A 72,089-nucleotide genomic window follows, 5' to 3' on the forward strand; every position below is an offset into this window, starting at 1 on the left:
GGACTGGGACTACAAATCAGCCCGGGACTCTCGACCGGCCCACTTCGGTACCGCCGGCCCACCGCGGTACCGCAAGTAAATTGTCGACCGGGGGGGGGGGGTGGGGTAGACAATTGACTAGTAGTGGTATGTTATTTAATTAGTGAAAAACACATGTATGTTTAACTTTAGTTGTTATACTGCTGTGTTTACCGGTGCTACAGCAACCACGGCTAGTCGCTAGCTTCTGTTATGTTGCCAAGATGGCGGTTGTTGTGTGTTAAAAGTTCCAGAATTTACACACTCGACTCCTTGACCGTTGTGAGTGCACCACCAGGATACTCATGGCATTTTGCCATACTTCCCATTTGGAAACAATTAATTATCAGAAGTTACTGTAAACTTTTGAATAATGTAGTTCATCTACTTTTAGTAGTTTGTTTAAATGTTTTAATTATGTTGTTTTTGTTTGTAGAAGTGCATCATTCCTTGATTTATTGTAAAATAATCTGAATTTGTTAATCTGTTATGATGATAAACTGTAGCAATTTCTAAATTAAACCAATTAAGTTAGTTTTAAATCGTCCTACTTAGTTTATAAGGAAATTATGAAGAGGAACAAATGAAATGATTTGAAAATGATATCTATGTAGGTGCTGACGCTGTTGGCGGTTCTAGTTTTAACATACATTTAAATTAAATATGTGTAATGGCAAATGCCATATGATTTTCTTACCTGGAATTCTGCCTTTTTGAACAGACTGTTTGAGTCCTAGCTATATTGTCTGCAGTTCTAGCGTTAATATCAATCTAATATGATTGTCATTGGTCTAAATTAGCTTTAAAATGATTAACTGTGTATGTAATTAAGATCATAGTGTGGGTTGAATCCATTTTCATAACCACTGTCTTTTAACTGATTTAAATGTGGAAACTGAGCTTATCCATCAGAATTGTGTATGACTTGACTTGACTTGCTTGACCTGAGCAATGACTTGACTTGACTTTCACCACAGTGACTTGGGACTTGCTTGATACTTGTAGGTCAAGACTTGAGACCTCTGCTGGCTGCAGCCTCAAACACAACCAAGCAGGACATGAATAAATGAATAAGGCTGGAGGCGTGAGGAAAAGGGAGTAACCTTTGGAGCTCAGCCAGTTCACCTATCCACACAATGCCAGCTCTGAATATAGAGGATAAAACAGATAGAAAGTGAGGATAATGCAGCGGCAAAATGGAGAGTAAACACAAACAAAATCTAAACAAAATCTAGAAAACAAACCCAATAAATGATATAAAATAAAGATACAATCTAGTTAACACAGCTCAGACACAGTAGCTAAAATACTAGGAATACTGCATTCACTTTCATTTGGCTCTCTGGACCCAGGAGTTCAAAACTTTTAATCTCAATCAGATCCGATCAGATTTTGAAATCCCATTTTTTGTGATCCAGGATCAGACAAGTCGGCCAAATGTTGTCCCTGAAGTTCAAAGCAATTAAGGATAGGATCACCCTGATCCAGATTACGACTTTTCAAGATGACTAGATCCTGAATATCAGTGCTTTAATCCTACCGATCGCCATCTAGTGGATATGAAAAATAATACAAGGAAGACAAGACCACATTGCAGACATCTATTTTCCGCAACTACTTTTGAAAGGTGATGACAGATGATGGACTTTTTTTTGTTGTTTTTTCTTTAATCTAAATTACATTTGTGATTGACAATCTTTGTTGTGATACTTTCATGAGCATAAACATTTATGTCATCAACATTTGTTTGAAAACAAAATAGGCCACCACAAATGTGAGCAAAAATGAAAAATAAAATTGATTTGCCATGAAGGCTAAAATGTGTGTATTATTTCAGTTAACAAACTTTGCCATCTTATTTATATTGAAACATATTTATAAATAAATGGTACAGTACATTTTGCTCTGGTAATCCACTGGAAATCCACCCCTCTGGTGGGATCAGGATAATCCAGTTGTTTCGGATCAAACTGATCCCAATCCTGTGTTGTCGGTTTGATCTGATCAGATCAGATTTGGATTTTGGGGAGTTCAAAATCAAAACACAGGATTAGGATCACTTTGATATCCGATCAGATCAGGAAATCCAATCCAAACTTTAAAGGGAAATGGAAACACTTTTCAAACTGCTTTCCATGCGACAATATTACCATTAGGAAATGTATTTATCTAGTCTATTTCCAATGTAAACGATCGAGATACGCGAATTTACTTTTTGAAATACGTGCCTAATGACCATGGGCGCTTCCATTGCTCCGGGACTTTTCCAGTGACGTCACTGATTGGGTGCGGCTTCCTGGGCCAAAGCTCAATAACAAACAATATGGCGTGCAATGCACCAGTAGTTTACATTACAAGAAAACGGTCGTCGTCAGGAGTTTATTGTATTGCCCCAGGCTGCACAAATGGATTTTATACAAAGAAGGAAGAAGTACATTTCCATAGGCTGCCACTAAAGGATGAGAAGCTGCTCAAAGTCCAGTCTGGATGCCTGGTTCAATACAAAACATTGGATTTGAAGCCGGGATCTGTTCCCACAATATTCGATTTCTCAACGTATGCAGTCGGGAACACCGACCGTCCCAGCACGTCGGCCGCGCAAGACAATGACAGTGTCAACAAACGTGAAGTTCGAGCCACCAAACGAGTTGCTTCAGCTGCCGAGAGAGAGGTAAATATTGCAGCACTACCAGATTACTAGCTCACACATGTATTTACTGACACAGTGTGACCTTATTAATTAACGCAATCGCGTCCAAACTAAATGGTAGCTATTATTATGACGCACAATAGAGAATTGGGGGTGTTCTATAGCTCAACTAATTAAACTGGCATACACACGCTCATCTGTCGAAAACAGCCCTAAAAAGGCTAGTATTGCTATTGATGGATGGTATTGCAGGACCCAGAGCGCACGGAGCACAGAGCGGACAGCAGATAACCGAATTGCAGTTGTATTGCTTATCGATTATCAGAACATTTCAAAGGGGACACAGCCCCATTGTATATTAACCTATGGATTAACTACATCATCGTTTTTATCGTTGTAATGCCATTGAAGACCAGTTTAGACCAGACAATGAGGAAGGTAAGCCGTTAGCCTGGCGTATGTTAGTACCTAGCGCCACTTGTTTTGATGTACGTTTTTGTGGATAACCTCGCGAGTTTGTATCTTTCAGTGTTGAGGTGGGCACCGTTAGATTCTGTGTCTCCTTGCGATCATAAACGATGTGTTGGATGTGCGGCTAGGATAAGTAATAAGGGAGCTATCGGTGCAGTAATAGGTTAGCATTTTCGCTCGGGGCTAATTCAGAGGCTCACTGTTAGCATTGTGTTTTTTTAATTTTTTTATTCCGGATCGTATGCCACTCTATTCGACCGAATCGGTTCATAAGCATAGGCCATGGGATGCCTGGTAACTGTAGATGCTTCCACATCAATGTCATCTCCCGACGAATAGTCAAATTCATCATTCAAAACGTCGATCTCATTGCAAAATTCCTCCATCGCTGCCATATCTGCTACGTTGTGTTGACTTTCGGTGGAGCGAAAACACAGCCAGTGACGTCACCATTTGGGACTCCCCTAATGGCGGCGGCCTGGTCCCGGAATTCCCCACCCGGCCGGCGGATAATTAATTTTCTTTTGGCGAGTAATATCATATACAATAAATATTACGATCAATATCCATTGTAAAATGAATAAACTACCGGAATATTATAACTGTAATTGGTGTTTCCTTTCCCCTTTAATCTGGATCAAATCTTCAAAACGGGTAGTTCAAACAGACAACACAGGATTGGGATCAGTTTGATACCAAAAAACTGGATTATCCTGATCCCACCAGAGGGGTGGATTTCCAGTGGATTAACAGAGCAAAATGTACTGTACCATTTATTTAAAAATATGTTTCAATATAAATAAAATGGCAAAGTTTGTTAACTGAAATAATACACAATTTTTAGCCTTCATGGGAAATACATTTTATTTTTCATTTTTTGTTCACGTTTGTGGTGGCCTATTTTGTTTTCAACCAAATGTTGATGACATAAATGTGTATGCTCATGAAAGTATCACAACAAAGATTGTCAATCACAAATGTAATTTAGATTAAAGAAAAAACATCTTCAACAAAAAAAAAGTCCATCATCTGTCATCACCTTTCAAAAGTAATTGCGGACAATAGATGTCTCTGCAACGTGGTCTCTTGTCTTCCTAGTATTATTTTTCATATACACTAGATGGCGATCGGTAGGATTAAAGCACTGATATTCAGGATCTAGTCATCTTGAAAAATCGTAATCTGGATCAGGGTGATCCTATCCTGAATTTCTTTGAACTCCAGGGACAACATTTGGTAGACTTGTCTGATCCTGGATCACAACACATTGGGATTCCAAAATCTGATCGGATCTGATTGAGATTAAAAATTAATCCCTATCTGATCAGATCCGATTTGGATTTTGGGTATTCAAAACCAAAAAACAGGATTAGGATCACTTTGATATCCGATCAGATCAGGAAATCCAATCCAAGCTTTAATCTGGATCAAATCTTCAAAACGGGTAGTTCTAACCGACAACACAGGATTGGGATCAGTTTGATCCCAAAAAACTGGATTATCCTGACCCACCAGAGGGGTGGATTTCCAGTGGATTACCCGAGCAAAATGTACTGTACAATTTATTTTAAAATATGTTTCAATTTAAACATTCGATGGCAACCTTTGCTAACTGAAATAATACACAATTTGTAGCCTTAATGGGAAATACATTTTATTTTTCCATTTGTTGCTCATATTTGTGGTGGCCTATTTTGTTTTCAACCAAATGTTGATGACATAAATGTTTATGCTCATAAAAGTATCACAACAAAGATCGTCAATCACAAATGTCCATCCATCCATCTTCTCCCGCTTATCCGTGGTCGGGTCGCGGGGGTAGCAGTTCCAGCAGAGAGCCCCAAACTTTCTTTTCCCTGGCCACATCAACCAGCTCTGACTGGGGGATCCCAAGGCACTCCCAGGCCAGCGAAGAGATATAATCCCTCCACCTGGTCCTAGGTCTACCCCTTGGTCTCTTCCCAGCTGGATGTGCCTGGAACACCTCCCTAGGGAGGCGCCCAGGTGGCATCCTAACTAGGTGCCCGAACCACCTCAACTGGCTCCTTTCGACGCGAAGGAGGAGCGGTTCAACTCCGAGTCCCTCCCGGATGACCGAACTTCTCACCTTATCCCTAAGGGAGACACCAGCCACCCTGCGGAGAAAACCCATCTCGGCCGCTTGTATCCGCGATCTCGTTCTTTCGGTCATGACCCATCCTTCATGACCATAGGTGAGGGTAGGAACGAAAATGGCCCGGTAGACAGAGAGCTTTGCCTGATCGGCGAATACAAGTTGTGAACTCCTGGGCCCAGGAGTTCAACACTTTTAATCTCAATCAGATCCCATCAGATTTTGAAATCCCATTTTTTGTGATCCTGGATCAGACAAATCGGACAAATGTTGTCCCTGGAGTTCAAAGCAATTCAGGATAGGATCACCCTGATCCAGATTACGAATTTTCAAGATGACGAGATCCTGAATATCAGTGCTTTAATCCTACCAATCGCCATCTAGTGGATATGGAAAATAATACAAGGAAGACAAAAGACCACATTGCAGCGACATCTATTGTCCGCAATTACTTTTGAAAGGTGATGACAGATGATGGACTTTTCTTTTGTTGAAGATATTTTTAATTTAATCTGAATTTCATTTGTGATTGACAATCTTTGTTGTGATATTTTTATGAGCATAAACATTTATGTCATCAACATTTGGTTGAAAAAAAAATAGGCCACCACAAACATGAGCAAAAAATGGAAAAATAAAATGTATTTCCAATGTATTTCCAACTTCTAATTTAAATTGAAACATATTTTAAAATAAATTGTACAGTACATTTTGCTCTGGTAATCCATTGGAAATCCACCCCTCTGGTGGGATCAGGATAATCCAGTTTTTTGGGATCAAATTGATCCCAATCCTGTGTTGTCGGTTTGAACTACCCGTTTTGAAGATTTGATCCAGATTAAAGCTTGGATTGGATTTCCTGATCTGATCGGATATCAAAGTGATCCTAATCCTGTTTTTTGGTTTTGAACTCCCCAAAATCCAAATCTGATCGGATCAGATAGGGATTACAAGTTTTGAACTCCTGGGCCCTGGGCCAAGAGTTCAAAGCTTTTTAGAGTCTCGTAGGCATCATCCCTCTGCTCTGGTTTTCTGGTGCGCTTGCATTTTCTCTTTAGAGGTGGCTCTTTCAGTGGGTCATCAGGCTTGGCTGAAGGTCCAGCTTCTGCCAAATCCTCTGGGACTGGTGAACTGCAGTGTCAGAGGATTTTAAAAACCTTTGTATCTCTTTAAATGTTACTCAGATTGTGGACAGTCATACTCGCCCAAATATTAAGTCCCCTAATAAATCCTCCCTAATTGATCTCATTTTAACTAATGTTCCCCATACATATTCATCTGTGGGAGTATTTGCAAATGATCTGAGCGATCACTGTGTTGTAGCCACAATTAGGGACACTAAGGTCCAAAAGGTTAAACCTTGCATTATCATCAAGAGAGACATAAAACATTTTGTGGAGCAGGGTTTTGTGCATGATCTGTTTGATTTTGATTGGGGTCAAATCGATCTGTGTGCTGATGTTGAAACCGCATGGTCTTATTTTTATCTTGGTTTTATGGAGATCATTGATAGACATGCACCCCTGCGTACATTTAGAGTAAAGGGACGAGACAATCATTGGTTTTCTGCTGAGCTGTCTAGTCTCCTTCATGAGAGAAACAAGGCCTGGGCAAAGGCTAGGAAATCAGGCTCAGAGGTAGAATGGCTGCGTTTTAGGCAGCTAAGGAATAGCTTCACTTCAAATGTAAAAAGTGCAAAGTCGAAGTACTATTTGTCAGTTACCACAGAAAACCTAAATAATCCTAGGACATTTTGGAAAGCAATAAAATCGATATCAACCGGTGAGATCCGTAATGAGCTACCTCCGTGCCTTACCACAGCATCTGGCCCTATATCGGACAGGGCTACTATGCTAAATTGCTTTAATGAGCATTTTGTGTCATGCGGTTCTATGTTTGATTCTGTCACTAACTCTGCTTCTGTAAACACCACAGTCTGTGACTCTGAACAACGTGGTCTGGAAAACCCTTTCAGTTTTACCCCTTTTACTGTTGATGTTGTTCATGAAGCCTTATCTAAGCTAGATCCTAGGAAACCGGCCATCCCGGACAACTTAGAACCTTTCTTTTTAAAGATAGCTGCAGACTTTATTGCTCCACCTCTTACTTCTCTTTTTAACCTCTCCCTCAGCACAAATACAATTCCAAAAGTATGGAAGTCTGCTTATGTCTTGCCTTTACTGAAAGGAGGGGAGGCAACTATTTTAAATAACTATAGGCCAATCTCTAAATTGTCAGTTCTGGCTAAGGTTCTTGAACGCCTAGTGAGTGAACAGGTAAAGGAGTTTTTATGTACAAATGACATCCTGTCTAAACACCAGTCAGGCTTCAGAAAGCAACATAGCACCATCACTGCCACAATGAAAGTGGTGAATGACATTACTAGTATTTTAGATAATAAGCAGAGTTGTGCAGCTCTGTTTATTGACCTTTCCAAAGCGTTTGACACCGTTGATCATCGCATCTTAAAGCAGAGGCTACTCAGTATTGGCCTATCCAGCCTTGCAGTGGGGTGGTTTGTGAACTACCTCTCTGAAAGGTCCCAATGTGTTCATTTTGATGGACTGTCTTCTGAGTGGTTAAACATTTATAATGATGTACCACAAGGTTCTGTTTTAGGACCACTTTTATTCTCCATATATATTAACAGCGTAGGTGATAATGTGGATGAAGCTACTTTACATTTTTATGCGGATGATACTGTGATGTATTGTGCAGGTCCCACCATTAAGGAGGCTGTTGTTAAATTACAGGCTGTTTTTAACACTATTCAGACTCAGTTCTCTGAATTAAAGCTTCTTTTAAATGTGGATAAAACCAAGGTAATGCTCTTTTCAAAAGCAAAAAAGACACCAGAGCCTGTTTTAGATATTGTAACTACGCAAGGAACAAAACTTGAAGTTGTTGCCTGTTACAAATACCTTGGTATCTGGCTTGATGATTGTCTCTCTTTTAAACTTCATGTCAAGAACCTGCTAAAAAAAACTGAGGGTTAGGCTAGGTTTCTTTTTCAGAAACAAGTCCTGTTTCTCGCTTGAGGCCAGGAAAAGGCTAGTCACTGTGACCTTTTTACCTGTGCTGGACTATGGGGATCTGGTCTATATGAATGCACCTGCCAATTGCCTGGTCAAGTTAGATGCTGCGTATCACAGTGCACTGAGATTTGTGACAAACTGTAAAGCATTAACCCATCACTGTACCCTGTATGCAAGGGCTGGTTTGCTTTCACTAACTGTACGGAGGCTCAGTCACTGGTACATTTTTATATACAAAGCCATGCTAGGGAAACTTCCATCTTATATCTGCTCCCTGATCTCACGGAAAATTGTAAGTGGCTACTGCCTGAGATCGAATGCTGTGGTTTTATTAAATGTGCCAACTGCTAGGACTGTCTTAGGGAAGACAGCTTTTAGATGCGCAGCTCCTCTGTCTTGGAATAGTCTGCAAATTAAATGGAAACTGAACAATCTGGTGCCACTAAATGTTTTTAAAGCTCGGTTGGATGCTAGTCAATCAGAAGCTATTGGTACCTGTTTATGTGGATAATTATGTAAATGATGCTGGATGATGTCCTTTTGTTGTTCTGTTTATGCTTTTATGTTTCATGTGGAACTACTTGAACAGGTCTCCCTTGGAAAAGAGATCAATGATCTCAATGGGATTTTATCTGTATAAATAAAGGTTTGAAATGAAGTGAAATGAAATGGATCCACATGGGTCAGGAGGACCTCATCTTCAATGGTGTGTGTCACATCAGGTGCATTGATGACCTGAAATGAAAGTTTATCAATATACTTTATACCCCTTAATAAGATGATCACAAGCATGCAACCTGGAACATTGTAGTACTAGGATGCTATGTAAGACATATAGCCATTGTAGTACTATGAAAATAACAATTATACAAGATAATAATTGTAGTTCTATAGGAACAAGGATAAAATCACACATACCTGCGACTCACCATCCAGTACAACGTTTGGTATTCCATGTAAAGATTGTGACTGCTGACCACCAATGATATCAAGTACCACATCTGTGTATTGTCCCCTATTATGTGGTTTGTTACCCGTCTGTGGGTTTTTAGCCTGGCTGTGGTCTTTGGTAGCTTGCTACTTCAAATTCTTCCACCTCAACCTCACTTGGTCCACCGTCCTCTTGTGTCCAGATCCTGTGGCATTCACATTGTCTGTAACTTCCATCCATATTCCGCTCTTTACTTTAGTCGCTCCACCCTCTCTGTTAAAGCTACCAACTATGGAGTCATAATTGTTCCTTACACCCAGCAGCAGTGCATGGGTCTCAGCAGATGTAAAACTAGGCCCCTTTTTGTCCATCTTTCCAACTCAATGGTTTGGTCAGGTCAGCAATTAGTTGTATAGGTCTGGCCTTGCTATTAATTACATAATTAACCACAGGCCCTAACCAATCTGGACATTCATTCCAGGTGTGTATTTGCAATTAGTTGTTATTCAGAGACTGATGTAGGCCTACTGACTGAAACAACAGTCAGAACACAGTCATGGCAGGGATTGTTCACATCTTCCATGCTGGAAGGAGAGGTTACCGCCAAAGGGTCCACACCGAGCGCCCCAAACCTCTCCAACAGTACACAACAGAAGAACTGTACAATCGTTTTCGATTTGGACTTGATGACATCAACTACATTGCTGATGTGGTCAGGCCACAACTGCAGTGCAGAACCTTGCAGAGTCATGCTCTGACTGTAGAGGAACAGGTCCTCATTGCCCTGCGCTTTTACGCATGTGGAACATTCTATGAGGTCATAGCTGACGGCATGGGAGTCCACAGGACAACAGTGGGTGAAGTGGTGACAGCTGTGTCTGATGCACTGGCTCGCCTGCTGGATCACTTTGTGACTTTTCCCACTGATGGCCAGATTGCCAAAGTGAAGCAGAAGTTTTTTCTTCTGGGAGACATGCCCAACACCATTGGGGTGATCGACTGCACCCATGTACATATTCAAGCACCTCATCAGAGGGAGTGGGAATATGTCACCAGGAAAGGGAGGCACCGCATCAATGTGTAACTTGTGGGAGATGCTGACCTTGCCATCACCAACTGTGTTGTGAGATGGCCTGGGTCAGTCCACGATGCACGTATCTTCAGAGAGAGCCGGTTGTTCACTGAATTCCAAACCAACAGGCCGGATGGATTAGCCGACAGTGCTTACCCACTCCTACCATGGGTGATGACACCTTTTCCCACGGCCAACACTCAGATGCGCTACAACAATGCCCATGGAAGAACAAGGTGTGCCATTGAGCTCTTGAATGGAGTACTGAAGAGGCGTTTTGCATGCCTCAACTATCTGAGAGTGGAACCCCAAGGAGCATGCCAAATAACACTGGCTTGTATTGTGCTACACAATATCGCTGTCCATCGCAGAGTCCCCCTCTCTGACATCCTGGGGCGGACTGGCCATCGGGACGTTCGGGACGAATCCCGATGGGCCGGTACTGAAGTGGGCCGGTCGGACGATGTGGGCCGGCCGGTAACCGGCAGGGCTCGACATTAAATGGCCCGCTGGCCCGGAAGCACTATTTAGACACCCCGGGCCAGCATAACGTACTTTCCACTTGCCCGCTCGGGCCACTAAAAATATAAAAATGTTTCCTGTGGTATTGGTATTTTGACTAGCAATTTAGTTAAATTGTTTCGTTTATCAACGCTCCAACATAGCGTTCCGTGAGTCGGTTGTCGTTGTTGGGTGAAAAGCAAACAGCTGTTTGCTCCGGAGCGCAGCGGGAGCAGGCTCCCGTGAGCGGGAGCGCGCTGCTTCACTACAGACTATCGCGCCACCTAACCATTCGCCAAATGTTTTTAATACCAGCGGTAACCGGCCAAGCGCCGTGCAAAAAACAATCTTCAAATAAAAGAAAGTCACCGGAGGAGTTAAAGGAGAGTGACATGGAGTATGAGAAGAAGAGGGAGAGAAAGTTGCAGCCAGCTTGATCGATGGAGTTGGCTGCAGTGACGCGTCCTAAAACCCTTTTATAATCTATCGATTAGATTTATGATTCGAAAATTATAAAAGTAGGGTAGACATGTGGAGATTATCCGGCTGAACAAAACGTGCATTTATCAAACAGGTTTGTTTTCCACAGACCTTATTTCCAGCTATTTTCCAAAACCCTTGTCGAGGGAACCAGCAGCTTACTTCCTGGTTTTAGGACGCGTCACTGGCTGCACCTCTCAATATGATGCCAATATAAACAAGGTCTTCTGTCGGCTCTGTACATCAATGCCGACCTATGCTGACAAGTAAGTGAAGAGTAGACAATATAAAGGTATTGGCAACATTTCCCAGCAGTTTAGGATAATGAAGGTTCTAATCAAATCAATTACATAGCCATTACATGTCTAACTCCTAATGACAGGAAGGCAGAAAGTGCATTATACAAATAATAATAATAATAGCAAACATTTTTTAACAATGACCACCATATCATTATTTTAATAAACCAAATATGAACAATTGAGGAAAATGAGGAAGAACTGATGATTAAAATGTTGTAGTACAAGTAGTAATGTAGTTAGTGCATAAATTACTATTGCAACAAATGTGTTAATTTTCTTCATTATTAGTCGATTTGTTTTTTGGACGAATGCTCCGGGCCAGTGGTTACAATGGTGGGGCCAGTGATAATACAAGTCCACCAGCCCGGAGGTAGACATTATTTACCCTTAATGTCTACCGCTAGTAAATTTACTTGCGGTACCGCGGTGGGCCGGCAGTACCGAAGTGGGCCGGTCGAGAGTCCCGGGCTGATTTGTAGTCCCAGTCCGCCCCTGCTGACATCGATGATCCCCCAGAGACCCTTGCACCTGCTGATGATCTGGGCCCACCTATGGATTTCCCTCTAAATGAGAGACTGAGTGGTGGTGCAAGGCGAGATGCTATTGTCTGCAATTACTTTTGAAAGGTGATGACAGATGATGGACTTTTTTTTGTTCAAGATATCAACGTGTGCGCCGAGGGTTACGCCGAGCATTGAATAACACTTTGAAATGGGATGGAACCACGGCAGACTGTCCAAAACTGGATTCCACCCCGTCCCCGTATTTCCCATAATAAGAAGTTGCCAGTATTAAACTGTGTACATCCCTGGAGGTTTAGGGGATAGGAAACACTCACATTTAAAACATAATTAATAAATGGGTGAAAATTGCTTGTGCCCATAATAGGCAGCATTAATATATACCCACATGACAGCTAAGGTCAGAAGAGCTTTATTTAACAGCTGGTCTTATGTCTGTGACCCCTCATGTTGTTCATTGATAAGCCTGAAACATGCACTTGTCAAGGTTCAGAGGCACATTTTGCAAATATGGCACTAGCCCTCGATCATCTTAAGATAAGATATACTTTATTGATCCTAAGTTGGAAACATTTGCGTTACATCAGCATGTGTAACAGTTGTAAATATGCAGTGGTGTTTATTTGTAAATCATTTAGTATAATCACACAAATTCTGTGTTTTATATTTAATAATGCTGTGTTCTTTATTTTTTGAATGTTCAATACCTGACAAGGCCGGAGATGAAAAACTTTGGTCGCAGGTTCCTCAACAGTGCATTACAAGACCTATCAATATGTGTGTATACTCCACCATTAAACTGTCGTATTCTGCACATTTCGTATTTTTTATCTACATACATCTTATAAGAGTATAATACATATGTATAATATCAGTTAAAATAAGTGCTTAAACATACAATAGTTAACATTGCAGGAAAGCAATATATTAGTACTTTGTCAGGCTTAATATTTATACCCCCAAAGCTTTTTTCTTATTCAAAATAAGACCTTAACCTAAAGTATTCTTTAATGTTTAAATATAGCCTTATTAGTTATGCAGATATGTGTCTCCTATTAATATCTAATAATAAAAATAATACATTTCAATAGCGTGCTTTAACCACCAGGTGTCCCTTTCTATCAGCTGTGCACCGCTATGGTGTAAATACAGCCTATCTACCGATTGGATCAAATATAAAAGTCAGCCGAATTAGTATTGATACTGCAAGGAGACTTATATTGTGAAGATAAATTGAAGATTTTGTTTAATTGCTGATATATTTATGATTCACGTCACATATTCAGTTTCGGCGGCAGTTATTCCTGTTTGTCTAGAAGTCTTCTCATCAGGGCTCTATAAATAGCGAACTACGGCAGATATGTAATATTTAATGCGGCCGAACCGTTATTACAATGCCGTTATGTGATGACCTCCAAAGAGAAAAGCAAGCAAACTCGGAATAAAGTATTATTTTATTTTTAAAAAATGTTTTCGGATTTCACATCAACAGGAAGTCCAGTTCACTAAAATGTCCATGCGGAACAATACCCCAACCCATAGATCCGTGGGTGAATAATGTCAATCACCACATTACACACATCCCTTCACATTAACATTTTAATTTACATTAAAGTATTTTGTGAGGCCTTCTAAAATGTTTTTAAATATAATTAGGGTTGTAGTTGAAGAGTTTGTAAATTATTGCGTTGCCTGGCGATTTAATACATTAATGTAGCATTTGTTTCTGCTAAAAGAGGTGTCAACCAGCTGGGGCAACAAGAAAATCGGCGAAATCGAGTGTGACTGAATAATGAATAACTGACTGAAAAAATGAATAATTATTATATTAATATTGACAATAACAACCGACTGTCGGGGAGCGTTCTCATGGCGTCTATTATCAACGCTATGGGAGGTCTATGAAGGTCAATGAGATGCCCTGCCCGTTGAAAAATGACTCTCAAGGGGTACCCTGTCCGTAATTCCGTGACGGGGAGGGGCCCTGACCGACCGTCAACATGTGACGGGTTGGGAGTGAGAACGTGTTGGGAAAAGTCATGCAACTTTTATTCCACATGTTTCACAAGCAGGTCAAATCCACAATCAGTATCAGAATACCTTTATTAGTCCCACAGAGGGGACATTTGCATCGTAACAGCAGGAAAGAGCCACAGACAGCTTAATGATCTTGTCGCTAGCCTAGCTTTGGCTCAACTGAAGAATATGTGCCACAGAGGGCTTTCTTAATAAAGGAACAGTACACAAATACAAAAGAGATACAAGTCTATTCTAGGCAAATAACATTAACTCTAAATTAAAACCTTTCACAAAAAAACACCCTGCTTTTCCATTATGACTAGTGTACTTTTAATAAACCTATATTCAAAAGTTATAACTAAAACGTTTCATGATTTAGGAAAATAATACGAAAAGTTGAAGAGCAAGCAGATACTTGTCTCGTACACCACTTAAAGAATAAATATTACACCAAACATTTTTTTTAATCACCAGGGCCCAAGAGTTCAACACTTTTAATCCCTATCTGATCCGATCAGATTTATTTTTTGGGGAGTTCAAAACAAAAAAACAGGATTAGGATCACTTTGATATCCGATCAGATCAGGAAATCCAATCCAAGCTTTAATTTGGATCAAATTTTCAAAACGGGTAGTTCAAACCGACAACACAGGATTGGGATCAGTTTGATCCCAAAAAACTGGATCATCCTGATGGTGGGGTGGATTTCCAGTGGATTACCAGAGCAAAATGTACTGTACCATTTATTTAAAAATATGTTTCAATTTAAAAATTAGATGGCAACCTTTGTTAACTGAAATAATACACCATTTTTAGCCTTCATGGCAAATCAATTTTATTTTTCCATTTTTTGCTCACGTTTGTGGTGGCCTATTTTGTTTTCAACCAAATGTTGATGACATAAAAGTTTATGCTCATGAAAGTATCACAGCAAAGATTGTCAATCACAAATGTAATTTAGATTAAAGAAAAAAAATCTTCAACAAAAAAAAAGTCCATCATCTGTCATCACCTTTCAAAAGTAATTGCGGACAATAGATGTCTCTGCAATGTGGTCTCTTGTCTTCCTTGTAGTATTTTTCATGTCCACTAGATGGCGCTCGGTAGGATTAAAGCACTGATATTCAGGATCTAGTCATCTCGAAAAAAATATCAATATCATCCAATCACAGAGCTTGAGGACTATCACGGGGATTGTCAAGCGAAGCGGAGATAATACTTACTTCCGGGTGTACAATTCTCTAAAGCAACTACTATGAGCTTCTCCGACCCTCGGTCCAACTTGTGTTTATTAATCAAACAAATAAATAAACACAAGGATAATTATGTGTTATTGTTGAGTAAATAATGTGTGGTTTAGAAAAGAATACAAAATTAGATGGAAAAAACGATGAAACAATACAGATTTCAGTTTTCTGAGCCCCTACTCTCCCCATAACTGACGGCAACAAAAGTCCTACATTATTCAATTAAAATAAAGAAGTATAAACAATAAGTGTGGCTTGATATTGAGTAAGAAAAAGTTTGATTAAAGCTGTGAGAATGGAACTGCGGAGAGCATTTTGCCGCGATCCCAACTCGTCTATTACCAGCGTTCAGGGAGCTCTATGCAAGTCAATGGGACGCCCTGCCCGTTGAAAACTGACGCTCAAGGAGTACCCTGTGCGTAATAGGGTGACGGGGAGGGGCCCTGACCGACCGTCAACATGTGACGGGTTGGGAGTGAGAACGTGTTGGTTTTCCCTAATCCACAACCAACGTACAGTAGATTCGTAAAACTACATATAATAAACATGTGTAAAAAATTGTTTTTGTCAATTGTACATGTATAACAGCTGGGGATGATTTGTGATGAAGTACAGTGGGAAAATGTTTGTTTAAGTGAAGGGGTGTTTTTTTTCTATTTGCCTCTCCTCCTGTCTCCTTTCCTAAGTTACTTTTCATGGCAGGTATTTTCCTTTCCTGAGTTCCATTTATTACATTGTTTATCACTCAGTATACAGTTCCCTCAACTCTCAGCTCACTAAGATGTCCCTCTTGTTGTCTGGAAAGGCTCTACAGAAATAAAATGACAAATAGTGCTAGCTCTGACTGATATTAATGTTCTCAGGTTATTCGGAGCAGTTTGCACTGTATTTGTAACACCCCAAAAATACAAGACAGGACGAGCTATACAAATCTTTCTAAAAATATTTTGTTTCATTATAGAAAAAGTTATAACAATGCTGTCCCGTAGAGCTGGCAAATTGGCTCCCAAGACATTTCCTCTTTGAAGACACTGAATCCAACAAATCCTGGCTGCTCATTTTTAGGTCAGACATGCTCTAACAGCAAAACACAGCTATATGAATGTTGAAAACATTGTGGGCTATTGTGGGCTATTGTCACTAGGGATGCACGATAATTATCGGTCCGATATTAGGAATTATGACGTCATCCCGATAAACCCGATACCAGTATTAATAGCCCCGATAATATACAATATATTTTTTGGGTAAAAAAAAAGAAAAAAATACTGCGGTGTGGGTGGATTGGGATTGGGTTAAGTTATCGGTATTGGTATCGGTTTCAAAAAACCAATATCGTGCATCCCTAATTGTCACTGTATTAGCTTTGGTGGGGAAGAGAATAGAAACAGCTTCTTCATTATTGACTCCAAAAGAGAAAGACAGAAATAGAGAGAGAGAGAGAGAGAGAGAGAGAGAGAGAGAGAGAGAGAGAGAGAGAGAGAGAAATAGAGAGAGAGAGAGAGAGAGAGAGAGAGAGAGAGAGAGAGAGAGAGAGAGAGAGAGAGAGAGAGAGAGAGAGAGAGAGAGAGAGAGATTTTTTGAGGGATTAGACCAGGAAGTGTTTCCATGTAATGTCACAAGCCATCGTCTTCATAGTGCTGGAATCCCATTACCACAAGTGATATGGTTGGCATCAGCGCAGGGCTACAGTCAGGCTGACATTGTAAGAACATCAATGGAAAAGGTTAAATCAAGACCGAGTCCACTCAACAGGGGACATTTAAGGCTATTTTTTAAGAAGAAATTATACTTTATCAATCCCACAAGGGGATATAACATTTGCACTCAGCAGTATATACAGTATATCTCAAATACACACATATGAAAACGCATGCATTGTTCGGCGGCCAAGGGCAGTTTGGGGTTCGGTCAAGCCCCCAGGAAATGTGCCAAGTAATGAAGCGATTATCCGTAGTGGATAAACGGAGGTAAAACAAATTTCGTCATTTCGCCATTTCGTGACATCATTGGGCCTAAAAACACTTTTTCCTAGGCCTACTACGAAGCAGAATTTTCGCTTAGCGGGCTAACTTCAGGGAAAACTCGGGGTTTCCAGTCCTACGGCGTTGGTTCTCTTTTGAGCGGGCTAGATCTCCATGGTAACTTATGCTGAGCGGCTAACCTGGGGCCTATACTACGAATCAGGATTTTCGTTTAGCAAGCTAACTTCAGGGATTTCCGGTCCTACGAAGCTGGTTCACTTTTTAGCGGGCTAGATAACTTATGCTGAGTGGCTAGCCTGCTCCGGAGCAGGATAGGTTCCAGGATAAGAGATCAACTCAGTGAAAGCACCGCCTGCTGACCAATCAGAGCTCAGTGTGCGGAGGAAATACAGTTTAAACTGCCGTTGCAGGAAAGACAAAATCACGGACTGTGTGAACGTGAAAATGAATAGAACATCACCTCCCATCTTCAGAGCAATCTGACTATTATAACTATTATACTATTATTATACTATTATGTTAAGAAAGCTTAATTAAATATCTGCCACAACATAAGTAACTGGATCAAAGTGACATTAGCCTACAGTCCGCGGCACTGTGAGTGCAGACGTCGATGTGTCCCATTATCATTCATATCACATCATAATGTATTATATATTTCCTTATCTGAGTCAGCTGAGCCGTATCTGGCCGTGCAAGACTCAGATGCCCCTTTCACACCAGCGCCTTTTCAGCTCCGGCTCGGAGCTAGAGCCTGAAAAGCGCCGGGTTTTCCTGTTCACACCGCAGCGGCGCCGGCTCTTAGCTCCGGAATCCGCTTCATTTCCAGCTCCAAAAAATTGTCGGTCCAGAGGCAAGAGCTTTGGAACTAAGAGGCGACGTCGCTTACGTCTCTCTTACGTCTCTCTTATGTCGAGGCGTGCAGGAAACTAAACCCACCTCCCCTGAACACTGTTATGCCTGCCTACAAGCAGTAGTGCCTATAAACACACTTTATAAAGTCAGGCAACACTAACCAGGCTTCGTGTGATTCTGATTATTTGTACCTTACTTTGACCATCCGTTCACTGTTATCGATCATTGTGGAGAGAGGCAGACGTGTTGTTTTGTATTATTGGAGCTATCGGATGCAAGTAGTCAGTTTAGCTTCGGTTGCTATGCTAACATCACCCGTTTTATACCAGAGAAACTTTCATAACAGCGTTGTGATACCAAACAGTGTCAATTCAGACTGACACACATTCACTTAGGCTAAGGGGAACTGGGGATATGCATCAGCTGCTTGTGTGAGTCGGACATTGAATACTTTAGAGCGGCCGCTGCAGTGTGAGCTAACCCGGAGCTAACAGGAGAATAAACTCCCGTGGAAGAGCGGCCAGCACTGCAGCGGTCGGTAAATGCTGCAGAAACACATTAATAAACAATGAACCACGGCACTCTGGAGCAAAGTATAAGGTTGGAGAAGTCGTTTATTCTGGCTTCGTGTGATTAAAAGCAACACGATCATCGACCCGACACTGTTGTTGTTGTTGTTGTGAGCGCCGTAATGGGTACCGTTGGGGAGCAAATCAGCGATGTAAACGGTGACGTCATGACGCAGCAGGGGCAGCTCTGGGGCGCCAGTGGGCGGTGTGAACAGAGCGGGAGCTGAAAAGGGAAACCGGAGCTGAACCAGAAAAGCGCCCGCTCGGAGCTAGAAACTGAAAAGCGCTGGTGTGAAAGCCACAACAGTGCACATACTGTATGCAGAAGTATTATTTTAAGCAACACATTAAGTTGACGAAACACTCGACGAAACACTCGAGTCAAATGTAATTAAAGTCAGATCGTGTCTTAGACGGGGCAGTGTAAACCTGTTAATGTACGCATTCAAACACTTTTTCTTTTACCAGCTGTATTCACCTTGCAGGTGCAGCTATGTGGCTTTTATCCTGGATAAAGTGTTTAAGTCATGGATGTTTAAAGTTTAACTTCTTCATATTTGACTAATATTACAGTTGACTTTTCATTCAGGAAGTATGACGCTGCGCTGTCAGTAGGCCTACGCTTCTCCATGTTTGTGATTGGTTGAATGCGCCATCTACCACCCATTTTATGTGAACGCGCACCAAACTAGATAGGACACGGCTGGCTTGAGCGATCGAGTTGATAGCCAGCGTCGTCGGACCGCTTAGCGAGAGCGCGTATGTTTTGGATTAGGCCAACCAGCTAACTCAAACATATCCAGGTTATGTTGAACCAGCTTCATAGTACAGGCCTCAGGTGAGCACAATCAGCTGATTGCAAGAGCCGGGAGGAAGGCAGGATCTGAAATGACAGGAAAGATAATGATAGGCAAAACCAGAAACAACTGCTGTGATTCTGTGGAACTTGTGACACTGCACTACCATTAACATACAGCTTTGTGTATTAGCTTTGTTTGCTTCAGTTTTTGTGTTTGGTTTTCAATGGCAAGATTGCGCAGCATTACATCATCTGATGTTTTATTGTGCATTTGTCTCGTTGAGGGTTTGGGTTAAGGTTGGTAAATTACCGGATTTGTTATGCTCCAATGGTTTGAGCTCAAGCTCAGTGGTTTCCCAATGGTCCTGCGTCAGGGTCTAGTTTTTTCTCATCAGTCATTAGGTCAAGGTCCACATATAAGATACAGTACTACACATGTAAATGTATTTCACACAACATTTTAATGTGCTCAAAACAAAATCTAATAAATAGTATTAAAAGTGTAATTTAAACATTTAAATTATCATTCCTTCCTCCCCTGCTCCTCATTTTTTACACATATGCTACTAATATCAGAAGTGTAGTTTAATGTGCTTTTAGGAAACATGGCTACAACAGGATATCTGACATCAACTTTTCCATCAAGGACTACTAATTGTCCATCAACAACTTTTCCTTTGACTGTTTTGAAGGAAACATAAGGATTGTGTCAGGTGTTTCAAAATGAACCAGAGTCTTTACTATGTCTTCACCATGAGCCTGAGTCTTCAGAAGTCTCTGTGCTGTCATGAAACATGGGAGTAACAACATATTTGTGATTGATTGACTTAAGAATGGTTTTGGAAAAAAGTTGGACTAGCACCTTTGAGAACCACTGCTGTAGCAGCAGCTTTTATCAGCTGGAGCTACTAAACGTTCAACTGTGTAAGTAACTTAATAACAGTCAGAGTTGGCTCCAAATATCCAGTTACACTGAAGAGAAAACAAGCAGATAGACCAAAGTCCAGGAGTCAGGTCCAGGTTGACCCAGAACTTGATTTGTTCAGCTTCAAGGCTAACAAATCTATTACTGAATCTATCTTTCTTGTTCTTTTTGCAGGGAGCCTCGTCCAGCAGGCTCATAGCATTTGCTTTTGCTGGTTGAAACAAAAAGCTGAATGTATTAGCTGAAGCTAATTAAGGTTATTTTCAGTTAATATTCAGGCCAATGTGTTCTCCGTACATTAATGGTGTCTGCAATTGGCCAATACCACTGGTTCCCTGATATGCGGCTCTTTGTCTCCAAAACTGCCTTTGACTCATATTTTGTCAACACAGTTTGTGACTTAATTTACATATTTCTGAATTAATACTACATGTATAAAGCATGCATCATGATTTCGCACTTGGCTTCCAAGACAATTTTCCCTGCATATATTTGATGTCAACCTCCTTCCCTTGGTATATTTAGCTGAAAGTTGTATCACCCTCAACCAGTGAATGACTGTGGTCATTTGTACAATATTTCACATTTCAAATCAGTGAGGCACACATGACAGCCACAGTTTGTGCTCTACTCAATCACTGAAGAAGGAGCACACAGAGAAATAATCATATTAGCATAGTCATCTGAAGAAGAAGTACTGGTAATGACTTATTTGCTTTGAATGACTTACAACTCAATCGTTTTTTGTCTTATCCACACATGATAACAGGATCAAACATTTACGAGCTCTGAAGACAGTCGCAATCAATTCATTAGCAAGCTATGCGTGAGACATTTGTTCTATAATATCAGAATAATAAAGGGGTATATATTCTATAGTAAGTGGCTTTGCACCGGCTTTGTGTTTCAGTCTGGAGCTTAATGTCTACACAATGCTGATATATTCGGGGCTGTATTGACAGATAAACAAGCATCAGTATGCAATGTAAGACAGTCTCTTTGGGTGGTTTTATGCTGTCTTTCAATTAACTATAGGAAAAGACTGTGGTAAGTATCCTGCTCCTTATTGAACCATATGATCCCTGTTCACCACACAGCAGGACACCCCACTAGAGGGAGTATTTACCTTTCTACTCTCACTTCCTCCCACCACACTCCTCAGCCTCTGCAGGTTGCTCCTGTGGGTGTGGAAAGCCGAGATGATGAAGAGAAACTAGACAAACTATTTGAAATAAGGCATTCTCTTATCATACCTGCATTAACACCGACCCTCCAAACCTTCCAACATCAGTTAATGTCCCGGAGCACTGTCACAGCCTGAAGCTGCCCCTGTTTTCTGCTGTGACAGTGGTTCATTGATTCCCTTTCAGATACATTAAAGATATAATCAGATTACTGGTATTTTTTTAAAATTACAATCTTACGATACATTTTAAAATAAAGATCGACATATTATAATTAGACGTACTGCCTGAATTTTGGTTTTGGTTTTCATTTAGGCTACTTTCATTCTTCTTTATTTTAAATATATTTTTCTTTTAATAGGTGAACACCTGATTTAATAAACAAAAATAGTGTTTTCTTTGAATCCATGTAGTAAACTGAAAACAGCATTTAAAGTTAAAGACATCTTATTGATATTTATTTTTCTCTTGTACTTCACATTTGATAGTAATCCAAATGTTTTATATTATTGAACTGAAATATACACTAACATGCACTATTTAATGTCTAAGATTCTCATTTTGAGTTCACTTGTGATATTCTCCTTTTTATATACGTCTACATATTTAATGAGCATTGTTGACGGGAGCCTCAGATTGAAGATCTTCATTGCCAACAACCACTTTGTTGTAATTATTGTGCACAAAAACAAGAAACAAAAATGTGAGCCCTTACAGACCGGAAATACTCGCTCGCTACATTTAAAGTTGACTGTTGAGGCAGGGATGGAATACCAGAGGTGGGAGAAGTACTCGGATCTTGTACTTATTACAGAAATTGGTCATTTCAGAATATTATACATCATATGATAATAATTATTGATGCAATAAAGTGTTATCAAAGCTGGTAAAGGTGCAGCTAGTTTTAATGACTGTGTATACTGCAGGGTAGCTTGTGAATTTACTACAGGTGTAACTAAAGTCTAATTAAAGTTGATTATTTTACTATGTAAAAGTACACTATTTACCTCTGAATTGTAGTGGAGTAGAAGTACAAAGTAGCATAAGTAAAGTAAAAGTATCTTAAAATTGTACTAGAGTACAGTAAATTACTTCCCACCTCCGTGGAATAGACAGATGTCTGTATTTAGGTGTGTTATGCGTACCATTCAAGTGGGTTTTCTTCTGAAGTTTTTCCTTGTACGATGTGAGGGTCTAAGGACAGAGGGTGTCGTATTGTCATACTGATATTCTGTACACACTGTGAAGACCACTGAGACACATGTAACATTTGTGATATTGGGCTATATAAATAAACATTGATTGATTGATTGATTGATTGATTGATTGATTGATTGATTGATTGATTGATTGATTAATTGATTGACCATTCGTATGGCAATGCTGGTCTATGTAGATGCATCCATGAGAGTTTCCATTAGCTCTGCTACAGTTATTTTTTTATTTTGGTCGTTATGGGGCATGTATGGCCTTTGACAGAGATACACTCAGCATCACATAGAGAAGCGTGGGGATGGGATTTAGTGCAGATGAATTTCAGACGATCGCCGCCCTCGGCATCTTCTGACCACCCAGCAAGACCAATGGGACCAAACGCAACAGCGTGACCACCTCAGGGGGAGACCTAGCTGAAATGGAAGCTAAGCTAATCCAGCTAGGACCTGAGGCTATTCCATTACCCAGCATGCTTCTGGCTGATGTCTGGTTGTATGAAAATAAGAAAGATGAAATAAGACTAACAGAGCTTAGATAGTTTAGAAGCTATAGTCACAATAGTCCCTGTTAAACCAAGACCACACACATTCACACACACACCTCAATACACAACCCAGTCTCACGGCATTTTGTGTTATAGTCACAACATTTAATCTATTGATTCGTGTTCACCAACACGATTTTCCCCTTTTTTTCGTGTCACACAGAACGATTTTAAAAGCAATGTATTTCTATTGGTAGTATGTTTCGTGCCTGCAGCACGTCTTTTTGTCCGTTCGGGTCTTGGAAGACCGGAAGCTGTGGGGTTCATAAAAACATGTTCTTATCGAGTCACGATTATTGTTTTTATTTTAAATCGTATAATGTCGGACTTTTTTTGTCGTCTGTGAGGAAAAGAAATGGGGCTCAGAGGCTCAGAATACTGAAATCTGTATTTTTTAAAATCTTTTTCTCCTTCTAATTTGTTAATCTTTTCTAAATAACACACTGTTATTTACTCACCAATAACACACAATTATCCTTGTTTTTATTTATTTGTTTAATTCCATAATCTTGGGCTTTTTTGGCGTCCGTCAGGAACTGAATTTCAAAATAAAAATAACCGGAAACAGACGTAGGCCTATAAGGGACATTTCAAGCATCATTGCGATACACAGCCACTGAACTGATTACCCAAGATCCTCAGCTTTGGTTTAAGCTCGCTGATTGGATGTTTTAGCCGCAATGCATGTAGGGATATGGTGTTAATGCCATATCAAATCCGAAAAACATTTCTGAGTTTAGGATGGCCGAAGACACGACACTACCCATAATCCCCAGCTATCGTTTAGGACTACTGTCCCCGTGATTAATCTTCAAGCTCTGGGATTGGATGTTGGAGTGGCAGTGCGCCAAGTTTACGCCGAGCGTCAAACTGCTGTTTGAAATGGAACGAAACCACGCCAGACTATCCAAAACTGGAATCGAACGCCCCTCCATAACTACACATGCTGGCTATTGTGTTTCGCAAAATGTTCTATCTGTTCAAAATGTTTTCGTTTTTCCCACAATTAGAAGTTGCCAGTAATAAATACATTGGTGTTATCAAATGTAAAACATATAATTAATACATGGGTGAAAATTGCTTGTGTCCATAATGCGCAGCATTAATATATACCCACATGACAGCTCATTGTTACTTTGTAATTCTACTCCACTATAATTCAGAGGTTAACCTGGTATTTTTACTCCACTACATTTATTTGAGTTACTTTGCACATTCTGATTAGTGATGTGAAATATAAACAACCCTTATATCAGACTTTAGTTACACCTGAGTAAAATTCAGGGAAGGTGATTGTCAAGTGCCAACAATCAGGAGAGATATTTGATAGTTGGTGCTTGAGAAGACTAAACATTTATCTGCAATTGACATGAATGGAAACGAGTAATAAAGTATATTCATTACTCGTTATTCTCTACTAATAGTTAATTAAAGACTGTATATAATTGCTATTTTGCACATCCCTTTCAAGATTTCAAGATTATCTAAGGTTTATTGACATATCATATACACAACTACGGTGTAGTTATGCAATGAATGAAAAACTTGGGTCGCAGCTGAGGTTCCTCACCAGTGCATTACAAGACATCTATCAATATGTGTGTATACCTCCACCATTAAACTATACAATACAACTTTATTTATAAAGCACTTTAAACCTCCAGACCAAAGTGCTATACAGGCAAATACATAAAACAAAGCATGCAAAAAAGTAACACAGCTCAGCTCACACACCATAAAACAAGTACAAGTAAAAACAAAAAACAATTTAAATGCAAAAAAGCAACACTGTGGAAATGCCAAATGTTAAAACGCTAAGGAGAAGAGGTGGGTTTTAAGAAGCGATTTAAAAACAGGCAGTGTGGAGGCCTGTCTGATCTCCAGGGGCAGAGCGTTCCACAGTTTGTGACACGAAGGACTCACAAAGACTCAGATGCACGATTCTTTCTTTATTTCAAAAAATACCTTTTTAATATACAAAAAGGTTTTAGGATCAACTAGGACACTCAAAAGTTCGCTAGGTTCAACTAATAATACAAAAATACTTTACAAAGAAAAAGGTTTCTAGGATCTACTAGGATACTCAATAGGTTCGACTAGTATGCTCAATGTTTACACGAGGGAGTACAAACATGGACTTGGTGTAGAGACAAGATGAACCGACAAAAGACAACAGGAGAACAGGGCTACATATACACAACAGTTAATGAGGCACAGGTGCAAACAGAACAGGAGATCACAATCAAGCTGGCAAGTGACACACCACGACAGGAAGTGATGACACCTGCAACGAGAGGACAGAGCCAACATCAAAATAAACTGCAAGGCCACCAGAATAAACACAAAACAATAAGCTCACAGACTCTAACGCTGAAACCTTACAGTACCCCCCCTCTTACGGATGGCTCCAGACGTCCCTGAAGCCTGAGACTGTTCTCTATCGAAGTCAGATATAAGGGTCTTGTCCACAATGAAGCTGCCTGGGATCCAACACCTCTCCTCTAATCCATACCCTACCCAGTCGACCAAGAACTGTCTACCTCTGCCCCTCTTCCTTTCAGACAGTATTGTGTCCACAGTGTACACTTGACCTCCGTCGACAATCCGGGAAGGTGGAGGGGGCGTGGAGGCGGGGACCAGTCTGCTCTCTTTGACCGGTTTCAACTTGCTGACATGAAACGTGGGGTGGACCTTGATGGACTTTGGAAGACATAAACGGACAGCAACAGGGTTAATCACTTTGGATATGGGAAAAGGACCAACGAACCGGGGAGCCAGCTTCCTGGAGGCAACATGGAGAGGAAGATCCTTGGTAGATAGCCACACTCGTTGTCTGGCCTGTTACTTGGGGGCTGGACGTCGTTTCCGGTCGGCCAATACCTTCATGCGAACGGCACTCCTCTGCAACATATGGCGAACTCCCTCCCAGACCCAACGGCAGCGGCGAACCAGAGCATGGGCTGATGGTACGGTGACCTCCTTCTCGAGCTCCGGAAACAAAGGAGGTTGGTACCCATGGACACATTGAAATGGGGAGATACCAGTGGCTGATGTGGGTAAAGTGTTGTGCGCATACTCCACCCAAATCAGATTCTTACTCCAGGTGGTAGGTTTCTCGGACGCTAGACATCTCAAACAGGTCTCCAAATCCTGATTCTTCCTCTCCGCTTGTCCATTCGACTGTGGGTGGTATCCGGAGGTCAGACTAACAGTGGCTTGGATTAGGCGACAAAACTCCTTCCAAAAACGTGACACGAACTGTGGGCCTCGGTCTGAAACGACATCACTGGGAAAACCATGGATCCTGAACACATGGGACAACATGGCCTCTGCTGTTTCTGTGCCATTTTCGAAAAACGATCAACCACAGTGAGTATGGTGGTATTACCTGCCGATGTTGGTAATCCTGTCACAAAATCCAACGCAATGTGAGACCATGGTCTGTTGGGAATGGGCAGAGGTTGGAGAAGACCTGCCGCAGCTTGCCGAGAAGTTTTGTTCCTGGCGCACACAGGACACGCTGCCACATATTCTGCAACATCCTTCCACATCCCCAGCCACCAGAATCTGTGTCTCACCATGAAAAGGGTCCTTTTGTTTCCAGGATGACAGGTAAGTACAGACGTATGGGCCCAATGAACAACTTGAGATCGAAGTTGCTCCGGCACAAACAAGCGATTCTGAGGACACCATCTTGGGACAGGATTTCCAACGTTTGCCTGTTTGACCTTGGCTTCAATGGGCCAGGTCACACTCCCTATCACTCGGTCTGGCCGCAGAATGGGATCTGGACTCTTGGGGACTGGCTCAGGATCAAATATCCTGGAGAGTGCATCAGGCTTTCCATTCTGCGAACCAGGTCGATATGACAGAGTGAACCTAAATCTATTAAAGAACAAAGCCTATCTGGCCTGCCTAGAGTTCAGACGTTTGACCTTCCTGATCTATTGCAGGTTTTTATGATCCGTCCAGACCAGGAAATCCTGCTCCGCTCCCTCCAACCAGTGCCACCACTCCTCCAAAGCAATCTTCACAGCCAACAGTTACCGATTTCCCACGTCGTAATTCCTCTCAGCAGAAGATAGCTTACGGGAGAGATAAGCACACGGATGAAGCTTGTTGTCCCCCGCTGACCTCTGGGACAGTATAGCTCCAATGCCGTCGTTGGAGGCGTCCACTTCCACCACAAACTGTCGGTGGCGATCAGGTACCGTCAGGATGGGAGCTGTGGTGAACCTCCTCTTCAATTCCAGGAAATATTTCTCTGCCTGTGGATTCCACACAAACTGAACATGGGGAGAGGTAAGGGCATGGAGAGGAGAGGCAATAGCACTGAAATTGCGTATGAACCGTCTGTAAAAGTTAGCAAACCCCAGGAATTGCTGAACTTTCTTTCTAGAGTCTGGCGTGGGCCAATTAGCCACGTCACTGATCTTAGCTGGGTCCATTTCCACCTTGTTAGGGGAAATCACAAAGCCCAAAAATGCCACAGAGTTCACATGAAACTCGCATTTTTCGGCTTTTACAAACAAATGGTTAGCCAGGAGTCTTTGAAGTACAAGGTGAACATGGTTAACATGAGTTTTCTAATCTGGAGAAAAGATGAGAATATCATCGAGATACACAAAACAGAAAACATTCAGGAAATCTCTTAACACATCATTAATGAGGGCTTGGAAAACAGCAGGTGCATTGCAAAGTCCAAAAGGCATCACCAAATATTCGTAATGTCCCGTAGGTGTATTGAAACCTGTTTTCCACTCATCCCCCTCCCGGATGCGCACAAGATGATATGCATTCCTTAAGTCAAGCGTGGTACATATCTTGGCTCCCTGTAACAGATCGAATGCCGTAGAGATGAGTGGAAGGGGATATCGGTTCTTAACTGTGATCTGATTAAGTGGACTGTAATCAATACAGGACCTTAATGAACCATCCTTTTTCCCAACAAAAAAGAAACCTGCTGCTGCTGGGGATGATGATGGCCGAATCAAGCCAGCTTTGGGTGATGATCCGATATACTCTTCCATGGCCTCCCTTTCAGGACCAGAGAGAGAATACAACCGTCCTTTGGGGATAGTAGAGCCCGAGAGAAGGTCTATGGGGCAATCATACAGTCTATGGGGAGGCAAGGAAGTAGCTCGTGTTTTGTTAAACACCTCCTTAATGTCAAGGTAACACTCTGGCACTTTGGATAAGTCAGGAAAGTCAGAATGTTTAGAACTGTGTGACACTGTCCCTATCTGACGCCTGTTTAAAGTTCCCAGATCTGTGCGGTCCACTCGAAACTGTATGAGAGGCTAAACATGAACGAGAGCACTCACTCCCCCCACCCCTTAACCTTTCCTGTAAGCCAGTCCATGTGAGGGTTATGTTTAACAAGCCAAGGGTAACCCAAAATGAGAGGCTGTTGAGCTGAGTTAAATAAATGAAAGCTAATATGCTCACGGTGCTCCTGATCTATGACCATTTCTATGGGTTCCGTGCGATGAGTAACTGTACATAAAAGGCGGCCATCCAACGCGCTAGCCTATAATGGCTGATCTGAAAGGACAATGTTTAAGTTCAACTCTTTAGCCAGTTCCCAGTCTAGCAAGCTCTCATCAGCCCCAGAATCAATTAATGCATCCTGAGTCACAGTTTTATCATTAAGTTTCATTTGTACCTGAGTCAGTCTTCTCGAGGAAGGGTTGAAAGAAGTCCCTCTTCCCGCTGATGAGCCTGATCTTTTGCCGGACAGGCTGCCAGAACATGACCCTGCTGGCCGCAGTAGAAACACCGCCGCTCCCGTAGGCGGCGCTGACGCTCCTCCGGGGTGAGTTTGGCTCTTCCGAGCTGCATCTGTTCCTCCGCGGCGCTAGGGGGCGCTGGTCGCTCTGGAGACGAAGTCCGGGTATTACTCCGCCAACCGTAGTGTTCCCTCTGTAACTCCCATCCGAACAGTGGAGTGGAAGCTGTTTTCTCCCCTCTCTCCCGACGTCTCTCTGCTAGACGTTGGTCCACCTCTAAATCCAATTCTAAAGGCAACTCTAATGGAGCTAACTGATCCTTTATGGGATCCGCTAATCCATGCAGAAACGCATCAAAAAGAGCAGCTGAGTTCCATCCACTCTCCGCTGCCAGGGTCCGGAATTCGATCGAGTAATCCGCCACTCTCCTCTGCCGTTGTTTGATGTTCACCAGGGCTCTCGCTGACTCTCTCCCGGGTGCTGTCTGGTCAAACATGTTTTTCATAGAATCCATGAATATCCTTAACGACTGGCAAACAGGCGAGTCTCGGGCCCATTCTGCTGTTGCCCAGGCTCCCGCTCTTTCCGTCAAGTCAGATACTATGTAACCTACCTTAGCTTGATCTGTGGGAAATGCTGCGGGCTGATGTTTGAAATGGAGATCGCACTGTATCAGGAATGGATGACAGTTTCCAGAATCCCCGGAGAACTTCTCCGGTGAAGCGAGGCGGAGTGAAGACGATGGCATGGGTATTTTAATGGGGATCTCAGCAAACCAGACCTCCGCTGGACCGGAAAACTCTGCCGCAGGAACAGCAGGACGTGCCTCGAGGTGCGTAAGTATGTCACGCATTTTCTCCGCCAGGTGATTTATTTCCGTTGTCACTGTTGACTGGAAGTGGTGCTGACGGGCATTTAAGTCCTGAACGCCCTGATTCATTGTTGTCAGCTGTTCCTCGTGTTGATGCAGGCGTGTTCCTTGCGCCTGCAAAGCCGTCTTTAACACGGTGGAATCGGCTGAGTCCATCTTGTTTGGTCGGTTCTTTCTGACACGAAGGACTCACAAAGACTAAGATGCACCATTCTTTCTTGATTTCCAAAAATACCTTTTAATATACAAAAAGGTTTTAGGATCAACTAGGACACTCAATAGTTCACTAGGTTCAACTAGTATGCTCAATGTTTACATGAGGGAGTACAGACATGGACTTGGTATAGAGACAAGACAACAGGAGAACAGGGCTACATATACACAACAGTTAATGAGGCACAGGTGCAAACAATCCAGAACAGGAGATCAGAATCAAGCTGGCAAGTGACACACCACGACAGGAAGTGATGACACCTGAAACGAGAGGACAGAGCCAACATCAAAAATAAACTGCAAGGCCACCAGAATAAACGCAAAACAATAGCCGCGTTCACACTGCGGTACTTTTCCCACAAAGGTTCATGCGAACTTAGTTCATGAGAACTCTTTAGTTCGCATGAACTAAGTACAGATCGCGTTCACACCAGAAAAAGTCCCTGGGGGTGGATTAGGCAAATGAAGCCGCTGACGTCACTTCTTCTTCTTCTTCTGCTTTGGGTTTACTGGCAGGCCGCAACCCACTTCACGGCGTATACTGCCGCCCAAAGTCCCCGGCCGGAAGTCTCCGGAGTTGGGGAAGGCTTCAGTAGAAGCTGCTGGGAGTCCCAGCAGCTTCTACTGAAGCCTTCCGAGTAAATCGCCAGAACGCCGACACCTCCTCATCTCCACCGCTCCCATGTTTTATTTTGTGTTGCCATAAGTTAGTCTCTGCGTTTCTGCGCTGGGCTAATGCTAATAATGCTAACGCGAGGATAATAAAATGGCGGCTTCACAAAACTTTTTGGGAGTTTTACGGGGCGTGGTTTGCAATTCGCCCAGCCAATCAGGAATATAGCTCTTTTCTCAAAAAAGAGCCGCTCGAAAGTCCCTGCTCTTAGCAGGGACTTTCGAGAGTACCGTAATTTTAGTACCGGCTCTTTTTGGTGTGAACGCGATCATGAACTAAGTTCACATGAACCTTTGTGGGAAAAGTACCGCAGTGTGAACGCGGCTAATAAGCTCACAGACTCTAACGCTGAAACCTTACAGTTTGGGAGCTGCTACAGAGAAGCAACGGTCCCCTCTGAGCTTTGACCTGGTTTTAGGCACAAACTGTCATATTCTTTACATTTATTATAATATCTACATACATAAGAGTATAATTCATATGTATAATATCAGTTCAAATAAGTGCTTCAACATAGTTAACATTGCAGGAAAGCAATATATTAGACGTTAAGTACTTTGTCAGGCTTAATATTTATCTGTAAATAGATACCCCCAAAGCTTTTTTCTTATTTAAAAGAAGACCTTAATCTAAAGTATTATTTAATGTTTAAATACAGGTCAATTCGTTTTTCTGTTTTGCACCTCCTCCTGTTAATATCTTTGTACATCATGCACTTAACTGTTTTATTGTAGAGATCACTTATTTATTTGGTTATTTTATAGTATATACTTGATTTTTTATATTCTATATTTCTATCATTGACCTTCTACCCCTATGAAAAGTATGTACTCTTAATATTTTTTTCATCAAATATAACAGATAAAAACAATAATTGAAAATAATGTACTTTAACCACTAGGCGGCGCAAACAAGGTACACACACCCATAATAACTTTGTATTATTAGTGTAGGACACTTATGTATGTACAACATCTCAAGTTTTGTAGTTGTATTCATGTTTTCACATAATTTTACAGCATATTGCTATATTATTTCAGACTCATTATTTATATTCTTATATTCAAAGAAAATCAGTAATATCTTTAAAAACTACAGGTCCTTTTATATCAGCTGTGCACCGTTGTGGTGTAAATATAACCTATCTACGAATTAGATCAAATTTAAAAGTCAACCGAATTAGTGTTGATACTGCAAGGAGACGTATTGTGTGAAGAGAAATCGAAGATGTTGTTTAATTGCTGATATATTTATGATCCACGTCACGTATTCAGTTTCGGCGGCATTTCTTCCAGTTTTTCCAAAGGTCTTCTCATCAGGGCTCTATAAATAAAGAACTACGGCAGATCTGTAATATGTAATGCAGCCGAACCGTGTATTACAATGCCGTTATGTGATGACTTTCAAAGAGAAAAGCAAGAACACTCGGAATTAAGTATTATTTTATTCTTTTTAAATGTTTTTCGGATTTGATATGGCATGAACACCATATCCCTCAACAAGTCCTCCAACTCATACGACCAAATGGGTCGATTGTTTAAGCCCTTATTACGACCAAATATGTCGTTTGTTCAAGCGCTTAATACGACCTATAATTATGTTTGAAAATTGTCGGCCTCGAGTGCTCCCGTTGAATGCAAACGTTACAGAGGGTTGTTTATTCACAAATAACCCTCTCTGTAAAATCCTAAATTGTAGGATAGTTTGGCCATTAAAACGCTTTATGATAAGATTTCTAGCGAGAAGTATATGTTGTACTTTTAGAATCCACGTCCAGTCGATATGTAGGATCTATAGTTTGATAGATATTACGAAGATGATTTGAGATTTCGTCAGGAGAACGTGTATATGCGGCAAGCTTCCATGTAAAGTTACGGGTTGAAAACAGTATTTCCGGTCTCGCCGTTTTCATAATAAAACCAATGATCAAATGATTTAACAGTGATATCTGCACTACTCATCCACTAAAAAAACATCAGTTTATCCTAGTTAATTATACGACATTAATTGGTTTAAATTGTGTACAATGCTTTTGTGTTTTTCCCATAGGTTTTTCTCTTTCGATTCTGAGAGACACATTTCTTTTTTCAGAGGTTTTGATAGGCTAAAATCACGCCGCAATGCACGTCGGGATATGGTGTTTATGTGATATGAAATCGGAAAACATTAAAAAAAATAATAATAATACTTTATTCCGAGTGTTCTTGCTTTTCTCTTTGAAAGTCATCACATAACGGCATTGTAATACACGGTTCGGCTGCATTAAATATTACATATCTGCCCTAGATATGTATTTATAGAGCCCTGATCAGAAGACCTTTTGACAAACTGGAAGAGATGCCGCCAAAACTGAATACGTGACGTGGACCATAAATATATCAACAATTAAACAACATCTTCCATTTCTTATTAGATTAGATTAGATTAGAATCTTTAATGACCACACAGCCAGGCTGGTGGAATTCGTGTTCAGTGCAGAGTATTACAGATTGTTCCATACAGTTCAACATACAATAAACAGACAATAAAAAGTACAACACACAGCACAGGGCAAAGACATATCATAATTTAAAATCACACAATACGTCTCCTTGCAGTATCAACACTAATTCGGCTGACTTTTATATTTGATCCAATTAGTAGATAGTCTGTATTTAGACCATAACGGTGCACAGCTGATAGAAAGGGACTTTTTTGTAGTTTTTAAAGATATTACTGATTTTCTGAACTACCTTTCCAACTCCTCATGCAGTTGACTGTTACAGGTCTATACAGGTTCATGGTACAATGCATAAGCTTCACATCGAGAGACTGAAACTGTATTTTCCTTTACCGTTCTGTTTTAAACTCACAATAAAGTGAATAGTCATATTATGTACGATATTATTATGTTTTATTAACTAGACCACTGGTCTAAACCGCACCTCCTAGTGGTTAAAGCACGTTATTGAATGTAGTTGTTGAATAAGTTATATTTATTTAGTTATTGATGAAAACATTTAAATATTAAGAGTAGCCTACATACAAAATAGGGGTCAATGATAGAAATATAGAATGGAAAATATCTAGAAGATACTGTAGTGATCTCTACAATAAAACAGTTTAGTGCAGGACGTCCAAAGATATTAACAGGAGGATGTGCAAAACAGACAAACTGATAAGGCTGAATTTTACTCAGGTGTAACTAAAGTCTGATTTAAGGGTTGTTTATATTTCACATCATTAATCAGAATCTGCAAAGTAACAAAAATAAATGTAGTAGAGTAAAAATACCAGGTTAACCTCTGAATTGTAGTGGAGTAGAACAAAGTAGTACATGCTGCTGTAACAAAAACATTTCCCAACTTGGGATCAATAAAGTATCTTATCTTAAGATGATCGATGGCTACTGCCATATTTGCTAAATGTGCATCTGAACCTTGACAAGTGCATGTTTCAGGCTTATCAATTAACAACAGGAGGGGTCACAGACATAATACCAGCTGCTAAATAAAGCTCTTCTGACCTTAGCTGTCATGTGGTATTAATGCTGCCCATTATGGACACAAGCAATTTTCACCCATGTATTAATTATATGTTTTAAATTTGATAACACCAATGTGTTTCGTGTCCCCTAAACCTCCAGGGATGTATACAGTTTAATACTGGCAACTTCTAATTGTGGGAAATACGAAAACGTCTTTTAAAACTACATTTCCCAGTAGAGACGTGCCATAGAACATGTTGCGAAACACACAATAGCCAGCAAGTGTAATTTTGGGGGGGAGGGCCGGGCTGGACCCGTCCAAGTCCAGTTTTGGATAGTGTGGCGTGGTTCCATTCCATTTCAAAGAGCTTTGACGCTCAGCGTAACCTTGTCGCACTGCCACTCCAATATCCAATCACAGAGCTTGAGGGCTAATCACGGGGTTTGTAAAGCAAGGCGGATGTTGTAGCCCAAACGATAGCTGGGGATTCTGGGTAGTGTAGTGTCTTCGGAAACTCTGTAGTGTCTAAACTCCGAAAAAACAATTTGTTTCTCCGAATCGAAGGTTAAAAACACAAAAGCATTGTACACAATTTAAACCAATCAATATTGTGTAATTAACAAGGATAAACTGATGTTTTTTAGTGGATGAGTAATGGAGATATCACTGCGTAATCATTTGACAGTGTGGGGAATACTTCCGGTTTTATTATGAAAAAACGAGACCGGAAATACTGTTTTCACCCACGCTAACTTTACATGGAAGTTGCCCAATATACAGTACACGTTCTCCTGGCGAGACCTCAAATCATCTTCGTATATCTATCAAACTGTAGATCCTACACATCCACTGGACGTGGATTATAAAAGTACAATATACACTTCACGCTAGAAATCTAATAAAAAAGCATTTTAATGGCCAAACTATTCCACAATTTAGGATTTTCCAGAGAGGGTTATTTGTGAATAAACGACCCTCCGGAGCGTTTGCAATCGACAGGAGCATGTTGTTTCTTACACGACCACTAGAGGGGCTACACTTTAAAACGTGTCTCTGGGTCGTATTTAGCTGCTGAACAATCGACCTATATGGTCGTTTTTTGTAGGAGGACAGGCTGATATCCCTACATGCATTGCGGCTAAAACATCCAATCAGCGAGCTTAAACCATAGCTGAGGATCTTGGGTAATCAGTTCAGTGGCTGTGTATCGCAATGATGCTACCTCTGTTTCCGGTTATTTTTATTTTGAAATTCAGTTCCTGACGGACGCCAAAAAAGCCCGAGATTATGGAATTAAACAAATAAATAAAAACAAGGATAATTGGTGAGTAAATAACAGTGTGTTATTTAGAAAAGAATAACAAATTAGAAGGAAAAAAAGATTACAAAAAATACAGATTTCAGTATTCTGAGGCTCTGAGCCCCATTTCCTTTCCTCACAGACGACAAAAAAAGTCCGACATTATACGATTTAAAATAAAAACAATAATTGTGGCTTGATATTGAGTAAGAACATGTTTTTATGAACCCCACAGCTTCCGGTCTTCCAAGACCCGACCGGACAAAAAGACGTGCTGCGGGCACGAAACACACTACCAATAGAAATTCATTGCTTTTAAAATTGTTCTGTGTGACACGAAAAAAAGGGGAAAATCGTGTTGGTGAACACGAATCAATAGATTAAATGTCGTGACTAGAACACAACATGCCGTGAGACTGGGTTGCAATACATCACATCACAGTTTTCAATCACACTGCTTATTTTCAAAATACACTTTTCAAAATGAATTATTGTTATAGTGGCTGCTACTTCATTTCTATTTTTACCATGGTTGTGAACCTTTTTGATTTAATTACAGCTCCGTCAGACAACTCACATGTTTATTTGAGGATATGTTTATTAGAGGCAGCATATAGTTTGAGTTTGGCGTCTGGGCTCGGGCCTCATCACTCCACAGATTTACATAGAACATTGAGTGATGAATAGATAACTATTCCCCCTAAGCATTCAGGTAGATGCTGGGGTGGTGGGGGAGCAGGAGAGCAGCAGCAAGGTGGAAGCAGCAGCAGCATTTGCGAGGCAGAGGCAGGCAGATATGCTTAAAAAGAGCGGCAGATTTAGGAGAATGTGTTGGTTGTAAGAGGGGCAGGCTCTTAAATGTATCATTGGTGCTTGAGAGGACTGCCTGAACTAGCTCGCAGGCTGCGCCCCACCTCTTCTATCTAATATGATAGCATACTTACTTTTTTTAACCTTTCATGTGCCCTGTCCTTCTGCCATTTTAACACTTTAAATGTCCCCATAGTGGCCAAATGGTGGAATGCCATTGTGCTCAAAAATACTTTCCCCCGTTGATTTACGATGTGAAACAAACGTCTTTGAATCAGTGAATAACCTCTTGAGCAGTTGAATATGCATTATTTTAATCAAAAAGGAGTGAAACACATAATTTTAATTAAAAATGAGTGAAACACATTACATTTCAGAGGGAAATATTGTACTTTACTGCACTCCATGTATTATGCATTGCAGTTACTTTCTACATAAGTACATGTGTTTATATGTTATTAGGGGTGTAACGGTATCCGTATTCGTCCCGTACCGTCACGGTTCGGACATCACGGTTCGGACATCACGGTTCGGACATCACGGTTCGGCACATGCAGTCACACAGCGAATACGCCTTTTTTTTAGATGGGTCTGGCTGCAGACCGCAGCAAGGAGGCGTTTCCTATAGGGGCGTTTCCTATAGGGGCATTTCCTAACTTTTTTTATCCAATAGCAACTTAAGGGATTCCAGCTGCTTTTATAAATCCTCGCAGAAGAAGTCATTGTTCTAGTGATGGGAATTCCGGCTCTTCTTGCTGAGCCGGATCATTTGACTCACCAAGAAGAGCCGGCTCTTTCGGCTCCCAAAGGGCTCTTCAGTTTACCACATATTATACCTTTTAATTAAATTAAATGTAGCCCTGTTTTGACTAATGATGTATATGTGTACACATATATCACTTAAATTATTCAAGACATCCTTTGTACTAAAGTATTCAAAAGTAAAAATTACATGTTTAATATAAATTATTTGCTGTGGCCAATTGTTTTCATTGCATTTACAGACCCGTGTAACTCTCTGATACCACCCAATTAATGCATTGACTTGCTTGTAGAACCACTCTACACAAAACAAATGGCAACACCTATAAAAACTATTTAAAAAAAGGGGCTACTGTATCAACCTATATAAAGTATATAAATATAGTTTTTCTCCCTGCAGGAGAGGGGAGCGTGCTTTGAGATCAACTGCTAGGCTGCAGCGGGGAGAAGAGGGGGACAAAAAGAGATCTCCGTCCTCCGTGTTTTATTCTTATAGAAGTAAGAAGAGAAGTAATGGGTCAGAAACCCTCCTTTTTACGCAGCGGTCCAGACATAGACATCATAGCTACGGCGACATATATTCAGTTGCCAGTTACTTTTGGCATTAGGGCAGGGATATCTTTCAAGGTTTGACATAATGAATTGTGCTACTTTTAAAGCAAGCAACGATGTTTTCAAATCTGTAATCAAAAAGCTCCTCAAAAACACTATAGAAGCAGTTCCTGCCGTTGTTACGTTAGTTCAAACAGTAACAACGGACTACTTTTCTTAGCGGATGCATGTCAATTTAAATCAATACATAAAACTATTTTTTAAATCAATAAAATCTTTTTCTAAATCCATAAAAGCATTTCAATTATTATTGGGAGTCATGTCGTTACTTTGTTGAGAATGTGGCCATGTGTAATAAGCGGGATAATGTCCACATTGCACATTGCATAATGTGCCTTCATGCCGATCTAGATCCCTCCGCAAAAACAAAACAAAAAACGGCTCGTTCGCGGGCGAGAGCCGGCTCCCGTCGTTCACTATAGGAAACGCCCCTATAGGAAACGCCCCTATAGGAAACGCCCCTATAGGAAACGCCCCTATAGGAAACGCCTCCTTGCTGCGGTCTGCAGCCAGACTCTATTGCTTTTTTTTACGAGTGGGAAAAAAGTAATTCAGGTCAGTATCCAATACACTATATATAATCCAGGTGGCGGTATTGCGCCTAAAAGCTGTTTGCCAGCTGCCCTTAAACAACAAATGAAGAACAAGAAGAAGAAACACAACAACAAAACGAACTAAATACAAGAAGAAGAAAAGTTAGTATGGCGAGTTCAGATAACACACAGGAGCTAGAAGCCACCTGCTTCTTTTAAATCAGCTGTGTGGGAACATTTCGGGTTCCCTGTGGACTACAGTAACGATGAGGTGTGCGAGTGGTGGATCGGACGAGGACGGTGTGTCGGCGTTGTTCTTCAGCGGTGCGGTATGCTAATGGTAACACACGCCAAACATGCTAAATCATATCAGAAGGCATCACCCAGATTTGCCAATCACCGGAGCCCGGCAAAAGACAACAGCTGATCCCCGCTGCTTTTAAGAAGCCAAGAGAGCTGAGGTTACGTACTGTAACCCAGCTTCTATGAGTATAGGCGCAGCCCTCTAAGGCTATCGCTATTTGGTAATCCCACTGCACGTGTGCAGCACTGACAGACTTAATCCACGCCCACCTATGACGTGGGCCCCACCTCCGGCCTCACTTCCGTATAAATAGGAAGATGGCCCGTCCAACTGCTCCCACACAAACAGCTTTTCTTCAGCTATTCGCGGAGCCAGTGGGGCCCGAACCTTAGAGGGCTGCGCCTATACTCATAGAAGCTGGGTTACAGTACGTAACCTCAGGTCTATTTCGTATGAGGCTTCGCCCTCTAAGGCTATCGCTATTGGGTTAAGGGCGAAGCAGGATGTAGTCCACGCCCCACTGGTCCGTCCGTAACCAGAAGCACAAAAACCCATCTACTCAATTAATAACCCATGCGAAAAAGAAGGAGCATCACAGTCCCTGGAAATATAGCATTATTCCAAATGAATATTCTCTTTAAGGGAATGAAGGTGAATACCCGTCGTTTAAAAAAAGTAGAGATAAACAAATCCCACTTGTTAAACCTATAAAAGAGGGGCAAAAGGGGCAGCTCTCTGAATGCCGATAGGCAGGAGAGAGGGCACGCCGTTTAGTCCCTGACATTACTCAATCTGACAGAACAGCAGTACTGAATGTGTAAGAGAGGAATGGGAGACATCCCTCAAATAAAAACGAATAAAAGAACAGGGGGAAGACCAAGATGCAGCATTGCAAATGTCTTCCACTGTCATTCCTCTATGCAACGCCATAGAGGTTGAAATTCCTCTGGTGCTGTGCGCTTTGATGTTTTTTTGGGGATCCACCCTAGAGTAGAAATACGCCTGTGACACAGCCTCACACAACCAGTGTGACAGCCGCTGTGCAGATAGAGGCTGCCCTATTGAGTGCTCCCTGTAATGCACAAACAGGCACTGAGACTTGCGCAACGTGGCTGTGCGTGCAATATAACATGACAGCGCACGTACGGGACAGAGGAGATGAGATGTGGCTTCTTCCTCTGATGTGTGAGGAGGAGGGAAGAAACCATCCGAAGTGATCCCTCTCGATCTAAAAGAGCTCGTGATCACCTTTGGCATAAAAGCCGGGTTAAGGCGCAAAACAGCTGAACTGCCATCTCCTTGGATCTGGAGACATGACGGAGCCACAGAGAGAGCAGACATATCACTCACCCTTTAGCTGATGTGAGAGCCAAGAGCAGAGCTACTTTGGCTGACAAGAACTTCAGGGGGACCTGATCTAAAGGTTCAAATGGAGCTTTACTCAGTGCGCGTAACACTAAAGCCAAAACCCATTGAGGCGCCAAAGCGTGTGACACATGTCTGAGTCTCTGTGCTCCCCGTAGAAAACGTTTTGTCAGAGGGTGACTACACACCGTGCTGACCCCAAACCTACGTGGCAAGATGAAATGGCAGCAGCATATGTTTTTACCGTGCTATAAGCCAATTCCTGTCCAGCAACAGCTGGAGGAACGACAGCACGAAGCAGGGGGCCCGTAACGGGGTCCAGGTTTTTCCCTGCACACCACACGGAGCGCTGTCCATTTGGCTGTGTAGGATGTGTGTTCAGCAGCTGCGCTGATCGAATACCTCCCTGGCGATTTATGTAGGCCGCCGCTGCTTTGTTGTCTGTTTGAATCAACATATGTTGATTGTACAGCCATGGGACGAAGTGCTGAGGCACTTTCCATACGGAGAGTAATTCCAGCACGTTTATATGGAGAGACACGTGACCCGGCCACTGTCCCCCCACTGCCTGCGACATGCACGTTCCTCAGCCTGCGAGAGATGCGTCTGTTAACACTACGGTGTGTGACGTCACTCTGCTCATGTGCACCCCCACTGACGTGGAGATTTTTTCAGTGGGTCAAATCCAAAACCACATGGGTCGAGGGGCTGGTCAAGACAGGGATTGGTAACATTACTCTAAGGGATGGGGAAGATAGCACAGTGCAGTTAGACCCGTGCAACTACATGCATTGCCCCGACCCTAAGAAACTGGGGGGGGCCGACGCCTACATTTGCTATGTCGAGAGTGACTGAGCGTCCACACTACAGCTTCAAAAATAGCTTGGAGCTGGGCGTGTCTGGAGCTTGGGGATTTTATTCAAGCAACACGGCCAACAACCAATCACATGAATCTCCCGCCCCCGACATACAAAGCAAAAAACCCCGGGGATTGTATGGGAGCAATATATATATGAACTCCCCAAACAGGCGAAAACCTACCAGTTTCACCCACTGTCTCTGCCACCTCCCTCCATGCCTGGTTCCTCCGGTTTGTATCCCGGTAGGTGAAGAGGGTCTGGTCATACAAAACCGGGTGATTTGCTACGGCGATAGTTAGTTTCTCCTCCGACTTTTTTTGAAATATAGAAATGAACGGCGGGATATCTCTCCCAGCTTAGACGCGGTTTGATTGGCTACGGCTTCAGCTGTCAGATTTTGGGAAACGGGATTTGATTGGCTGGCGCTGGCTACTCCGGCGTCTCCGGCGTCAGAAGTTGAACATTGTTCAACTTCTGTCGCCTGAGACGGACCGCTCTGCTACCCACAATTCAGTTCGGCGAAAAAGCGAGGCTACGTGACGTCACCCCATTGAAAGTGAATGGGCAGATTGGAGCTTTCGACGCTGTTGACGCTGTAGTGTAGACGGGCCGTGACAGTCACACCGCCACTCACTGCTCGGGGGGCTGGACTTTTGTTTTATGGACCACCGCGCACACCGATTGGGGTTATACCTTATGGGACGACAAAACAAACATCAAAGGGAGATTGTCTATCTCCAAGGTCAATTCATCGAGCCCCGTTATCCTGTTGCTACTACAGGCTGCCCAGATATCAGACAAGGGTTATTTTGTTGTCTGTATGTATGTATCCGGCGCCGACCCGTGTGGCACATTTTACATAGACATCGCGCCCAAAACTCAGACCCCGGAAAAGCGTAAGCAACCTTTGACGCCACTGTTGACATCCATAGGTACATCTACATTTAATCTATACATAGGCGATAACGACCATAGCAACATTGATGTGGGTCAGACCAGTAATGGGATCGCCGGTAACGTCTGGTGGCACACTCTGAGATCATTCTTGCAGGCCGCAGGACAAAATGGGTCATGTTATGCATGCACCCTTTTCCCCCAGGACTCATCAATGTCCGTGCCAGTTCTTCCGCACTCTCTGACCCAGGTTGAACACCTCTGTGCGTTTATGGCTCTGACAAGGCCCATCAAGGGCGAAGACAGCGTAACCAAGTGGCGTTATGCTAGGCAGCTTCCCCCACCATGCAGTAATCGGTCTAACTCCTCTTTGCGTGCATCCACGCTTGACACCACATACGCAAAGTACCAACCGGTCAGCCATGTGCACCCCAGTCATTTGAGAGGGATGAAACACAGCCTATGCATCCAGAGAGTGTACCACAAAACGTCTCTTACACCACCTTATTTTTTCCTAGGCACTACTACTGGTTGTACTCGTATCCTACGGAACACATGCAGTTACGGTGCTTACAAAATCTCGTATTGTCACATATCCGGTGCCCCTGAAAGAATCCTTTCTAACGTAGCATTCCCTGATGTTAAACATATTTCCCTCCAACTGGCGTGGCCCAGTGATGCTGGGTTTAGCTCGCCACAAGATTATGTTTGGTTGTGCGGCGACAAGCTCTATCAAGTTCTGGCTCCCCTCTGGATAGGTACATGCACTCTAGTGGATTTGAATCCAGCAGTCACTGTACTCACGTCCTTAATGCACACGACACATCATTACCCAGAGTTCCAACACCCCGACCACCACAAGGTAAAAAGAGATTTGACGTCCGCTGGAGCTAAATTCATGGGTGGCCTGTTCCCATGGTGGGGTACAGTAAACAATGCCCATAAAATAGATACCTTACACGTCCGGCTAGAGAATCTCACTTACGAGACGACGCAAGGCTTCCAGGCATTGCCCCCATTCATAATAGCCTCTAGGAACATGCTCATGCAGCACCAATTTGCTCTTGACCTTTTGTTCGCCTCAAAGGGTGGCCTGTGTCATGTGATCGGTGACTCCTGTTGCACTGACATTCCCGACGCCACCAAGAACATCACTGACACCGTGCTGCATCTTAACAACCTGTTAGCCGACATGAAAGCTGATGACATATCCAACGCAGGTGGCTGGAACTGGTGGGCCTGGCTTACATCAGGCGGGTGGGAAGCATGGCTGGCTAGGATAGTGACACTCCTGGCGATCATTTTTAGCCTATTAATCAGTTGTACCTGTTTGATTATCCCATTACTGAAGAAATGCGTTTCCAGTATGGTATCCTCAGCTTTCGTTCAGTATACTACTATTCCATTACACGACAATCCTTTGCGCCACAGTGAGATAGACCAGCTAGAATCAGAAGAGTCTGATTCCGACACTACAATATAATCATGTGGGTATCTCCTCTCTTATGCTTACATTATATTGGAGTCTGTCCTCCACAAAAACAGCCAGTTTTCTATGATATATTTGTGATGTGTTTACTTAAACCAGCGATGGAGTGTATTCATTGATGTGTTATATCAATCTATCCTGTCATTTTTTTTTTTATTGATCAAGTGTGATCAAAAGGGGAGAATGTAGTGGACATTTTTATTATATCCTTATAGGCTTAAACCAAATGCTTCTTATTTCCTGAGATGTGCTTAATTATTTATTATTATTATTCTACTCTCCGTTGGGTTTATTATTGGCGTTGTCGGCAGGATAGCCAATTCTGGTTTGCATTTGAATATGACGGTAAACCTTAAACTTTTACACGCCTGTGTCAAGGTTATTATGAATCACCTACTGTGTACAACCAGGCATTGTGTACACGTTTGGCCTCTCTCCAAGTTTCTAAAGGCACTGCTCTGATCCAGTATGTAGATGACCTCATGATTTGCGCACCTACAGCAGAACAGTGTGAGACTGATACTATTGCTTTGTTAATGCACCTCGCAGCCGAAGGCCATAAGGCCAGTTTGTCTAAACTCCAATATGTACAAAGAACAGTTACATTCTTGGGTCATGTCATTTCAGGAGAGGGGAAAACGCTTTCAGATAAGCGTATTGCATCATTGGCTGCTCTGCCAAAACCTGTCACTAAGCGACAGATTATGTCATTTTTGGGTTTTTGTTCATACTGCAGGTCATTCATTCCAAACTATTCTCCAATCGAGTTACCACTGCGTACTATCACATACGTCACTGGTTTAAACCTACAGATCATCTTATATGGACACCGGAAGCCGACGAAGCCTTCATTAACATGAAGCTGGCTCTCCAATCCCCACCGACTCTAAGTCTACCTGATCACACTAAACCTTTCACTCAGGCAGTGGATGAACGACATGGGTGTATGACCTCAGTTCTACTGCAAGATCATGGAGGAAAACAGAGGCCTGTGGCCTATTTCTCCTCCAAGCTAGATCCTGTAGCTGCTGGCCTGCCTAAATGTCTACATGCAGTGGCTGCTGCTGAGAAAGCGCTCAACTCCTCACGTGACATTGTGGGATATGCACCTTTGACCCTGTTAGTTCCACATGCTGTTTCACTCATCCTCCTTGAACAGAGAACATCACACCTCTCTGCTGCACGTTACCTCAGGTATCACACCTGCCTGTTAGACATGCCTAATGTTTATGTCAAGCGATGTAACACTCTGAATCCAGCGTCTCTTATGCCTTTGCCTGAAGACGGTGAGGAACACGACTGTGTTGCCGTACTTTCCATTGTGTGCACACCTAGACCGGACTTAAAAGACGTTCCTCTGACCAACGCTGACCTCATTTTGTATGTTGATGGGTCTGCCTCTCGTGACCAAGGGGGCACTAATCGGGTGGGTTTTTCTGTTGTTTCAGATTCTGCTGTACTCCGTTCTGGACCGCTTCCATGTCACCTATCAGCACAGGCAGCAGAGCTCATCGCACTAACTGAAGCCTGCACGTTTGCAGAAGGCAAAACCGTGACTATTTACACTGACTCACGATATGCTTTCGGGGTAGTACACGATTTTGGGGCTATTTGGAAGTGTAGACAATTTCTGAAATCTGATGGCAAACCAGTACTTAACCATGTACTGGTTGCAGGCTTACTAGACGCCATTCTGCTCCCATCTGAGGTTGCAGTCTGTAAATGTGCCGCACACGCAAGCAGTACAGACCCAGTTTCCACTACAACCTCCCTGGTGAACACTCCAGCACCTGTTTGATCGTCAGCATGGGAAAAGGCCATTGTTGGACACTGACAGATCGAGGATGGGTCTCATTCCCCCCGCCCCGTCTCCTTCGGGACCAGAAAATACCGGGAGTAAAAAACCCTGATTTTCTTCCCCATGAGGAACCCTGGAAAAAAGCTTCCTTTTAACAAGAGTTCCTGCCGCTCTGCACGGAGCACGAGACACTGTTCCCGGGATGACAGGGCTCCCTGTATCCCGAAGAACTGCGGGGGGGAGAGGCGAACTGCAGAGACTACTCTCTGCCCATCCGCCTGCTCATCCATCTGTCCATCAGACACACGCGCCACCACACTGAGTACCATCCAGTACTCTGATAGCATCGGGTGTACATTCTCTGGATGTGCTGTGGTTGGTGGCAAACCACGCCAGAGACCTCCACACGCTGCATTTTACACAGGCTCTCATTATGTCGCCGTTTAGGAGAAGACTCGTAAACTGCGCATTCACGCTCAACATCACTAAGGGATGAGCGGAGGTGTATGCAGTGCTGTCCACCCGAGGTGTAATAATGGCCCTCCGTGGGCTAATTACGACCGTGGGTAGGAGGTACGTCTGAGACAGAGGAAAAATCCGTGCTGCCTAAAGCCAAAAAGTTTAAAGGTAGACGGATTGAATAGTACGCCCTGCTGTTTTATTAACCGATAAGTTAAAAAAAAAACAGCCGGCTTAGGCAGCGAGCCATGCTGCCAAGTAACCGATAGGCTATTGGCAGCCGGCTTAACCGGGGAGCCTTGCTGCATATTATATTCCATCTGTCCATTGAACACACTCGCCGCCACTCAGCACGCCAACCTGCTCTGGATGTGCTGTGGTTGTCATGGTGACGAGCCACGCCAGAGCCCTCCAGACGCTGCACTTCACACAGGCTCTCATTATGTCCACTGTAACACATTTTCCTGTCAAACAACAGTAAAGCGCCGGCAGTCTCTTCACAGACGCCTGCACTTCCCTGCCATACCACAGTACTCATACTGTGAAATGATTTTACAGCCTTTCTCATTAACAGTAAAACACCGGCAGCAGAGACCCCAGCAATACACTGACATTATACAGTATTCATACTGTTGGACAATTTCAGTTTATTACTGTAAAAAATTAAATAATTCACAGAAACATTCTGGTTAGGGGGCTGCCAGTAGATTAGTGCCAAAAACCGGCTGAAAAATAACAGTAATTGCTTACAGTGTTAAACTGGACACCGAGGTGCGTTCACGCTCAACAACCCTAAGGGATGAGCGGAGCTGTGTGCAGTGCTGTCCTCACTGTAATAATGGCACTCGTGGGCTCATTACCGTGTGTAGGAGGTAGGTTTGGGACAGAGGAGAAAAACCGAGCTGCCTAAAAACCAATAGGTTTTAAAGACAGCCTATTTATGCAGCGAGCCATGCTGCCTATAACCGACAGGTTAAGGGCAGCCGGCTTACCCGGTGGGCCTTGCTGCTTATTATTATTATCCATCTGGCCGAAGACACTACACTACCCATAATCCCCAGCTATCGTTTAGGACTACCGTTCCCGTAAGGTTACGCAGAGCGTCAAACAGCTGTGTGAAATGGAACGAAACCACGCCAGACTATCCAAAACTGGAATCGAACACCCCTCCAGAACTACACATGCTGGCTATTGTGTCTCGCAAAAAACTGAACGTTTTCGTTTTTCCCACAATTAGAAGTTGCCATTATTAAATCATTGGTGTTATCAAATGTAAAACATATAATTCATAAATGGGTGAAAATCGCTGTCCATAATGCACAGCATTAATATAGAGCATTAATATATACCCACATGACAGCTCATTGCTACTTTGTAATTCTACTCCACTACAATTCAGAGGTTAAGCTGGTATTTTCACTCCACTGCATTTATTTGAGTTACTTTGCAGATTCTGATTAATTATGTGAAATATAAACAACCCTTAAATCAGACTTTAGTTACACCTGAGTACAATTCAGGTAAGGTGATTGTCAAGTGCCAACAATCAGGAGAGATATTTGATAGTTGGTGCTTGAGAAGACTAAACATGTATCTGCAATTGACATGAATGGAAACAAGTAATAAAGTATATTCATTACTCGTTATTCTCTACTAATAGTTAATTAAAGACTGTATATTATGGCTATTTTGCACATCCCCTTCAAGATTTTCAAAGGTTTATTGACATATCATACACAACTACGGTGTAGTTATGCAATGAATGAAAAACTTGGGTCACAGGTTCCTCAACAGTGCATTACAAGACATCTATCAATATGTGTGTACCTCCACCATTAAACTGTCATATTCTGCACATTTCTTATTCTATCTACATACATAAGAGTATAATTAATGTGTATAATATCAGTTAAAATAAGTGCTTCAACATAGTTAACATTGCAGGAAAGCAATATATTAGACGTTAATTACTTTGTCAGGCTTAATATTTAATATTTAATGTTTAAATAAAGGTTAATCCGTTTTTCTGTTTTGCACCTCCTCCTATTAATATCTGTGCATCCTGCACTAAACTGTTTTATTGTAGAGATCACTTATAGTATCTTCTTGATTTTTTATATTCTATATTTCTATATTTATACTTTCCCCCTATGAAAGTATGTACGCTGTACAATAATTCAATAACGTGCTTTAACCACTAGGAGCACAAGGTGCACACAGCCATAATAACTTTGTATTATTAGTGTGTATAGTGTGAAGATGTATAGTTTTATGCATGCTTTCACATCATTTTACAGCATATTGCTATACTATTTCAGACTCAGTATTTACATTCTTACATTCAAAGAAAATCAGTAATATCTTTAAAAACTACAGTCCTTTTCTATCAGCTGTGCACCGTTATGGTGTAAATATAACCTATCTATGAATTAGATCAAATGTAAAAGTCTGCCGAATTAGTGTTGATACTGCAAGGAGACGTATTGTGTGAAGAGAAATTGAAGATGTTGTTTAATTGTTGATATATTTATGATCCACGTCAAGTATTCAGTTTCGGCGCCATTTCTTCCAGTTTTTCCAAAGGTCTTCTCATCAGGGCTCTCTAAATAAAGAACTACGGCAGATCTGTAATATGTAATGCAGCCGAACCGTGCATTACAATGCCGTTATGTGATGACTTTCAAAGAGAAAAGCAAGAGCACTCGGAATTAAGTATTATTTTATACTTTTAAAATGTTTTCCGGATTTCATATAATATAAACACCAAATCCCAGCATGCATTGCGGCTAACACATTCAATCAGCGAGCTTAAAACCATAGCTGAGGATCTTGGGTAATCGCTCGAAATTTCTACGTCTGTTTCCGGTTATATTTATTTTGAAATTCAGTTCCTGACGGACGCCGAAAAAGCCGATTCCAGTTTTGGATAGTCTGGCGTGGTTTCGTTCCATTTCACACAGCTGTTTGACGCTCTGCGTAACCTTACGGGAACGGTAGTCCTAAACGATAGCTGGGGATTATGGGTAGTGTAGTGTCTTCGGCCATCCTAAACTCAGAAATGTTGACAATCGCAATGATGCTCGAAATGTCCCTTACAGGCCTACGTCTGTTTCCGGTTATTTTTATTTTGAAATTCAGTTCCTGACGGACACCAAAAAAGCCCGAGATTATGGAATTAAACCAATAAATAAAAGCAAGGATAATTGTGTGTTATTGGTGAGTAAATAACAGTGTGTTATTTTGAAAAGAATAACAAATTAGAAGGAAAAAAATATTTAAAAATACAGATTTCAGTATCCTGAGGCTCTGAGCCCCATTTATTTTCCTCACAGACGACAACAAAAGTCAGAAATTATACGATTTAAAATAAAAGCAATAACTGTGGCTTGATATTGAGTAAGAACATGTTTTTATGAACGGTCTTCCACGACCCGACCGGAGAAAAAGACGTGCTGCAGCCTGCAGGCACGAAACACATTACCAGTAGAAATACATTGCTTTTAAAATCGTGCTGTGCAACACGAAAAAAAGGGGCAAATCGTGATGGTGAACACGAATCAATAGATTAAAATACGTGTTGGTGAACACGAAATGCCGTGAGACTGGGTTGGCTATCTGTATGCTATCTATCTTGCTATCTATCTTGTGTTAGGAGATTTTGTGGACAACTCGTCCGCTTTCTTAAATCTCCTCGCGTCCCTACACAAGCCGTTATCTTACAGGAAGGAAACCCAGAGCATACAAGTAACCGTTTAACAATAATCCATTTTAATGGTAATATACAATGCAATACAATCAAGTACAATCAATACAGTACAAATTACATACAGTTCTGTGGGATCCCACATTTACCTGATACTCACGTGAGCCAGCCAGCCAGCCAGAGGAGAAAGAGAGAGAGCACACAACGGGGTTCCTGTCTAAATACCTCGCTGACCGGAGGAGTTATCTGCGCCTCCCTTCCAGACCAGTGATTGGCTGCCCAAATTATCATCAACACCCCACATCTTAAATTCCCCCACAGGGATGACTGTATGTTAACTCCTGACCTTCCCCCTCTTCCTTTGTCCTCAAAAAACCACATGTTAGCAGGCCCAAAACCAGCCCAGTTTTCTACACAAATCATTTTCAAGCTTCTTCACAGTTTGCATGAATACATACAACTATTTCCTTACAATTCCCTCTTGTGCACTCTTAAACAAGAGTGCAACTTACACAAGGCACTTGCAAAAAAAAAGCATCCTTGTCTGCTGAGTCTCCATACTTTTTATTCTCAGTGTCCACAGTGAAGGGCACTCCGTCCAGGCTCTCGTTGCAGATGACGCAGCGGAAGCAACCGGGGCGGTAAGACTTCCCCAGGGCCTGCCGGCCTGCATGTCCATGATTAGATGTCCACCTGCGTTGCACTTGTCTGCAGACTGCTGGAACCCAGAGTACAGAAAGTCCTCTTCACAGAAAACCCTTCCTGCGTCATAGTAGAACGCCTTCCCTACTACAGGCGCTGCAGGTGAAGCAGCTGTCATGGTAGAGGCTGCCCATAGCTTGGCAGGCCTGGCTGGCTCCATACACCGTCTTGTTGCACTTAACCCACACTCCTGTTTCATCGGAGAGTGGAGTCCCCTGTGCCGTCCTGGCTTGCCGTGTCTTTGTCCCCTCTGATCCGCTGACGGCGGCTTCTGGGCTGCCTGCTAGAGAGATGTCTTCCTTCTCCTCCGGCTTGCTGATGGCGGCTTCCGAGTCGATGCTGAATAGATGTCCTCCCGATCTTCCTTCTCCGGTCCGATGATGATGCCTCCCGGGACGACTGCTGGATGGATGTCCTCGAGGTCCTTCTCCTCCAATCCGCTGATGACAGCATCCGAGTCGACCTCCACGACGAGAGCCAGATTTGTCCTGATGTCGTCTAGGGTCCTCGCAGGTGTTTTCCCCCGCCGCACACTGGCTCCGCACAGTGGTACCAGTTGTCCCCCTTTCCTTGTAGGCGGACGGCATGGGATGTCCTCTGGGTCACTCGGTCAGGGCCGGAGAGCCTGGGGTTGACAGTCAGCCTCCTGCGTCTCGGGTCCCCCTTTTGGCATCCACAACCTGTGTGGAGAAATCTGATACAAATCCCTCAAGCCTACGCTCCGGGCTCTGGGGCCCTCGGCTGTTTGACCCACCAGTGCGTGGCCACTTGGAGCCTATTGGTGGGGTGTCTTAAAACAACAGACGTCTGAGCACAGGTTTTCTAAATTAATTGTGCAGCTTCAGAATCTTAATACTTGGACTGTGCCCACTAAATAAGAACCACAACATCTTTAGGTAAACTAAATAACATATTTCAATAGCTCTGAATTTCTGACAAGCATCTGTATTTATTTTTAAATGAAATCCCTGAGATCCCATTAAAAATCTAAAAATATGATTTGAACTGCTAATGTTTCTGGTAAAGAAACACACTAATCTTATGGATTCAAAAACAACCAACATCACAATACTAACAAAGTGAATGGCTTCCTGGTGATACTGCTTCTACCCGTCAGTTCTTAGATATTATCCTACTAACAAAATGAATACAGAATTCCAACAAACTGTCATCAAATGTCTTTCTATTATGTATTTAGATTAAATGTATATCCCCATAATGACCTCAACAATAAAGTCTATGGCTCTTACTTCTTTACCAGGCTAGTTACATGATGTTGTCCAAATTACATTCTATCTCATTACATTACTATGTTTTAACTTTAACTGTAAATATGTTCTTTCTACATTTCAAACCTCAGTTACTTTAATACCTGTTGAAACATTAGTTGACACATTACTCACCGGTCAGCCTCTCCAGTATTTCATTCTGGACTTACATCTCTCTGGTAGCCCCTTGGCCACTGATTCTTTATCTGTGTTACCTGCTATAACTCAATCAATACTAGAGACATGTCAACATTCATCAAACAGCCTCTTATCCCCAAATATGGAGCAGGTCAATTCTAAAACTGTCAATCAATGGTCAGATTGAACAATGGAGTTGTGCCAGCCGGTTCCTTTCAGTCCCTAAATGAAAAATGTACATTGTAAAGTTTACACTCCCCCTTTTTTACACATTATCTCATGTGTAAACAAAAACCTGTATGGGAAGAAAACCTTCAGGTCATAATGGATTATAAGACAATACCAAACATTTTTCCCAAATGTACATCCATCATTTCCCCAGTAAACACTTGAGAGTGTTTCTCTCCATCATTCAGTCCTAAAAGAAACAGAATTCCAAATGTCATAGTTTGAGTTTCACATTCTTCAAACCGCCACCTCCTGTGGGAGTGAAACATCATGAAGCAGATTAGATACGGTTTCCCCTTTTGTGCAATGTTAGGAAACCTCTCATTTCACACATTATTATCACACAAAAATAATGTGTTAGTCCAAAACATGCTTGATTAGTCATCGTTTTAAATCATGCAGTTGCACTGATCAGGTGCAGACATACACTCACTCACACTCACACTGTCAGGTTGTAAAGTCAGGTTTGGTCAGGTTCACCGCAGAGTCAGTCATTGACAGTGCCTTCCCAAGTTACCCTGTCGGTCAGTTGGTCTCAGTCTTTTTGGCCATGTGTCGTGCTCTGCAGAGACTTTGATGTTCCAGCACAGGCCAGCATCCTCCGTCTATACAAATCTGTATATATGGAGCGCCATCATTTATTAATTCACAATTACAACTATAATGTTCAAGATATCTCCAACCCCTCCTTGCTGTTTCCCACATTCCCTGAAAAGTGTCTAGCCAAAAAAAATGTCACTTCCTTATTGTACTATTACTATTACTGCAATTCATTTACACCTAATTAGTATTAAAATGACTAATAGATCTATTTCAGAAACATGTGTACATCACTATCTTGTGTCAAAACATTACTAGGATCTGTAAAGATCTGCTATGTATTCCATAACTCATTCTATCAATTTATCTTCAATTCTGGTGCACTTAAAGAACAATGTTACCCTCTTTAACAGTGCATGGAACTCTGGGTGTCTGAACATGAAACCAGTACCTCAAATTGAAATACTATATTTTGTTTAGAACCAGCTTTCCCTTCAACATGACCTATATAAATAAATATTTATCTGATCTTATAGAGCTGTTACTAAAACTCTCCCTTTGAACTGATCAATACTGTAACAAATTAAAACACTACCAAATTCACACACGAATAAAAAGTCCAGTGCATACTTCCTTCATGCCCCCCCCCTTTTTTCTATCAGTGTGTATTTGACTGATTTTCCACTTCCCTTTAATAGTTCTCCTCTTTTCCGCTATTTTTTATTTACCAATTGACTAATTTATGGTCAATACATCTTCTTATCTTCACTTATTTATATTTATCTTTTGTTCACGATAACAATGGTATAACAACCACACGTCTTCAATTCTGGTCCACCTAAAAATCAATGTTAAACTCTTTAGCAGTGTGTGGAACCCTGGATGTCCGAACATGCAACCATTACTCCCTCCTTTATCAAGGATTTAAAAACAGAAGTCATTTCATATTTCCTATGGTAATAACTATGCTACAATGGTGAAATCAATTATTTTGATTGGAATACGATATCTGGCTTAGCACCAGCTCTCCCTTTAACATTATCCATACAGATAAAGATTTGTCTTATAGAGTGGTTCCTAAAACTATCCCACTACTTTATTCACACGTGAATAAAAAATGTCAAAGAATATTTTGTTAACATGATGAAAAGATTGAAGAATATGGTTGTACTCTGTCATGTGGCCCCCTTTAACCCTCAGTGTGTTCTCATTTTACTCTAATAGTTTACTGCTATTTTTAATTTAATAAATCTTTCTGTCTTTACGTATTTATGCTTTAAATGTGCGTTTTGTGAATAAGTGTGTTTATGTGTAAACTCACTCATTCCCGTTCTCCTTTTCTCCTCCTCTGGTTTTCTCAAGCCGTGACCCCGGCCTCCTCACTTCTAATCGACCATGCCAACTCCTCTGATTCTGTGTTCTCTTCAGTCCATCAGCTGTAACTCTATTAGGCAGCCATTGGCCCAGTTACATCTGCATGCCCCATCATGCTCATGTTCTTGCACTGCTTTGCATTTCATCTCCTCCTTTACAGTCTCCCTGCTGTTTTTATGGAGGGCGGATTCTGCTCTCATGTCCCACACTTTGCTCTTTTGCTCAGCTTGGAACTTCATGGTCCCGTCTGAGGGACTGATGAGCGTAGATCTCTGCCCGTCAGCATGCTGTTTGGTTCTGGATGCCACAGGTGGAGATAGTTCTGGCTGCAGTCTTGTTGTTGTTGTTTCAGCTCTGGTTCTCTGTCTGTTCGATGGAGAAGGAGGAGTCTCCTGTTGGGTTAGGTCTTTTGTCTGCTTGGAGGGTCGGGATCGTAGCCTTTTCTAACTCAGAGGGGGAGTCCAGGTCTCGGGACGCATTACCTATAAAAAATATAGCACACTGAGGTTAAATAAATCCAACCCTTTCCACTCTGACTCTTTCTAATCATACTATCTGTCTTAATTGTTAAATGCCATCTAAACAACATAATTGATGTCTACTAATGATATCACAAAAACTCACTCTAAAAATTGTTTCATCCATCGCTACATATTTACCCAACAACTCTTTCAGGAAACCATTTTCTCCTATAAATTGAAAAACGTACATGTTTCCAGCATCACATATTCCACACACTACGAGAGACCATCTTCATATTTTCTCCAATATTTTAAGCTAGTTTTTATAACAAGATTATCATGTGTGACATAATAATCAGATGTCTTGTTTGCTAACCAAGAATATTAAACTTTAAAATCTCTTTTGACCAGTTGAAGTCCTGCTTACTTCATCCTTAAACTCTTCTTTAATTTGAAACCAAAAAAGGTCTTCCTTCTCCACCATGATCCTATCTCTATATCAAAGTCCAGACAAACTGATGATTTATCTTCAGAAACCATGAGGAATGACTCATAAAACACTATTCTCCCTTACTTCAGTTCTAAATCAAATGAGCCAGACAGGAAACCCCCTTTAACCACTTGCTTATCCTATTATTTGGATCAAAGTTGTGTTACAAGCAGGTTAGATCTGTAATGAATTAAAATCAATATTTAAAGATGCAATATAAGTTAAATATATTGTTAAGCTAATTACTGTTTTATTGTGAAGGCCTCTCTGGCGAACAGCGGCCTTTGGCTTTTATTTTGAAAGGCCGTTCCGGAACAGCGACAATCGTTCTAATGCATTAACTATAGTCGTGAAAGAGACAAGGAGGGGGAAGGCGTGTGGAAGCAAGCAATGAACTAAAAATGCCACCAATCCTGTTTTAACGTGATGGCGTACATTGAAAACCGAAGCGGGCATAAGCACCTCTGTCATAACTGACAAGCGTTCAAAAACCTTTCTGCTTATCCCTTAGGCTACTACTTTTTGTTTTATTCATAACCTAAAAATCCAATTGTGATGAATAGCTTGCTTTTGTACCATTACATCTACCAACATAAAACAAGGTCTGTACTAATCAACAATGACAACCTACAGACAGCTCATTTATTTAAATATACGCAATATATTGACTTCGCTTTTATTTATCTGACTTAATTAACGTGCTTCCCCCCCTTTCAGCCACTAGATGGCAGCAGCAGAGCACAAATGAGCTTCACTCTTCTGAGCGAATGTCTGATTACCACAGACAATGCTCACACAGGTTATTCAGGTAAAAATCACACAGATTTATTCCCCGTACAGTTTGTCTAGCTTAGCTTGATAACGTGCTTCAACGTTATGTTTACGTCAGCCTTTCAAATTAATTTTTACAGACAAGGGAAACGAGAGCTGGTCTCGTCACAATGTATAGGTGACGTTAGCGCTCTCTCCCAAGGATTTAACATATAAAAGTCCGCTGACACTTTCGCTTATTTGGTCTTGGACTCTTATTTACCCCCAGTTTTAAACGGCGGCTCGATCTGAAAATATCGAGCGTCCAGGTTTCGTCGTGTAGGAATTACACCCACAGCCCACGAACTGCACCGCTTCCACGCCACTTCAGGAATAAACTACCTGAGATCCACGCTAAACTGCTTTATTTCTCGTCACGCAGGACTCTCTGTACCTTGCGATCAACTTTCACGTGTTTTATATAACTTTCCTAACATGGCAAAAATATGCATTGTATATTCCATTCAAACTTCAAAAACACTCTGAAACGCCTACAGACAATCCTACAGTTTCGTTACCTCCTTTGTAGTGGCGCAGGGCCCTGCTGTTGTCCGAGGCGTCTAAAAGTGTTTGTTCCCGACCTAGTCTGGTCGCCTGAATCCTTCCACAGCTCATGTTTATTCGGCACGTCGAGATCACCATTTGTTAGGAGATTTGGTGGACAACTCGTCCGCTTTCTTAAATCTCCTCGCGTCCCTACACAAGCCGTTATCTTACAGGAAGGAAACCCAGAGCATACAAGTAACCGTTTAACAATAATCCATTTTAATGGTAATATACAATGCAATACAATCAAGTACAATCAATACAGTACAAATTACATACACTTCTGTGGGATCCCACATTTACCTGATACTCACGTGAGCCAGCCAGCCAGCCAGCCAGCCAGCCAGCCAGAGGAGAAAGAGAGAGAGCACACAACGGGGTTCCTGTCTAAATACCTCGCTGACCGGAGGAGTTATCTGCGCCTCCCTTCCAGACCAGTGATTGGCTGCCCAAATTATCATCAACACCCCACATCTTAAATTCCCCCACAGGGATGACTGTATGTTAACTCCTGACCTTCCCCCTCTTCCTTTGTCCTCAAAAAACCACATGTTCGCAGGCCCAAAACCAGCCCAGTTTTCTACACAAATCATTTTCAAGCTTCTTCACAGTTTGCATAAATACATACAAATATTTCCTACACTTGCTATCTATCTCTCTCTATCTCTCTATAGAAGCTTCTCAATTCTTAAATTTCCCCTCCTCGACTCCCCTCCTCAACTCCCCTCCTCGAGACTTAGTCCCACCCACAGGAGATGCGAGCGGAGGACCGAGGAGAGAGGAGGGGAAGCAGCAGACATTTATAGAAATGAGAACTCCTCTCCTCTGAGCGGTCATATTAAAGCGACGTCCGTTCATTATTACGTGGCAACAGCTGCATCAGCTGTCGAGTGTTTTGTCATATTTTATAATCTCTGTTAGATCAGCTGAACATTGTTCCCCCACATATTTACTTTTAATTCATTGAGAGTGCGGTATAATGAGACAATACCAGGCTACAAATGCGGACACACACAAATATATGCAATTTAAAGATGATAGCACTCTCATAATAACGTAACACAATCAGAGACTGGATATATCCCCCCCTCTCTCTGGTCGCTGAAATGGGGAATTGAAATTACGGGCCAAAAGTTGTATTTAGAAGTATTAAAAGTAAGGACACCAAATCAACTGAGACCCGTCTATCCGCCGCATCTACGCACACACTGTACCACACACACACCTACACCAGGGTTTCCGCTAGGATTTTTTCTCGCCGGTCAAATGTCCGGGCAGAATTTATTTTACCGGACACATTTGAAATTTACCGGTCATATTTCAATAATAATAATAAGAGTTGTGTAGCAGAGTTTCTGTTAACAGGTAATTACCGGACTATGAGCAGATATGCTTCAGTTTAAAACTCAGTTCACGGGGCTCATTTTTATATTGCTTCAGTTTATAATCGTAACAGATCGAAAAATTCAGATTCATCTTTCAATAAATTATTCCACAAACAACATAATTATTACATTCAAACAAACTACTTGTAGTAGATAACGTACATTATTCAAAAGTTTACATTACATTTGAATAATAACACGGGAGAAACGGATGCTCTCTTTTCCCCTCTCCCTCCCTCTCTCTCCTGACAGCCCGTCAGTTTCTCAAGCAGCTCCTGCAGCTCGCTAAACAGAGGGCGGGGCTTCAGGTGATTATGCAGAGCTGCGTGTCTCGGTCAGACTCAGCAGCTGATCTGATCTCTCTCTCGCGTCCGGTTACACTTCACTCTCGTTTATGTCCATATCGATCAGATCCAGCTCTCCTGATCTGCCTTTATAGAGAGCACCGATCAAACTATTAAGAGTGAATATCGGCCGATAATGACCCGCGGCCGATCGATGGAAGCCTCCCTAATTATTACCAGACATTTTGACCGGCAGGTTTTGAATTTACCGGTTTTTAATAAATTGTACCAACTAAAAACCGGTAATTACCGGCTAACGGAAACCCTGACCTACACACTGTACCACACACACCTACAGCTCCGACAGCATATAATCAGGCTACAGCCGTTGTGTATTTTATTATGTGAAGCACTAAATGGTTTTAGAAAAATATTGACTCTTTGTTTGTAGATATCTACTAAACTAAAGCAAATAAAGAGAGTAGGCCTGTTATACTGAGTGATATATATTTTATACACTGCTCTGCGTTCTGCATGGACCTAACAGCTGTTCTCTCTCGAAATATCACGACGCGATGAAAGCAGTTTCTAAAATAATATCCAGGGGATGCATGCAGAGCTGTCATTGGCTGAGATAAGTCCGGCCGTGCGTCACGCCTCCACTGTTCCCGGAAATGCATCCGCGGAGGAGCCGTGGAGGAACCATCAGTGTATCCTCGGTTATAGATCCTCCAGAGAGCCTCCTCGGCGCTCGATCCTCGGTGTGAATTTAGAGAAATGAGACGTCCTTCAAAATGGCGCGCTGAAATTAATTTCCGGATCACTACCGGAGGACTGAGGAGTCGAGGAGGGGAAATTTGAGTATTGAGAAGCCTCTCTTCTCTCTATCTATCTATCTCTCTATCTATCTATCTACCCGCTCAACCACTCCACACCGTAGACCGGAAGTTTACAACCGCACACCCAGCCGCCGGAAGTTGATAGACGCCATCTTGTGCAACGAGCCTGTCACTACCCGATGTCACTAGAGGCTTCTCAATACTCAAAGTTTCCCTCCTCGACTCCTCGACTCCTCGGCTCCTCGGTCCTCCGGTATTGACCCGGAAATACATTTCAGCGCACCATTTTGAAGGACATCTCATTTCTCTAAATGCACACCCAGGATCGAGCATCGAGGAGGCTCTCTGGAGGAGCTCTAACCGATGGTTCCTCCACGGCTCTTCCGCGGATGCATTTCCGGGAACGGTGGAGGCGTGACGCACGGCCGGACTTATCTCAGCCAATGACAGCTCTGCATGCATCCCCTGGATATTATTTTAGAAACTGCTTTCATCGCGTCGCGATGTTTCCAGAGAGAACAGCTGTGAGGTCCCTGCAGAAAGCAGAGCAGTGTGTAACATGTATATCACTCAGTATAACAGGCTTACTCTCTTTATTTGCTTTAGTTTAGATATCTACAAACAAAGAGTCGATATTTTTCTAAAACCATTTAGTGCTTCACATAATAAAATACACAACGGCTGTAGCCTGATTATGCTTTAGGAGCTGTAGGTGTGTGTGGTACAGTGTGTGTGTTGTACAGTGCGTAGATGCGGCGGACAGTTGGTTTGGTGTCCTCTGCTTTAATACTTGTAAATACAACTTTTGGCCCGTAATTTAAATTCCCCATTTCAGCGTCCAGAGAGAGGGGGGGGGGATATATCCATTCTCTGATTGTGTTAAGGCCCTGACACACCAAGCAGTCACCAGAGGACACGCCGACTGTTGCGTCGCCGTGTTCTCCTGCGTCTTGGCCATGTGTCGCACGGGAACACACCGCAAAGACTTCAGTGCGTGAGTGGCAATAACTCTCCTTACCAGCAGGCGGCGGTAGTTTGTATTCGTCATTCAAAAGAGGCAACAACCAGAAGACAGAGAACAAAAACAGACCGTGATATAAACAAACAACAAATAGCGTGTGCGTTCCATTTTCACTCTCGTCCATCGAAAACATGTTTCGTGCGGCACTGGAGCTAGATTTGGGTTCTGCCCGCTCTGTATTAATGTCATGTTGACAGGCTATCATCATGTAGGCGTTGATAAAAGCTCATTTTAATGTTGTGTTATGTGTATATGAAGATACGAAATAAAGTTTTGCATTGCCTATCCTGCTATTTGTATTTATTTTTTTAAATCACACAGCGATAAGAAACAATAACAATGCGCCTACATAACTGTCAGTTGCAGCCCTAGCATTAGTATTGGTTATAGTAACAGCTACAACATTAAAATACTTCTAGGCAGATTGAGGAGGATAATGGGAGAATGAACAGAGGGGCAGAAACATCCATCTGAATAATAATAACATTATTTGTATAGCACCTTTCATACAGGGGATTGCAGTTCAAAGTGCTTTACATCAGTAAGAAATAAGATATAAAATCAGTGTAAAACAAGCAGCAAGAGCAAAGCATAAAGTGGGATAAAATAATATATATATAGTAATCCCAACAGGCCACCTTGTTTTTGGTTTGATTCAGTTTTAGTAGAATATAAAATACATGAATGAATGATGAAATGAGCACAAAGTGCAGACATACTATAATTATATTGAGGTACTTGAGACTAATCCTGCAACTGTATAGTTCTGCTCCACAACAGTTTGAGAATGAAGAAACCATCACGTATGAAAGGCTACATGTGAATAGAGGGGCAGTGAAACGGCTTGCACATTTACATTTCAATCTTGAACAATGATCAGCGGTAGACAGTATCTCATTTAGTATCATCATCCTGCGCTTCGCCGGAGGCCTTCGAGTGCTGAGTGTGCTTGGCATCTCTCCGAGCAGTTCCGGTGTGGTGCAGATGGTGGATCCTGCCAGGGGAGTGCAGGGATCAGCATCAAAGTGGTGCTGGTCGAGTTTTCACTGCTGGTGCCACCGGGGGTTGATTCTGCAGCCACCGGACGTTCCTTACATTTTTTTAAATAAATTCACAGTTAGTTGGATTTAATACCATGGCTTCTTAAAACTGTTTACTAAGCATTCATAACAAAACAATACCCTGAAATGTGTGTGCCATTAGTTTGGGGTGTGGTCAAGTGTGAGAGGTACATTGTAGACACATTGTGATGCTCTATACAGATGCTTAAGACATACTTCTAGGAAGATTCAGAACACTACAACATATAATCAAGACATATTTTATCATTTATTATTATTAGGGCTGTCAAACGATTACAATTTTTAATCAGATTAATCACAGCTTAAAAATTATATTATATTGTATATTGTTATGGGAATGGAAAGATAAATGAAAGAAGGCGGATATATCCATTTAACATGCAGTATCTATGTTTATTATAACATTTTTCTGCGTGTCAAAATGAAAGACAGCCCACATACCTGTCAATCATCAAACCGTGGGGTCTTAATTCATTACGTGTTGATTTCTATCAACGGGGGAGTACTTCAGGAAAGTCGACAGGGGGGGGGGGGGCTAGTGGAGTACTTCGTGACCACAGAGTGTGAACGTTGTGATCAGCTGTTTTAGCGCAGTTCTCCAGTGAAGGGGGGGGGGGGAAGTCTCCCTCCGCAGCCCGTTGGCGTAGTTTTGGCACAATTCCGTTGTACAGACCGACATTAACAGCAGCCCTGTCTGTGCACACGGAGACCGACTCTGTCGTCCGGTGATCTAACCGCCTTCTGGAAAAGCTTCACAAGTACGTCGGTACGCAAATGCGCTTTGTGACACAAGTGACGGTACGCATTTCAGATTACGCACATAACATGCGTATCAGTTATGTGTGTTACCTGTACTCTGGCCCCAAGTTGGCAGGAGTGAAAAAAAATTTTTTGGAAACAAAGTAGGCTACTTTGCAAATATAATGCCTGTTTATTACTATTATCAACACAGTTACTTTTTTATACAGTGAGGTAAATGGTAAATGTGCATGTATGTTGTTCAGTATGCGTTTACAGTTGAATACGTCTGCATTTCCTGCTAAGTACTAGCCTCAAAAAGATTAAAATATAATTAATGCAAATAAACTACTTCTACTAATAATACTACTAATAATAATAATAATAATAATAATAATAATAATCATCAATTCAATAATATAAATACTATATTATTTTATTATAATATAGTTGTAATATAGTCAAGACAAAACATGCTTATGACATGCTCTAAAACTATAGGTTACTTATGTAACCCCAGGGCTCAGAGTAACATGAAGTGAGATGTCTCACGATGGGATGCGCCTCATCGCGGAGCAAACAGAAGCATCAATCTCATTACGCCAATCCTGATTGGCTGGTGATCTTGACGTCAGCGTCAGGGAATTCACCCCCTATAAGTAGCTTAAAGCACCTCTTCTCGCTTCAGCAAGGAGGGCCGTCTGGTGAGACATCTCACTTCATGTTACTCTGAGGACTGGCGTTACGTAAGTAACCTATAGTTCTCATTCATAACACTCCGTTCGATGTCTCACTATGGGAAATTGTAGCTCCCGTATTGCCAGACGACCTTATCTCGAAAATCACCAAACCAACCATCAGAGCAACTGGTTTATCTGACTGAAGTGCAGCTAAGTAAATTCTCAAAGTTTTTATAAAAAAGGTTGTTCAAAAGTAATACAGCATGATCTAATTGTATGCCGCACACAGCACGGGTAGTTTCCCCACAACAGCAGGGCACTGTAAAGTTTGATACCTTGTAGGGAGTTGGAGGTGTGCAGTCTGTCGCCTCCAGCTCTTCATCTAACAGCTCACTGTGGCTGCTCCTCTCCCCATTACTCCCTGTCATATTAAATACCAACACTATGTCAAAAGAAAAAAGAAATACCCCAAAATGCCTGTTGTGTTTTTTGTAGAACCATTGATGAACAATCTCAGTCTGATCTAACCTCAGTGACAAACACTTGTGGTTGCTTCATTTAAAAGTCAACTGTTCATGTGAAGCAGCGATATAGACAGGGTCAATTTTCACAAAATCAGAACCCCGAAGGCATTTTGTGTTTATCTATGCCATACAACATTTCTAGGGGTATTAAGGGGTGCTGAATCCAAATCTGCTGTATATGAAGCTCAAAAATGTCCCAAAATGCCTCGAAATTGAGAAATCCAACATGGCCGCCACCACCAGCCTGAAATCTATTCTAAGTATATATTTTTGACTAAACAAGGTACAAACTTGAATTAAATGTGCTTTTGTAAGTTCTCCTACATGGGCAATCTGATGCCATATTCAGATTTGAGATGTAATGTGAATAAACTGCTTAGATCTCATATATATTGCAAAAATAATAGTTTTTAACTATGAATAATTACTCGGCTATTATTATTATTATCAGGCTACTTTTACTTACGTTGTATATTGTTTTGAGGTTAAATGTTTCAAATGTGCTGTGATGGAACCTTTGCCTTCCCCACTATTGCCCACCCACCCACAAAAGCAACAAAACAAACCAAAAAGAGGAATCACAGAGCGCCCATTCAGCGGTGTATTAGCAGAAGACTGTTTCACACAGTCATCTGAACAATGTCCTGCAGCACAGAAAGCACAAGCTACAGACATGGCCTTCTTCATGTCCAGGACATCTAAAAAGCCAATGCCTTCCTGGATATTGTACAATCAAAAGGCAAGCACAGTCAACCCAGAGAAAACTACAGTAGGCTACCTACCTATCATCCAGGCTCCTGCATCTGAACTCGATACACTGAACACAGTTATCAAGCGAGTGCTTCATATCTCCAAATCAATGGAACAACAGCATGTCATTCTGACAGTGGGCGAGGCACTTTATCCGAAGTTGCTAGAACTAAAGTGGTCAGTAGAAGAATACAAGGACGTGCTTATCCCTTGCCTTGGAGGCCTTCACATTGCCATGAACTTCCTGGGTGTGATAGGACAACACATGGTTGATTCTGGCCTGAGCGAGCTATGGGTCAAGTGTGATCTAATGGGAGAAAATGCTGCTCAGCATGTCATGGCAGGAAAGAGGTATGCACGTGCCATAAGGACCCACACATTTACCCTACAGGCTCTTTGGCAGCTACTGCTCCCACGGCTTTACACATATCTGGATGAGGTTGATGTTACACTGAGAGCTGAACTCTCAGATCTCTGCCAATCCGTAGATGCTGACCACATCGCGCAGATGGCCGACAAACTGACTACAGACAGATTCCAGCAGCCCATGAAAGAGTTTGCTGCATCGCTTGCAGTTGATGACCCGAATGCCGCATTCTGGTGGGACTACATGACTATGGTCAGCATCGTACTCTGCTTCACAAGAGCGCAGCGTGATGGATTGTGGGATCTCCACCTGTATGCTTTCAAATGTATGCTGCCCTTCTTCTTCAGGTACGTTCATATAAACAACGCCAGATGGGGTACTGTGTACCTGGCTGAGATGCCTGCTCTCCCACCAGAAATCCTCCTCGAGTTTCAGAAAGGCAACTTCTTGGTGAAACGCAGTGATCGACGCTTCAATCAGGTTCAGCGGATCAAAGTACTGAGTGGCTAAACGCTACAGGAAAAAAGAGTGGTGGTTTAGTGGGCATCACCAGGATAGAAACATCCCTCAGTAGATGGACATTGTCGTATAATCTGAGAACAGTCATAGCTTCTCAGACAAAAGAAATGCTGAGACTGACAACATATGATGAAGACGATGAGTACACACACACTGAGTGCACAAAGAGTAGAATGGAGAGAGACGACAGGGATGAAAGCAAAATATGTGTATCATTGAAAGAGCACTGTGTGTTTCAAGATGGTGGGGACACACTCAAGAACATAATCAACAAGTGGTCACACCCGAGATTCAAGAATCTCTGCTTGGTGCAGAACATCTTGGACAGGCACAAATGAAAGTGTTTGTGGACAAACGTCTGTGTGAACCTCCAGCTAGTGACCAGCACTTTGGACTGAAGTCACACATTCGAAAGAACAAAGCCAAGACATTTGCCTCTTTGTATGAAGTCGTGCAACTTTCCAAGAACAAGCAAAACACCATCAAAGAGGACAGGCAGATTCTACAAAGGCTAGTCACAGCTTACAGAGCAGGTCGTAAGGTAGACCTGGAAAATGTCCTCCAGCATGAACTCATGCCCATCCCGCCATCTCTGGCCGCAACTAACGGCAGTCTACATTCCACCAACAAGTCTGTTTTAGCAAATATACTGACAAAACATGTCCGAACGCCTGCAGATGTGCCCCTTCAGGAACCCAGCTGCCTGGCTATTGATGGCCAAGCACTTGTAATGGCACTTGGGAAGCCGCCTGACACTACAACATTTGGCGACTATGCCAACAAGTTTGCTGAGACGGTGTTGAAGATGGGAGAGAAGTACCAGAGGGTTGATGTAGTCTTTGACAGGTACCGTGACAAATCCATCAAAATGGGCACAAGTAGGAAACGTAAATAGCGTCACCGACCAGTACGCAGAGAAATCGTTAATGACTCCGTTCCACTTCCAGCAGACTGGTCAAGCTTCATGGCACTGGAAGAGAACAAAGCAGATCTCGCTCGAATACTCTCAAACCATCTGATGAGCCTGTGGTTGTAATATCGGGTGGGTTTGTTGAAGCAACCACTGTCAAATCATCAGATCCAGATCTTGATTTCTCCTCTTCAATGGCTTACCACGAGGAGGCTGATACACGTCTGATTTTGCACTGCATCCAGGCTCCAATGGACACAATAGTTGTGTCAGTGCGTGACACAGACGTGCTTCTTCTACTTTTAGCACACCATGACAGAATCGGATGTACCCATCTCTACATTAAAGCCGGGACATCAAAGGATCCAAAGTATTTTCCAGTACATGACATTCGCAAGTTATTATCTGATGATCAAGTGGACACACTCCTTGCCTTCCATGCCATCACTGGCTGTGATAGTGTGTCTCAGTTCAGCGGTCACGGAAAGAAAACAGCCTGGCAGGTGTTCGAGCAACATCACACCGATCTTACTGGCCTTGTGAAGGGCCCTCTCACAGAAGGTATTGTAACATCAACAGATAAATGTATCTGTAAGATGTATGGTGTGCCAGAGGTTGATACATGCAACAAAGCAAGAGTTAAGTTGTTTTGCAAAGGTCGCCCACAAGAGACTCTGCCACCAACCTCAGATGCAGTGAGGTTTCATATCATGCGTTTACACTATCAATCGACAATCTGGAACCAAGCTCACCTGCCACATCCTGATCTTCCGTGGATGAAATGGGATGGATGCACAAGGAAGGTCAGTTAGTGCCACGGCTACTGTCTTTACCACCTGTGCCTAAAGCCTGCAGGGAGTTCACTTCATGTGGGTGTACCAAGGGATGCCTCAGCCAACGCTGCAGCTGCAGGTATGTGTAGAGGATTAGCTGATCAATGTGTACAAGATCGTACAAATATGATAGACTGGTTGAGAATATCAGCCTGCCAGACTGCATACTGCTGACTGTTTGTGGTTAACAGATTGTTGAAACCATAACTGGATAATTGTGAACCTATAACTGAGAAAAAAAGTAACAAAGGAACACAATAAGTGTAAGGATAACTGTAACGTGTATTCCAATGTACCTGTACTTGTACTGGTCATAATCTGTCTATTATATTAAATTCAGAAAGAGTCACATGGAATGTATAGAGGCATGCAACAGCAGGAAACATGACAACACCTGCCGGAACACTGTAGAAGACGCCGCTTTTTAAAAGTGCCTGCCTTTTGGCAATTTCCCATAGGGTTTGATGTAAAAAAGGCAGTGTGAACAGGCCCACTCCTTCTTCTTCATTGCCTTAACACTGGATGGCCTGAGAGCTATAATTTGGGTTTATTTATTGTTTTAATATTTTTTTTTACATTATTATTATTATTATTATTATTATTATTATTATTATTATTATTTTGTAATCATTGATATATGGTGGTGTTTTATGAGATACTTGAATGAGGTTTTTACCATTTCAGTATGATTTGTATTCTTATTGAGTTGAAAATTCCAATACCACCCATGTTCTTACTGTATTGGAGCAAATAAAAGCATCTATAGGGCTTTGTTGACGGTACTGTTGCTCCACTGTAGGCCTAATAGCATCATGTTTACGTTATGGTTTGGTGGCCGGCCAAATAAAAATTGTATTAATACACTTTCTAAGCAAGCCCTGGTTGAGTCTGACAACTTATTTATCACTAATGACCACCTTTTTCACTATACATGTATGATTTCAAGCTGATGATTCACATTTGATCTAAAATCAGGACAGTATATTCAATTCCCCATGTGTGAAAACATATAAAAACACATTTGATTCTAGTTTGTACCTTGTTTAGTCAAAAAGTAATGTACTAAAATAGATTTCAGCTTGGCGGTGGCGGCCATGTTGGATTTCTCAATTTTGAGGCATTCCGGGAAATTTTTGAGCTTCATATACAGCAGATTTGGATTCAGCACCCCTTAATACCCCTAGAAATGTTGTATAGCATAAATAAACACAAAATGCCTTCAGCAGTTTAAATAAGCACATTTTCTGAAATTCTGCCTAGTCTAATAGGAAAGGTTTGGCACTACCTCAGCTCTGAAATAGTTAGTTAAGTGAACAGTAAATAATGATGCTGATTCTTCTTGAATAAGCCCAGAAATAGCATGGTCTGCCTCCAATAATGAACATGTATTTTAAAGACAGGCAGAGTTGTGAATGAATGAGTCCTAAAACCGGGAAGATACTTTTTCCATGTGAATGTCCGAAGGACAGGAGTCTGCCTTCAGCTTAGTGTGGTGATGCTTAGCCATGGGACTGTGATGTAGTTTGTTTATAGACTAATGTTAGCTTTTTACTTCTGACCACACCATTGCTTTTGCTCTTCAAAAATCACAAAGTTGCGTCATTATGTGGAGATTATCCTGCTGAACAAAACATGTTAAGTTTCATCATGTGTGATGCCACAAAGCTTATTTTTTGCAACATACCAAAATCCAATGGAGAGTCGTTGCTGTTTGTCGAGGGAACCCTTGTGATGGTGACTTCCGGGTCAGCCTACAAAAATGGGTAATCACTGCACCACTCAATTAGACAAAATATTTCAATATTCAATCCTGATTGGTCTATTTAGAATTCAGTGGTCTGCTCTTTTTTGACAGCAGAAGGCTATCCTTACCATTTACTAATGAAACTCTGACCAAGGAACTACTGTATGTGTGATCATTTGAATCCATAATAAAACACCATGGAATACTTTTTGAATAATCAATGTAATATTTGAAAATCAAACACAAGAAGCACAGAATAAAGGGAACAGCAGAAGAAGACATACTGGAAGTAAACACTTAAGGGAACACGGTATGAAATCTGGCAGCGTTCAAAGTCTGGTTAATGGACTAGATTTGACAATTTTTTCAATAAGCATTGCATATTAGTTTTTTGAGAGTGAGTATGTAGTGCATTAGTTAAGCAATAGCTCACGACAGGCCGTGGTATATGCTCATTATATCACAGCTAAGGGGCGTGGTTCGGCCCGACACGAAGCGGAGGGTCGACAACCCCCTTAGCTGTGATATAATGAGCATATATCACGGCCTGAAGTGAGCTATTGCTTTTATAAAACGGTTACCAAGTGTGGCAATATGAAAAAAAAATACACACTCTAATTTAAATAGTTTTTATTAGTAAATAATGATGTTCCAAATAAAATAGTCCCTCCGTTGCCTTCTGCGCGAAACATAGTGCGAGGTGGTTGCTATGCAACAACACTAACAGCTAGCGAACATATTAGACAGAGAGCGTTGATTCATTATTTGGCTATTTATTTACATTCATTTGTATGTTGCACCCACTGAAAACCTGTCCAGCATCAGTAGCATGGTTTACGTGGTTACTTGTTGAGGTTGTTCTAGGCTGTTGCTTGGCGTGGTGAGAATATTGCTCCACTTTCTCCGGTCCCCGAGATTTGGCTTCCAGTAGCTCTGGAGAGAGCTTTCGCACCTGTGGCCACTAACGGTCATACTTTCTCTGCTTTGTTTCAAGACCCGCATCAGAAAGCTTTTGAATGGTGGTACTTTTCCAGTTGGTCTACCTGCTCTTCACGTAGCTCTGCATGTCGTCGTTTAGGTGCTTTTTTTTCTGGAGATAGGCACTGCTCAATCCACTCCTCCATAGTAAGACCCCCCGGAGGTCGAAGTTAATCTTAAATGTTTCCATTTTATGCTTTGTAAATTTGTTTCGTAACAGAAGAAATGTAAATATATTTATAAAACTGACAAGTCAAATCAAGCAATCTGATTGGCCGATAGTATTTTTGCGGACCTCTTTGATTACAGATTTGAAAACATCGTTGCTTGCTTTAAAAGTAGCTCAATTCATGATGTCAGACCTTGGAAAGTATCTAGATATCCCTGCCCTTATGCCAAAGGAACTGCACACTGAATATGTTTTGCCGTTTGATGTGTATGTCTGGACCGCTGCGTAAAAAGGAGGGTTTCTGCCCCGTTACTTCTCCCCTGCTTTCTTGTTCCAGTATGAAAAGCAAACTGCAGGCAGTTTGCTTTTCAGCCTAACGGTATACTGTTTTTCTCAGACGCGGAGGGATACTGACTTGTTGTGAAAAGTAACTTACAATTCTACCCGTGGTATACGCTCAGTATATCACGGCTAAGAACCAATCAGATTGCTTGATTTGACTTGTCCGTTTTATAATGATTATTATATATATATATTTTCTTTTTCTTCCAAAAATTTGTTTTTAACTCACAGGAAATACAATTGTCTAACAATAACTGTGTCATTTCAGTTAAAGTGTAATAATGAATTGAATACCTTTTTATTGCATTGTTTACACACATAATTATGGCCTTTTGAAGCTATACTAAGCCCTAGAGTGATCCAATAAAGAACAACATTTGACAAATTAGGTAAACAAGCCATAGTCGCAGATCAAACATAACCTCAATGACACGTTAATACCCTTATGTTCATGAATGTGCTTTCAGAATATTTATTTTTGTTAAAAAATGATATCCCTGCAGACTCACGCTAAAGGTCACTTTTAACAATGGATGACTCCACCACAGCAAGAACGGGGCCAATTAACTTCCAAATGTGTTGGCAGTTCTGCAGAACTGCAAAAGTGCTTGTCATGTTCCTCACACATGAATCTGGATCTTTAGCCCAAAATAAACGATAAATCAGCCATTAAACACCATGTAGTGCGTTAAATAGTGTAGAAGATTAATTTAAAACACCTCCATATTGGCATACATTTGAAATTAAATGTCACTCCGCTATCTCCAGTCGGGAAGCAGAGCCAGCAACTCAGGGCCAGATACATTTTAAAGAAAGCTTCACCCTTGGATAATTAAAAACTGTTATATATCATCAATGTGTGATATTCAATATCTTCCAGGAGTTATTATGTGACAGGATGTGGTAATTTACCTTTTTGGTGGACTCACTTTACCTCACCCTGCCTCACCTTTTACCACTTCAGTTAATGGTTTTAAGTGTTTCCTGGAATAACTTTCAATAACTGCCAGAATAGAGGGTATGAGATCAGTGCATTCATCTCCGGGTTGTACATGATATATGTAAAGTGAACTTGGAAACAAGGCTGGCAAAAAGGATAAAAGTAATGAAGGAAACAATATAAGGGACGATATAAGAACACAAGAAATAAGAAAGGAAAAAATGACACTAGTGAGGAAGGACTCAAAAGAGGAAACAAAGACACAGTAAAAAGAAAGTAAGAGAGGAAATGAGAAAGGAAGTAAGGAAACAATGATACAAGGAAGACACCAGTACACAAGAAAATGACCCCAGAAGTGATAAAGGAAAGAACACAAAATGTACACAGAGAGGTCTGATTGTGGAATGAAAACAAGAACACAAGTAAAAAAGGAATTGAGTTAAAAAGGACACAGTGAGGACACTATAACACAAATAGTTAAGGAAAAAAGACACAAGTGGCAAGGACACAAGTACACACAGGGATTACACAAGGAATAGAGGAGGGAAACAAATAAGGAAACAAGGAAGGAAGGAAAAAAGCAAGAAAGGGAATAAGTACAAGAAAAAAGGAACAAAGAAATAAGGATAAAAACAAGGAAAGGAGAAGGGAAGGACAAAAGGACGGTTACAAAGAAAGGAGAAAACTACATACAAGGGTGGACAAACAAAGGAACAAAGAAAACAGGGACCCAAGAAATACACCAAGACAAGGAGGATTGAAACGAGGACACAAGGAAGCAAACAAACAAGGAACAATGGAGAGAAATAGGCATTGACATAATGAAGAAGTAGGATAGGACACAAGGCATTTAGGGAGGAAACAATGACATGAAGAAAGAAGGACAAAGAAAATGATGAAAAGAAAAAAGCAAGAAATCAAGGCCACGAGGAAGGAAACAAGGATACACTAAGGACACCAGGATACACAGAGGGAAGGAAAGAAAGACTAAGCAAGAATACTTAAGCATAAATAACACAAATACACACAGTAAGGAAACAGTTTTAGCTTACTCTTACTTTTAGCTGAAATGTATGATAGCCCTGCCCAGGCTTTGCTTGGATGTCAAGTTAGAATAGGCATCTATATGGGAAATGCTTTCTTTCATACAAGGAGACAAGCTAGGTAACAGGTGTAACACTCCTCAGTAAAAAGGCTGAACAAGTGTTATACATCACCACAACAGCACTTACCCAGGCCGTTTTTAGTTTTGTGTGATCTCACCAAACACAATTCTTATGTCATAAAGAATTGAATGTTAAATATTGCATATTTATTTCTGACAACTTGTGTATCAAGTACATACATGTATTTGCTGGGGCCATATCTGGATATTATCTTGTGATATAAATGCTGGATTCAAGCGTAGAGGGAACAGATAACCTTGTGCAGATAGGGGGAGAACTGGAGGACACAGTGGCTTTTCATTGAGGACTCATCAAGCCGATTTCTATTAATTTAAATATCATTAATACCCACATTTGAGTGGGAGTTTCATCTGTATTTCTTTATCCATAATACAAAAACAAGTGATCAATTTGCTCTGCCAACTCAGAAGGCACTGCGATCTGTGGAGAAATGCAGTCTTGTGAAAACGCAGTCATTATATGATGGTGCTCGCCGTCTGACTGTTACATATTACAGTTGTCATTTAGAATTATAGCCCTTGTCTAGATCTGGTTTATGTTCCGTTCAACATAAAAGATGATTCAAACTAAATGAAGCCAGATTGTCATGTGAAATGGTAGCACTTAAATTATACTATTGATTCTGAGTAGTGCTACCTTCTGTTATTTTGTTTACGTTACACCCAGGGTTATCTCACACAACAGAAAGTGGACCGTTTTAGATTTTTTCCAGGCTTTGAAATTCCCCTGAAATAACAATCAGTCATCCCTTTATGCAACATATCCTCTTCGATTCGGAGGATATTGACTGCAAATAGTGTTATGATTCTGTTTAGTTGTATTTTTGTTGTGTGCTTTTGTGTGCTATTTCCTGTCTCACCCCTCTCTTTTCTGTTTTCCTCTGCAGGGCTGGTGTGTGACAGGGAGTTGGCTGGCTCCTCCCAGTAGCAGACGAGGCACACCTGTTTCCACTCACCTCTTTA

This window comes from Pseudochaenichthys georgianus, chromosome 1, assembly GCF_902827115.2.
Source record: "Pseudochaenichthys georgianus chromosome 1, fPseGeo1.2, whole genome shotgun sequence".
NCBI lineage: Eukaryota > Metazoa > Chordata > Actinopteri > Perciformes > Channichthyidae > Pseudochaenichthys > Pseudochaenichthys georgianus.